This window comes from Ochlerotatus camptorhynchus, unplaced genomic scaffold (assembly GCF_037179485.1).
Source record: "Ochlerotatus camptorhynchus isolate MF236.1 unplaced genomic scaffold, CSIRO-AGI_Acam_v1.1 ptg000913l, whole genome shotgun sequence".
NCBI classification, from domain to species: Eukaryota; Metazoa; Arthropoda; class Insecta; order Diptera; family Culicidae; genus Ochlerotatus; species Ochlerotatus camptorhynchus.
Genome location: NW_027041362.1, coordinates 1 through 63,225, shown reverse-complemented (window position 1 = coordinate 63,225; position 63,225 = coordinate 1). Strand labels below are relative to the sequence as shown.

Sequence of the window (63,225 nt, the reverse complement as noted above, 5' to 3'; positions counted from 1 at the left end):
AAACATATATATTTTTAACTTAAATGAACAAATTTTGGTTCCGTGTTGTATGATTATTGACTGCACGGAAAAGGTCTCCATTAAGCTTTAGAGAGGGTCTAGGATAAGATATGAGCGGACGCGGACTGCCTGGTTTTGAGCCAAACGAACTGTCAAAGCCAGAGCCATACGAGCAGCGCCTATCTTAATTACATTGGCAGTGTTGCTGACCCTCTCATAGTCTGCATGCTTCAATCAGATTTATTTTTATTGTTCGTGAAGTAACCCACAATGAAAATACACCAATATTTAATGTAACAACAATTTTTATTGTAATAGAGTTGTTCATTATTGTTCATGATCGAATCATGTTAACAATAAAATAAATGAAAAATACGATAAAAAACATTGTAACAACATTTTATTATGTACATTCATTGTACAGCTAGGTAGCAGTTTTGCCGTTTTCGGAAGAGTACAACCACAAACGAAGTGACAGACGGAGCGGCTCGAAAACTTTGGTGACTAACCTGCTATTGCAACTTTTCAGTGTACCACATGGCAACACCACTACTACTGGATTGTACCACATGGCAACACTACACGGAACCAAAATTTGTTCATTTAAGTTAAAAATATATATGTTTATTAAATAAAAATATGAATAGTTCAAAGTAAATTACAAACATGTTTTCAACAAAAATATGTATGTTTAAAATAAATTCAAAAGCATGTTTATTTCAACAATACATAATCTGGGTAGTCAATTTTTAGCGTGTCCTTTTTTCCTTTTTTTTACATTCGGCAAACTTAACCGAAAACGGCCTGCAAGCGGCGAAACCGAAATAGAGGGTCCGGAAACCCACGCAAGCAATTGTTCCAAGCTCGACAAAACCGGTGGAACATCACAATATTAACGTCAATCCGTCGTTTCTGATACCGATCCCCATATCATCCTCACCCCCTACCCGACGTCGAATAAAAAACAGATCATCCCCGAACACTAAACTTAGAAAGAGGCCGGTATGAGGACCAGCGTCAGAAACGACAAAATGACGCTAATATCACAAAGTTTCACCGGTTTTACTGAACTGGATCGGATCGGGCACCCACCCCGACGGCCTCCCGTATCCAAACATCCACAGACTTTCCATAATCACAGGAATTTCCATTAATTTGCTATCCATTTTATTTTGATTTTTTCAGTATTCAAATGATAAAATAATTTCAAAATATGTTTGTTTATTTTAAACATGAAAAGCATGTTTAAAATAAAAATATTAATTTTTGATTGCATATAGTTTTCAAATAAATCAAAAATATTCACGTTTATTTTCAACACGAATATTTTTAAAATAAACGTAACATTATTTTTGTTTTAAACATTATTATCAATGGATTCAAACGTAGAATACGTTTGAAATCAACCTAGTTTATGTTTGTGGCCAGAACAAACTGAGTTTACGTTTAAATTTACCTAAAATATTTTTGTTTCGATGGTAAATTTTTCTGCGTATACTATTGGATTGAACTAGCATTTTCACCAAATGTACTAGAATATTTTGGTTCTATCTCTTTCACTCTACTCTAAACTGAAATGCATAAAAAAATGACAAAATGATACACTCTTTGCACACTGTCAAAGATCATATTAGCGTTAGCGTTAGCGTTAGCGTTGTTATGATATACTTCGTAGATTGGATACTAACGATACTCACGTCTCTTCTGAAATTCTCAGTTAGACTACTTTCAGGAATAATGCTGGGGAGTAAACATTGGTTCCAATCTAAACAAGAGTAACAGAAGCATGACTGTCGCTATTCCCGGCCACGCCCATCTTTACCATAACTAGGGATAGGGAAGGAAATGTTGATGTAGTACTTACTTAACGAGAGGCCACCGACTTAGCGACACCCTCATAAGTGCTACGGAGTTGGAGGGTTGGGTAGGGTATTCGGTTAGGATTCACCTCAAGTTGGTGATGCAACCAAAAGTATTGTTTATTTGTTGTTTATTTAATCTCTCGATAGCCGGCTATCGAAAGAACATATTCATTTTGTTTAGTGATCATGAATTTTAAGAGTCATGACGGAGAGCTTGGGGTTAAACCCATGATTTTCTGCTCAGTAAGCAAAAACGATCCCTCCAGGGTCATCGAGTATCTCAGAACCATAACGCTTCGCGACAATACAGGACTACGTTTTCGCTTGATATGCAAATAGTTTCCGAGGTTAATGTTTAATATCAAATACACAAATGATGGTGGCGATTTATTGTGCTGTGGAAGAGCTTGGGGTTAAATCCATGATTTTCTGCTCAGTAAGCAAAATCGATCCCTCCAGGGTCATCGAGCATCTAATAATCCACAGCGCTTCGCGTCAAAGTAAGAATACATGGATGAACTATCTATTATTGAATAACTATTATTTACGATACATGAAAGAAATAAAATATAAACTACAAACAAAACGTGACTACTAAAATCTCAAAAAGATATTCTTACCAATATATTTCACGCAACCAGGAATCTCAAAACCATTAGACGCTATGATGATACTCTGCACATGTTAGACAAAAGAATAGGCCAAAAAGCAAGCGTCCGACACACAAAACCCGCAAAATCCACTTGCAGTCACAATCAACGATTCTACGAATCGCGAGCGCTCACGAATCATAAAACCGCCGACTGCGGCACTCTGAAATCGAAATTGACAGGCTCTATGGGTCAAACACCCGCCCTCCAATCTCCTTTCGCATCCAACAACACAAATCTACATTACAACATCTAACAAATTCAAAACTCCGAAAATCTGCCTATCTTTCTATTGTACCTGTGGACATGCGTTAGCTCGACAAATTACAGCATGAACGTGGCTCTTTGAAAAGATGTCCAAGACAAAATTGTAGAAAACTGATAGATGGTATCGAAACAAGTAAACAAATAGACTGGAACGAACTCACCAAATGAACGATGGTTTGCACGTGAAGCCAATACTTGAAAGACTGTTGCATCTCTTAATTCTAGCTAAACATTTCATAACATTCCTTCGGATCTTCAGATAAGCTCTTGCACCTGCTTCTAATCAGAATCATCGATTATGATAAACGAAAACACTTTGGAATGCATTTCCAACTGATCACTTTCACTTTCTTGCACTAAAATTAGAAAACGCCAAGAAAAAATAAAACCGTGAATTTGACACTCGGAAATTTTTCGCGTCCGTACAGAAGCAGAGCACACTTCGATCGCACACTGTCAAAGATCATATTGCACACAAAATCAACTATGTTCAAATCAAAACAAAAATACTAGTCCATCTGGTGGCTGATGGCACAAGCTTCTAAGAAAACTCTATTAAAGCGAACCACATTATTTTAATTGATTTCTTCGCCAGTTAGTCGTCTGTCACTTCGTTTGTGGTACAACATTATAACAATCATTTTTATTGTCGACAATAAATATTAATGTTAGAGCATTGTTTCCACTGAAAATTTCACTGTATTTTTTTATGGAGCTGTTGGAAGAATTAAACCCAGTCCTTCTGCGTGAGAGTCTCAGCACGAACCACTACGTCATCTGAAATATATTAAAGTGAGCTGTTGTCCCGCCTATTGTTGGAGTTTTCTGAGCCAGCTGACTGACTTGAATACGAAACACAACACCTTGATGAATTTAAATTGGTGTTTGCCCGCATGGTATTCCATCACACTTGTGGCGCAGTGGTTAGCAATCGTAGATCACATGCCGAGTACACGGGTCGGAATCCAGGAAATTATTTTTAATTTTATTTTTTTATTTTTGGATAGAATGTTGCATAAATATAAGAATTATGATTTATCCGGGCCACTGATTATTTCATATTTACGTACATTAAATTTTGTTACAAAAAAAGATTTGTGCGGATTGCTTCATGTGGCTTGAAAGTTTTGTCGGAACTTTATTTGAACTTTATGGAACTTGAAAGTTCTGTCGGAACTTTATTTGAACTTTATGGAACTTGAAAGTTCTTTTGGAACTTTATTTGAACTTTATGGAACTTGAAAGTGCTGTCGGAACTTTATTTGAACTTTATGGAACTTGAAAGTTCTGTCGGAACATTATTTGAACTTTATGGAACTTGAAAGTTCTGTCGGAACATTATTTGAACTTTATGGAACTTGGAAGTGTTGAATGCGGAACTTTTGGTTACTTGGGAAGTAAGTACAATTCTAGCGACCGTATCTTTGTGAAGCTTTTGGTTCCGTGGAGATGGGTTGCTATATTGTTTGACAGCAGAACAAGAAAAGCGCGCCGAAGTTTTTTGTTTTGTTTTTGTTGGAGAAGGAGTGATACATTCGGAAAGCTAACGCCATTGCGAAAGGCTGTTACTTATGCTAATCCGGTGTTATTTTCGAGTTTTTTTTCTAAATGTCTTAGTGCAATTTTCTAACAAACAATTTTGTGGATTCTCGCTGAAGTCGTGAAAAACTTTTTCTCGTGAATTGATAAAATAATAAGTGCTTCCAAGAACAGAAACTTACATAAAAAGAAACGTGATCAAGTTCTTACAAGATGCCTGCAGTCGGCGGGGGTCCTGAGCCCCCCGACAAGCAAGATCCAAGGAAAGATGGCGAAAACAAAATGGACGACAACCAACACCAACACGAGCATGACTCATACCTGTACACTGCAGATGATGAAGCATCGTACAGAATTTACATCGAGAGGCAGGAAAAATGAAGAACGATTAACAAATTCTCAGTTGGACAATTATTGAGGAAACTGCCACGTTATCGCAACTACATAGAGGAAATGAAGTATTTGCGAAGAAAGAATATTATTGTATTTGTCAGTTCGTGGATGCAAGCCAACTTACTGGTTGGAGAACAAATGCTACGCGATCGAGGATACCACGCGTATGTTCCACGCCATATGGTGTGCATAAAAGGAGTTGTGAGCAGAGTAGATCCAGAAATCGACACAGAAACTAACGATTTTAAATTGGCTCACCACTTTAGTAGCCTATTGGTCCCAAGCAAACGATTAACGTACCCTATTCTAGTTGAAATTCTATTACTACACTATGTTTGTTTTGATTCGCTATGAAAGTTTGACAGATAACATCAGGGGTGTGTGGATTCATGCAGAACATGCAGGGGTGAGTGAAATAGCTTGGGACTGCTTGGGACCGTTGTTCTGGTACTGAGTGAGCCAAAAATAATAATGATTTTCTTCGGGACCCAGTGGTCTTACACGGATACGAATTTTGTTCATTTAAAACAAAAATATAAATGTTTATACTCTAAACATATGAATTACTCAAAGTAAATTGAAAGCATGTTTAAAACTAAAATATTTATGTTTGAATTAAATTCAAAAGCATGTTTATTTCAACAATATAGGATTTGGGTAAACGGTTTTTAGCGTGTCATGCCTTTTTATTTCCTTCTTGTTACACGGACAGAAAATTGTTTGCATTGAACAAAACAAAACTTTAGTTGTATTTAAACAAACAATTCCGGTTGAAATTATATTGCATTTTGTTGTTTCAATAATACTTATTCATATAAATTCAAAGTAGGATTCTTTTTGTTTTAATAAGCCACTTTTCAACTGCAACTATTGTAAAAATAACTATATTCTATTATTAATCCAACAATAGTTCATTTTAATTTAGCATTTATTTGCTGTGTCCATTCCCCGGGCCATGAATGCAAAAATAACTACCAACCATTCCCTCGTTTTCACCCGGACAAAAGTGTAAACAATAACAAAACTTGTGAACTTCGGGAAATAAGTGCAAAATTTCCGAAAATCTTGAGACTTGAGGTAAGGAAGTATGCTGCAGTTCAAGCTGCAGTTGCTAAATATAATCAATTTTCTGTTTTTTTCCTTGATTTTTTTTTTCGTCGATGTTGTTTTCCGTACTGAGTACCAATGCTCCTGACGCCAGGAAGGCAGCTCCCACACCTGGACCCTACATATCGACCCATCAACTAATTAACCGGGGACCAACGGCTTTACTTCCCTTCCGAAGGATGATCAGTGAAAAAGATAACAAAACATAAAAAAATGCCATATTATTTCCGGAGTGATTTGAGATTTGGGCGTAATTGCATTTGTAAACAAATACGTCAATCACCGATTTCTCGCGAATAAAAGCTCAATCTCGAAAAGTATTAACACTATGCGGTAGAGGAATGATTCCTCTATCATTTGGTATAGTTTGTTTGTGAGATTGAGCTTTTATTCAAAAGAAATCAGTGATTGACGTGTTTGTTTTCAAAAGCAATTACACCCAAATCTCAAATCACCCCGGATTTTTGAATCAATAAACATATTTTTATTTCTACTGCGTGAATTTTCAGACTTCATAAAATAAATATGATTGAATCAACAAGAAATCTCTTTTAAAAACAAACATATTTTTATTGTTGACCCAGCTGCCAAATTTGACAGCTTACGTCAAAACCATGAAAGCTCTTGTAAATTCGAAAAGATTTTCTTTTTGATTTAACAATCCATGGGTTTTGAGGAACAAAAATACTGGATTGTTGAAACAATAATGATTTCTTTTTGCAGCCAAAACAAAATGAAATTCTTATTGATTTTACGTCAAATATTATTACGTTTAAAATATTTTTTTCTGCGTGTACATTCGGAAAAAGTTGCCCCAGCTTTGCTCAACCTCAACAGAAAACGGCCATCCATTCCGGTTCCTCCTCCGATACCGAACATGGAAAGAAACCGGTATGAGGACCAGTGGCAGAAACCGGGGCAAAACGACGCTAATAACACAAATTTGCACCGGTTCCACTGAACTGGAACCCCCGGACACCAACCCCGACGGGTCTTTGCATCCCGAACCAGGACCCCAATACCCACAGGTCACCCTTAATCACACCCAAAAAAGAGCAGGAATTAAGATGCCCTGGCCGAAGATCTTTTTTTGTTTTCATTTCTTTGCAAACCGTTTTATTTTGCTTTACCCTGCACTCAACTACTAAAATAATTCCAAAATATGTATGTTTATTTTAAACATGAAAAGCATGTTTAAAATAAACATATTTATTATTGTTCGCATAGCTGTCAAACCAAACAAAAATAAATACGTTTATTTTCAACACGAATATTTTTGAAATAAACGTAACATTATTTTTATTTTAAACATTGATTTCACATGACTTTCAAACATGGAATACGTTTGAAATCAACCTAATTTATGTTTGTGGCCAGAACAAACTGAGTTTACGTTTAAATTTACTTCAAATATTTTTGTTACGACGATAGTTTTTTCTACGTGTAGAGTTATAGTACGTTCAGACTACAGAGTTATAACATGTTATAGCGCTATCTTGATGGTGGTTTCTGTGTTGCAATTAGTTGACAACCGTTATAACATGTTATAACTCTCCAGTCTGGACAGCGTTTTACCTCTATGTTTATACCCCGTTCACATTTTAGCCTATATCACGTAATATACCCACACGAATTGCCGGCGAAAAAGTGACGTCATTTGACATTGAGCGACTTGAAGACTGATCCCACACGAATTGCCGGCGAAAAAGTGACGTCATTTGACATTGAGCGACTTGAAGACTGATCGTTCGCCCTTTGTCCGGGATGCGGACGAAGGGCGACTCGCCCCGCTAGAGTTATTTCATCCGCCGGGCGACCAAATGGCGCTCCGGGATCCGGACGAAAGGCGACTCGCCCCGCTAGAGTAATTTCATGCGCCGGGCTACCAAATGGCGGATGGAACTTAGCCATTTAGCGGCGGCTGTCAGTCATCTTTTTATATCGTGCGAGTGGAGAAGTGTTTTTTTTTTTATCCGCGCCACGAAAATGGCCTCCGATGGCCATCTTGGGATAGCAGCTAATGGAATATGGAAGGTAAATATGGTAAATATTCTACATGCAAATTGATGTTGACATTTTTTTTTCAGCCAGATCCAATTTCGGATTATCGGAGGTAGAGCTGGCGACAAGAAGTTGAATAGGGTAAGTATTAAACTGTTTGTGTTATTAATTGACATAATTTTTGAAAATTGATCCGCTGGAGGAATCCGGCTAAGTTAAGCATTCTTACTGATGCAACGCATCAATAAGGATGTTTAATTCATCCGGATTCCTCCGGCGGATCAATTTTGATGTAATTGTTTTTCAAAATTGATCCGCTGGAGGAATCCGGCTGAGTTGAGCATCCTTATTGATGCGTTGCATCAGTTAGGATACATAACTCAACCGGATTCCTCCAACGGATAAATATTGGAAAGTAATTACAAATTCTAACAGACAGATGAAAAATTTGATGATTTTTTAAAATACTTTTTTTCAGACGACTGCTTCCACTAATTACGCCGGCTGCTTCCACTGATCCGCTGGAGGAATCCGGCTGAGTTAAGCATCTTTACTGATGCAACGCATGCCGATGCCGGATCCCGATGTTTATGTTTAAGGTAAAGTTAAGTTAATTTTTTATTAAAATTAAGTAAAAGTAAAAGTTATTTCAATGTTAAGTTAAATTAAGTATGTAACAACTAAATTAAAGTTAAAATTATGTTGAAGTTAAGTTAAAGTTCGGCTAATTAAGTTAGAGTTATGTTAATTTCATGCTTCAATTATGTTAAAGTAAAGTTAAAGTTAAGTTAATGTTATGTTAAATTTAAAGTTCTGTTAATAGTAAGATAAACATTTGTTAAAACAAAAGTTAAAATTTAGTTAATGTTACGTTAAAGTTAAGTTAAAGGTAAGTTACAGTTATGTTTATGTTAAGATAAAGTTAAGTTAATTTATGTTTAAGATAAAGTTAAGTTAAAGGTAAGTTAAAGTTATGTTGAAGTAAAGTTAACGTTAAGTTAAAGTTAAGTAAAATTTAAGTTAACGTTAAGTTAAAGTTAAGTTAAAGTTAAGTTAAAGTTAAGTTAAAGTTAAGTTAAAGTTAAGTTAAAGTTAAGTTAAAGTTAAGTTAAAGTTAAGTTAAAATTGAGTTAAAGTTAAGTTAAAGTTGAGTTAAAGTTGAGTTAAAGTTGAGTTAAGTTAAGTTAAAGTTATGTTAAAGTTAAGTTAAAGTTAAGTTAAAGTTGAGTTAAAGTTAAGTTAAATTTAAGTTAAGTTAAGTTAACGTTATGTTAAAGTTAAAGTTATGTTAAAGTTAATGCTTAAGTTAAGTTAAAGTTCAGTTAATTTTAGGATAGAGTTATGTTAAATTTAAGTTCAAATTATGTTAAGTTAAAGTTAAGTTAAAGATATGTTAAGTTAATGTTCGGTTTAAGTTAAAGTCATGTTAATGTTAAAGTTATGTTTAATTTAAGCTAAAATTTAAAGTTAAGTTAAAGTTAAGTTAAAGTTAGGTTAAAGTTATGTTAAAATTTAAGTTATGTTAAAATTAAGTCAAAGTTAAGTAAAGGTTATGTTAAAGTTTATTTAAAGTTAAGTTAAAATTTAGTTGAAGTTAAGTTAAAGTTAAGTTAAAATTGAGTTAAAGTTAAGTTAAAGTTAAGTTAAAGTTAAGTTAAAGTTAAGTTAAAGTTAAGTTAAAGTTAGGTTAAAGCTTAGTTAAAGTTAAGTTAAAGTTAAGTTAAAGTTAAGTTAAAGTTAAAGTTAAAGTTAAGTTAAAGTTAAGTTAAAGTTTAGTTAAGTTTAAGTTAAGTTTAAGTTAAATTAAAGTTAAGTTTAAGTTAAGTTTAAGTTAAGTTTAAGTTAAGTTTAGGTTATCTTAACGTTATGTTAAAGTAAAAGTTAATGCTTAAGTTAATGTTAGGATAAAGTTAAAATTACGTTAAGGTTTTGTTTAAGTTAAAGATATGTTAAGTTAATGTTCGGTTAAAGATAAAGTTATGTTAATGTTAAAGTTATGTTAAATTTAAGTTAAAATTTAAAGATAATTTTAGTTTAAAGTTATGTTAAAAATAAAGTAATGTTAAAATTTAAGTTAAAGTTAAGTTAAAGTTAAGTTAAAGTTAAGTTAAAATTAAGTTAAAGTTAAGTTAAAGTTAAGTTAAAGTTAAGTTAAAGTTAAGTTAAACTTAAGTTAAAGTTGAGTTAAAGTTGAGTTAAGTTAAAGTTAAGTTGAAGTTAAGTTAAAATGAAGTAAAAGTTAAGTTAAAGGTAAGTTAAAGTTAAGTTAAAGTTAAGTTAAAGTTAAGTTAAAGTTAAGTTAAAGTTAAGTTAAAGTAAAGTTAAAGTAAAGTTAAAGTAAAGTTAAAGTTAAGTTAAAGTTAAGTTAAAGTTAAGTTAAAGTTAAGTTAAAGTTAAGTTAAAGTTAAGTTAAAGTTGAGTTAAAGTTAAGTTAAAGTTAAGTTAAAGTTAAGTTAAAGTTAAGTTAAAGTTAAGTTAAAGTTAAGTTAAAGTTAAGTTAAAGTTAAGTTAAAGTTAAGTTAAAGTTAAGTTAAAGTTAAGTTAAAGTTAAGTTAAAGTTAAGTTAAAGTTAAGTTAAAGTTAAGTTAAAGTTAAGTTAAAGTTAAGTTAAAGTTAAGTTAAAGTTAAGTTAAAGTTAAGTTAAAGTTAAGTTTAAATGAAGTTAAAGTTAAGTTAAAGTTAAGTTAAAGTTAAGTTAAAGTTGAGTTAAAGTTAAGTTAAAGTTAAGTTAAAGTTAAGTTAAAATTGAGTTAAAGTTAAGTTAAAGTTGAGTTAAAGTTGAGTTAAGTTAAGTTAAAGTTATGTTAAAGTTAAGTTAAAGTTAAGTTAAAGTTGAGTTAAAGTTAAGTTAAATTTAAGTTAAGTTAAGTTAACGTTATGTTAAAGTTAAAGTTATGTTAAAGTTAAAGTTAATGCTTAAGTTAAGTTAAAGTTCAGTTAATTTTAGGATAGAGTTATGTTAAATTTTAGTTCAAATTATGTTAAGTTAAAGTTAAGTTAAAGATATGTTAAGTTAATGTTCGGTTTAAGTTAAAGTTATGTTAATGTTAAAGTTATGTTTAATTTAAGCTAAAATTTAAAGTTAAGTTAAATTTAAGTTAAAGTTAGGTTAAAGTTATGTTAAAATTTAAGTTATGTTAAAATTAAGTCAAAGTTAAGTAAAGGTTATGTTAAAGTTTATTTAAAGTTAAGTTAAAATTTAGTTGAAGTTAAGTTAAGTTTAACTTAAGTTTACGTTAAGTTTAAGTTTAACTTAAGTTTAAGTTAAGTTTAAGTTAAATTATCCCGTAATTTAATAATCGTTTAATAAATGTAGAATAGTGTCTAATGAAACATTATTTCACATAATAATCAAGCGTCTATATACACCTTTATATCATCGCTGTTTAAGGAAGTAATGATGTCTTATTAACGCTGAATAATCAAAAATTTGATCGAATAAGCTCTGTTACAATTTTTGTAAGTCGAAGAGAAGCTTCTCGACATACCTTATTCAACACCAAATACTTCGAATAAATTCTCCAGATTTGTGTGAACAAAGCCTGAACAGAGGTTAATATTTAAAATAGTACAAGTATTATTAAGCATGAAGTGATATAAAATAGTCAAGAAGTCGTTTCTTCAATAGGCAATTGTTTGTTGGGAAGTAAATGTTAGGTTAAAGTTATGTTAAAATTGATTTTTGGCCTCTATTCGTGACCCAAATTCCAAAAATACCCATATTTATGGACTTTTGAAATTATTTTTCACTTTTTATGAAACTGGAAGCCGCCACATTTGATTTCAAAATGGCATCGGATATCGATTTTCTCTAGACGACAACCTCCAAAAACCTTCGAAAAATCCCATATTGATTGATATTTGATAGTAATTCCCAATCTCTTCTTGGATCTCGGAATTCAAAATGGCGTCGTATGCCTATTTCCAATCTCTAGACGTCACCCGATCCCAAAAATACCCATTTTATAGATAATTGGCAGCATTCCCAATTTTTTTTAAACCAGAAGCCGCCATCTTTAATTTCAAAAACTTATCGGATATTGATTAGTGGCCTTTAGTCATTAGCCCAATTCTAAAAATACCCATATTTATGGATATTTGACACTTTTTCTGCAACAGGAATCCTCCACCTTGGATTTCAAAGTAGCGTCGGATATCGATTTCCTATATCTACACGTCACCCCGATTCCAAAAATACCCATATCGATGTCAATGGTATCAACGGTATATGACAATATATCCCATATTTGATTTAAAAATGGCGTCGGATATCGATTTCCAGTTGATTGTAGATTGTAGATTGTAGTAGAGTTGGAAACTTGATCATGTAAACACTACGCATCATTGTCTGGTAGTACGTTAAAAAATGATACAACAATCGTCAAGTTCGCTGTAACGTCACCTAGTGCCTCGTCATCCACGAATTGGCGCCTATGTCAGTAGTCTAATAACTCTTAGCGCGCTGATGGCATGGTTCCAATGCCGCATAGAGAGTTGCTACAATGATATTAGGTTAGCTAAGGTCAGTTAACTGACTGGTGGGGAACGGGAGCTTTAGCTATGACTATTATGTATGCATTTCTATAACGTTATCTAACAACAATGGTGTGTACTGTTTACAAAATCATGTTTGTAATTCTAATGTGTTGTATGGTTGAAAGCATTTGAAAAAGTTAGATTTTAATGTTTTGCACATTTGAAAACATCCGAAAACAATAAGTTCTTAGTACAATTGAAAACACCCGAAAATCATTTTGTTTTAATGTCTTGTACATTTGACAACATCAGAAAGCATCTACATTTGAAAACACCCGAAGAACGTTAAATTTTAACGTTTTGTACGTCTAAAATCATCTAAAAAATAAAAATTCGATTAAAATTCTCGACGTCAGAACAACATTTGAATAGCAAAATTTTATTTCACGTTACATCTAAATAGCAATGTTGCTGATGTAGACATCAAACGTTAGGCAAACGTAAATTTTTATTCGGGTTCCCCCGGGACACCCGGAATATGTCCGCATGTGGCCAAAGTGGTTCTTGTTCTGGTTCTTGTAGTGGTTTGAGTTCCATTGAACCAGAAATTGAATTCTGATGTATTTTGATGAGTCGCATTATGGGTTTGACCATAATCAGATGTTGGCCTCTTCCCCCGGGACACCCGGAATGTGTCCGGATGTGGCCAAAGTGGTTCTAGGAACTAGATTTGAGTTCCATTAAACCAGTCGTTGAATTCTCATGTAATTTGATGTGTCGCATGATGGGTTTGGCCCTAATCAGATGTTGGCCTCTTCCCCCGGGACACCCGGAATATGTCCGGATGTGGCCAAAGTGGTTCTTGGAGCTAGATTTGAGTTCCATTGAACCAGAAATTGAATTCTCATGTATTTTGATGTGTCGCATGATGGGTTTCACCCTAATCAGATGTTGGCCTCTTCCCCCGGGACACCCGGAATGTGTCCGGATGTGGCCAAAGTGGTTCTAGGAACTAGATTTGAGTTCCATTAAACCAGCCGTTGAATTCTCATGTAATTTGATGTGTCGCATGATGGGTTTGGCCCTAATCAGATGTTGGCCTCTTCCCCCGGGACACCCGGAATATGTCCAGATGTGGCCAAAGTGGTTCTAGGAACTAAATTTGAGTTCCATTGAACCAGAAATTGAATTCTCATGTATTTTGATGTGTCGCATGATTTGTTTGACCCTAATTAGATTTTTACCTCTTCCTCCCGGACACCCGGAATGTGTTCCGGATGTGGCCAAAGTGGTTCTTGGAACTAGATATGAGTTCCATTGAACCAGAAATTGAATTCTCATGTAATTTGATGTGTCGCATGATGGGTTTGGCCCTAATCAGATGTTGGCCTCTTCCCCCGGGACACCCGGAATATGTCCGGATGTGGCCAAAGTGGTTCTTGGAACTAGATTTGAGTTCCATTAAGCCAGTCGTTGAATTCTCATGTATTTTGATGAGTCGCATTATGGGTTTGACCATAATCAGATGTTGGCCTCTTCCCCCGGGACACCCGGAATGTGTCCGGATGTGGCCAAAGTGGTTCTAGGAACTAGATTTGAGTTCCATTAAACCAGTCGTTGAATTCTCATGTAATTTGATGTGTCGCATGATGGGTTTGGCCCTAATCAGATGTTGGCCTCTTCCCCCGGGACACCCGGAATATGTCCGGATGTGGCCAAAGTGGTTCTTGGAGCTAGATTTGAGTTCCATTTAACCAGAAATTGAATTCTCATGTATTTTGATGTGTCGCATGATTTGTTTGACCCTAATCAGATGTTGGCCTCTTCCCCCGGGACACCCGGAATGTGTCCGGATGTGGCCAAAGTGGTTCTAGGAACTAAATTTGAGTTCCATTGAACCAGAAATTGAATTCTCATGTAATTTGATGTGTCGCATGATTTGTTTGACCCTAATCAGATGTTGGCATCTTCCCCCGGGACACCCGGAATATGTCCGGATGTGGCCAAAGTGGTTCTTGGAACTAAATTTGAGTTCCATTGAACCAGAAATTGAATTCTCATGTAATTTGATGTGTCACATGATTTGTTTGACCCTAATCAGATGTTGGCCTCTTCCCCCGGGACACCCGGAATATGTCCGGATCTGGCCAAAGTGGTTCTTGGAACTAAATTTGAGTTCCATTGAACCAGAAATTGAATTCTCATGTAATTTGATGTGTCGCATGGTGGGTTTGACCCTAATCAGATGCTGGCTGCATCCCCCGGGACACCCGGAATGTGTCTCGATGTGGCCAAAGTGGTTCTTGGAACTAGATTTGAGTTCCATTGAACTAGTAATTAAATTGTCATGTATTTTGATGTGTCGCATGATGCGGTTGACTTAGCTTGTAAGATATTATTGTTAGGTTAAGATCTATTTAATAAAAAAAACATATGTTAGTTATAAGAATAAGACAAATAAAGTTTATTGATGAAGTCATGTTCATGCTTCAACTGTATTTAGTTTTATTAATTTAAAACCCATTGAAAAAGAAAATGGTGGTGAACAACCGGAAGCGCGCCGGGGCGCCTGGGGGCGGACAAAATGGCCGAAACGATCAGTTTTTTGACAGGTATCGTTTTCGCCTCAGGCGCCCAAATGTTGCAAATATGGTCGCCCCCGGCGCGCCGGCGACCAAAATTGGACCAAGCGGCGCCGCGAGGTTCGAGTCGCCCAAGTCCGCCCCGTCCGCCGAGCGGTCCGGGGGCGAGCCGTGGGCGACTAGCCCGCTGTATGTGGGATCGTTCGCCCTTTGTCCGGGATGCGGACGAAGGGCGACTCGCCCCGCTAGAGTAATTTCATCCGCCGGGCGACCAAATGGCGCTCCGGGATCCGGACGAAAGGCGACTCGCCCCGCTAGAGTAATTTCATGCGCCGGGCTACCAAATGGCGGATGGAAGTTGTTTTTATTTTTTTGTGATTTTGTTCGTAGCGGCTGATTACGTGGTCAGCCATGTTGTTATTTCATTCGTGGAAGTCGTTTGTTTTTCTTCGGGCCGTGAAATTGGCCTCCGATGGCCATATTCGGGAGTGAATGGTCTTCCGACGGGACCAAAGACGGAACATTTTTATACTCAAGGTAAGTAAACTACTTTTCAATAAAAACAAAAACAATCACCCCTATTCTGTATTTCGTTTCGAACGAAATTCTCATACAAAAAAATATTTTTTTGTATGAGAATTTCGTTCGAAACGAAATACAGAACAGGGGTGAATATAATTTGATAATTTTTGTAAATTTTTTTCAGCCGGCTGCTGGCGTCACGGACTGGGAGTGGACTCCACACCGAGATGGATTTTTATTCAACCGAAACCGGGGTGAATTCCCTCCCAACGGAACCGAGGAGGTCAACAAAATCAGCAAGCCAAAATGCCAAGTGGAATACTCTCAAGGTAAATATACTGCATGCAAACGGAAACAAGGGCAATGTTGATAATTTTTGTTTATATTTTTCATCCAGATCCAGTTAAGTGCAATTCTGGATACATGATGGTGAAGCTGGAATTAGCTACGGGAAGTTGATTTAAGATAAGTATTGCCCTGTTTGTTGTTTTAAGTGACATCATTTGTCATAATTAATCCGCTGGAGGAATTCGGATGAGTTAAACATCCTTTAGGATGTCTGGGGATTGTGATCCTCCGAACTGAATTGTTGTTTATTTAAAGAAGTGATTCAGAGTAAAATCAATAGTCATAATTGGTTTTCTAGGCTACATCCGGATATGTTCCAACATCCTTGAGGATGCGGTGGAATTGTGTGCGCGCACGCGTGTGTGTGTGTGTGTGTGTGTGTGTGTGTGTGTGTGTGTGTGTGTGTGTGTGTGTGTGTGTGTGTGTGTGTGTGTGTGTGTGTGTGTCTGTGTTTTTTTTTTCATAGCAAGGTTTAGGAAACCTTCAAAAAGCCTGGCCTGTAGTGAAGTTGGCACGGTGCACAGCTCCACTAAAACCCATTCCTTATCTCTCCTCTGCCTTGATCCTCCCGGGACTACGGTGAAGCGACTACTTCGGGGGGTGGCTGTGCTCATGCACTTCTCATACTCTTAGCACTAGCTGGTGTTACTAGATCGCTGCTCATCTCTCCATTTACGCTGCACCTTCGACAACATTTGAGCAACTGTGCTGCTAACGGCATTCCAAGTGCCCTGGTCTCGACACATATCATGTACGACAATCTCCACGTTGAGGACGGGCATCTCCCTTCGCATTGGACGCTGCGTGTCCGAACCGATGCAGGTATTTCCTAAAGCGGCAGTGGCCAGATAGGAACTGCGTCAAGTGAAAGTTGACTTCTCCGTGTTTTCTGTTCACTCAGGTCGAAAGAATCGGTATCAACTGATGTGTCCATCTACCGTTCTCCGTCGTGTCCCACTCGAGGTACCACTCCTGTTGCCATATAGTCAACGACTCCGCTCTCACGACTTTCCGTACTCTTCCGGCTTCTCTCTGCCTGTAGCACTCGCTGTCCTCCGCCTTAGTGATGCCGATAGGGATCATTCCGGCGATAATGCCTACTGCTTCCGACGAGATTATTCTGTACGCACTGTATATAGGCGTATGCGTGTGTGTGTTTTAATATTTTTGTAACAGTTTGCTATTTTTTAATTCATGAACAATCCAAAGCCAGATCCTGATCAGGAATTCGAATCTGGATCCCGATAACGGATTCGAATCCGTATCCCGATAGCGAATCCGAAGCCAGATCGCGAAAGTTAAATTCATGTTGGTGTAAAGTTAAAGTAAAGTTAAATTAAAATTAAAATTAATTAGTTAAAGTTTTTTAAAAGATAAAATCAAGTTGAGTTTCAATAAAGATAAAGTTAAGTTAAAGTTAATATATTATTTAGTGAAGGTTAGGATAAAGCTAAGTTAAAGATATGTTAAAACCAAGTTATTTTAAAGTTAAGTTAAAGTTAAGTGGAAGTTAAGTTAATGCTTATGTGTCTTTGACTTATAATCAATTTAATTAATTAGTTTAAGTTAAGTTAAGGATATGTTAAAGTTAAGTTAAAGCAATGTTAAAGTTAAGCTAAAGTCATGTTAAAGTTAAGTTAACGTTAAGTTAGATTTATATTAAATTAATTAGATAAGGTTTAGTTAAATTTATGTAAAAAATAAGTAAAAGTGAAGTATGCTTTATGTTAAATTAAAAAGGAAAGAGTTAGTTAAATAAATGTTAAAGTAAATTCAATGTTAAGATAATTTAATGAGTTGAAGTTTTATAAATTTAAGTTAACGGTTATTTAAAGATAAACTCAAGTTAAGTCAAAATAAAAACAAAGTTATAAAATAAATTAGTTTAAAGTTAAGTAAAAGTCAAATTAAAGATAAGTTAAAGTTAAGTTAAAGTTAAGTTAAACTTAATTTAAAGTTAAAGTTAAGTTAAAGTTAAGTTAAAGTTAAGTTAAAGTTAAGTTAAAGTTAAGTTAAAGTTAAGTTAAAGTTAAGTTAAAGTTAAGTTAAAGTTAAGTTAAAGTTAAGTTAAAGTTAAGTTAAAGTTAAGTTAAAGTTAAGTTAAAGTTAAGTTAAAGTTAAGTTAAAGTTAAGTTAAAGTTAAGTTAAAGTTAAGTTAAAGTTAAGTTAAAGTTAAGTTAAAGTTAAGTTAAAGTTAAGTTAAAGTTAAGTTAAAGTTGAGTTAAAGTTAAGTTAAAGCTAAGTTAAATTTAAGTTAAAGTTAAGTTAAAGTTAAGTTAAAGTTAAGTTAAAGTTAAGTTAAAGTTAAGTTAAAGTTAAGTTAAAGTTAAGTTAAAGTTAAGTTAAAGTTAAGTTAAAGTTAAGTTAAAGTTAAGTTAAAGTTAAGTTAAAGTTAAGTTAAAGTTAAGTTAAAGTTAAGTTAAAGTTAAGTTAAATTTAAGTTAAAGTTAAGTTAAAAATAAGTTAAAGTTAAGTTAAAGTTAAGTTAAAGTTAAATTAAAGTTAAGTTAAAGTTAAGTTAAAGTTGAGTTAAAGTAGAGGTAAAGTTAAGTTAAAGTTAAGTTAAAGTTGAGTTAAAGTTAAGTTAAAGCTAAGTTAAATTTAAGTTAAAGTTAAGTTAAAGTTAAGTTAAAGTTAAGTTAAAGTTAAGTTAAAGTTAAGTTAAAGTTAAGTTAAAGTTAAGTTAAAGTTAAGTTAAAGTTAAGTTAAAGTTGAGTTAAAGTAGAGGTAAAGTTAAGTTAAAGTTAAGTTAAAGTTGAGTTAAAGTTAAGTTAAAGCTAAGTTAAATTTAAGTTAAAGTTAAGTTAAAGTTAAGTTAAAGTTAAGTTAAAGTTGAGTTAAAGTTAAGTAAAAGTTAAGTTAAAGTTAAGTTAAAGATAAGTTAAAGTTAAGTTAAAGTTAAGTTAAAGTTAAGTTAAAGTTAAGTAAAAGTTAAGTTAAAGTTGAGTTAAAGTTAAGTAAAAGTTAAGTTAAAGTTAAGTTAAAGTTAAGTTAAATTTAAGTTAAAGTTAAGTTAAAGGTAAGTGAAAGTTAAGTTAAAGTTAAGTTAAAGTTAAGTTAAAGTTAAGTTAAAGTTAAGTTAATGTTAAGTTAAAGTTAAGTTAAAGTTAAGTTAAAGATAAGTTAAAGTTAAGTTAAAGTTAAGTTAAAGTTAAGTTAAAGTTAAGTTAAAGTTAAGTTAATGTTAAGTTAAAGTTAAGTTAGAGTTAAGTTAAAGTTAAGTTAAAGTTAAGTTAAAGTTAAGTTAATGTTAAGTTAAAGTTAAGTTAAAGTTAAGTTAAAGGTAAGTTAAAGTTAAGTTAAAGTTAAGTTAAAGTTTAGTTAAAGTTAAGTTAAAGTTAAGTTAAATTTAAGTTAAAGTTAAGTTAAAGTTAAGTTAAAGTTAAGTTACATATAAGTTAAAGTTAAGTTAAAGTTAAGTTAAAGTTAAGTTAAATTTAAGTTAAAGTTAAGTTAAAGTTAAGTTAAAATTAAGTTAAAATTAAGTTAAAGTTAAGTTAAAGTTAAGTTAAAGTTAAGTTAAAGTTAAGTTAAAGTTAAGTTAAAGTTAAGTTAAAATTAAGTTAAAGTTAAGTTAATGTTAAGTTAAAGTTAAGTTACATTTAAGTTAAAGTTAAGTTAAAGTTAAGTTAAAGTTAAGTTAAAGTTAAGTTAAAGTTAAGTTAAAGTTAAGTTAAAGTTAAGTTAAAGTTAAGTTAAATTTAAGTTAAAGTTAAGTTAAAGTTAAGTTAAAGTTAAGTTAAAGTTATGTTAATGTTAAGTTAAAGTTAAGTCAAAGTTAAGTTAAAGTTAAGTTAAAGTTAAGTTAAAATTAAGTTAAAGTTAAGTTAAAGTTAAGTTAAAGTTAAGTTAAAGTTAAGTTAAAGTTAAGTTAAAGTTAAGTTACATTTAAGTTAAAGTTAAGTTAAAGTTAAGTTAAAGTTAAGTTAAAGTTAAGTTAAAGTTAAGTTAAAGTTAAGTTAAAGTTAAGTTAAAGTTAAGTTAAAGTTAAGTTAAAGTTAAGTTAAAGTTAAGTTAAAGTTAAGTTAATGTTAAGTTAAAGTTAAGTTAAAGTTAAGTTAAAGGTAAGTTAAAGTTAAGTTAAAGTTAAGTTAAAGTTAAGTTAAAGTTAAGTTAAAGTTAAGTTAAATTTAAGTTAAAGTTAAGTTAAAGTTAAGTTAAAGTTAAGTTAAAGTTATGTTAATGTTATGTTGAAGTTAAGTCAAAGTTAAGTTAAAGTTAAGTTAAAGTTAAGTTAAAGTTAAATTAGAGGTAAGTTAAAATTAAGTTAAAGTTAAGTTAAAGTTAAGTTAAATTTAAGTTAAAGTTAAGTTAAAGTTAAGTTAAAGTTAAGTTAAAGTTAAGTTAGAGGTAAGTTAAAGTTAAGTTAAAGTTAAGTTAAAGTTAAGTTAAAGTTAAGTTAAAGTTAAGTTAAATTTAAGTTAAAGTTAAGTTAAAGTTAAGTTAAAGTTAAGTTAATGTTATGTTAAGTTAAAGTTAAGTCAAAGATAAGTTAAAGTTAAGTTAAAGTTAAGTTAAAATTAAGTTAAAGTTAAGTTAAAGTTAAGTTAAAGTTAAGTTAAAGTTAAGTTAAAGTTAAGTTAAATTTAAGTTAAAGTTAAGTTAAAGTTAAGTTAAAGTTAAGTTAAAGTTAAGTTAAAGTTAAGTTAAAGTTAAGTTAAATTTAAGTTAAAGTTAAGTTAAAGTTAAGTTAAAGTTAAGTTAAAGTTAAGTTAAATTTAAGTTAAAGTTAAGTTAAAGTTAAGTTAAAGTTAAGTTAATGTTATGTTGAAGTTAAGTCAAAGTTAAGTTAAAGTTAAGTTAAAGTTAAGTTAAAGTTAAGTTAGAGGTAAGTTAAAATTAAGTTAAAGTTAAGTTAAAGTTAAGTTAAATTTAAGTTAAAGTTAAGTTAAAGTTAAGTTAAAGTTAAGTTAAAGTTAAGTTAAAGTTGAGTTAAAGTAGAGGTAAAGTTAAGTTAAAGTTAAGTTAAAGATAAAGCTAGGATCAAATTTTGACGAATGTAAGTTAAATTTTAGTGAAGATGTTAAGTTAAGGCAAAACTAATTCAAAGTGACGATAAATTAATGAGTTGCGGTTTAAAAAATACAATAAAGTTTAGTTACGTTAATATTAAATCAAATTTAAGTTAGACATTAGTTAAAGTTTAGGAAAAGTTAAGTTAAAGTTTAGTAAAAGTTAAAGTAAAGATATGTTAATAGATACTTAAGCTTAAGTTAAGTATGTGTTGATGTTAAGTTAGACATGTTGAAGCTAAAGTTGAGATTAATTTAAAGTTTGGTTAAAGTTAAGATAGTTATGTTAAACTTAAGCTAAAGCTATGTTTAAATTGTTATAGAATTAGTTGAAACTTAAGTTAGAGTTAAGTCAAATTGCAGTACATGTTATAAATGAGTGAAGTTGAAGTTATTACAAAGGAACTTCAGGGATCCTTTCAGAGCACATCAGTAATACTTCAGTTCTTGGAAGTTATTGAAATCTCTTGGAACACCTTGAATTTTATTTAACTTTTTGGAAGTTCATGGAGCTTCTTTAAACTTCATTACATCTCACTTGGATGTTCTTGTTAAGTTAAGATTGAGTCTAAATTTTGTTAAATTTATGTTACTGTTGCGTTGAAATTAAAGTTAAGTTAATTTAACAAGTTAATGTTTAATTAAAGTTAAGTTGAAATTTGGTTACATAAAATCAAGCTGACTTACAATTAAATCAAAGTTAAGTTAAAATTTAGTAAAGGTTAAGATTAAATTAAGTTAAAATTAAGTAAAAGCTAAGTTAAAAATATTTTAATGCTAAGTTAAAGAAATGTTGAAGTTGTGTTAAAGATAAGTTAGTGTTCAGTGGCAGTTAAATTAAAGTAAATTTTTATTCAAGGTGTATTTAGTTAAAGTTTAATTGAAGATAAGCTGAAGTTTAACTAAAGATATTTAGAAGTTATGTTAAAATTTCATTAGTTATGATAAAGTAAAGTTGAAGTTATGTGAAAGTTATGTCCAGGCAACTTCAGAGAAACTTCATTCTTTGAACATCTTGGAAGTTCTGTTCAGTTAAAATTAATTAATATAACTAACGTTTAGTAAATGTTAAGTGAAAGCTAAAATAAACTTAAATTAAGTTAACAGTTAAAACTTTTTAGAAGTTTTGTTTATGCTACGTAATACTCAAATCGCAGCTACACAGCAAAAAAAATGTAATATCGATCAACGTAATTCAAGCTGATGTATGAAATAATGATGTAATAGCAAAACGCATATACAATCCCGACCAACCATTTTGATAATTTTCTTTAATTTTCTATACATTGATCTTCAAATCCATTCATAAGAAAAATCGATAGCGATCGTCACCATTTCATCAATAATTGTAAAGATGCTAAAAGTCTAATCGTGAATCGTTTATAAAGATCTGTCTCAAAATATTGCTACCAATCGTTACCAATGTTAAAATATCGATTGTGTTGCCAGATCAAAATATCAATTTCTGTTGTAAAATCAAAATATCGATACACAACTGCTGATTTTATTTGTGATTTTTTATCTGCATAATTTCTAGTTTCGATCCCAGGCCATCTGAGGTGTACTGATTTCGTTGTTGGTTGCTGATCCTCGGGTCCACGGCTGCTGTTGATGAGCTTATCAACGACAGGCAAACACACTCTAGTATGTGGTGTATTGAAATTTCTGTAAATCTTTTCATACATGAATTCAATATTTTTTGTCATAACCATCAACCAGTCAGCCATGTAGGTGTAATAGAGTTCAAAAAGGTATTAATTTTCCTCATTGGGTTCCAAATGCCGAGAATCCCACCACGCATGCTATCACGGGTTATTAAATATAAAACGTGAAGAACTACAATGGTAAACATTTGCTGCGTCACGGCCATCGGTCTTCTCGTTCATTTACCAGCAGATTGCTTCTTCCGATGAAATGCCGAATATGTCGATAAATAATATAAACATTGCTATCTGTCACCTGGTGTGTCTCGAACTCTCTTTAACCAACGATGCAAATCGATAACAAGGAGATTATAAATGTGCATCGATAGCAATCTTTGTTGTTCTTTGTCAAAGTTCAAAGTTACGATGATATCAGTATTTAAATATTTATTGATGAATAATGTAAATAATACTAAAGTCCATGTGAGATATCGAAATTAAAACAAATTTAGTATGGCTCCTTTATAGATTACTATCATATGACCGATGAAGAAATAATCTTTAATGTAAGTATCGAGCAATAAAGATTTTTAAATGTGTACATCGAAATCATAGAAAATTTAAAGTAAAGGATTGCCGACATAAATCTTTATTTCTGTATAAAGCACTTTGAAGAAGTTTCACGAACGGTTGGTCGGGATATTACATCAATGGATGTAATTTTGTTCGCAAAATCGATGTACATTGTACAATGTGATACTACACAACCGATGGATTGACCTGGTTGCAGCAGTTTCGATGCTGGACTTAAAGACAAAAAGTTCCCAGCCTTCCAAGAACAACATAGGAGTTCCTGGAAACTAACTTAACTTAAACAGAACTATAACTTAGTTTTTACATATCTTTAGCTCAACTTTAACAACTTTAACTTATCTTCAATTAAACTTGAACTGAAAATTAATGTAAATTTAATGTTCCTTCAATAAACCGAGCGGACTGTATTTTTCAAGGATACTCGAGAACGAAAATAAAACACGTCCGATACTAGCGAGTTCAACAAAAGATATGATTTTTTATTCTCCAAAAGATACATTGGTATTTGTGAGGTTCCAACTTTTACAATACAGTGTTGGCAGCAATAGTAGGGTTCTGTAATGTAGATTTTCTCTCTTAACATTTAACTTGGCTTAAATTTAACTTTATTATAGTTCTTATTTAATTTTAACATATCATTAGCTAAACTTTAAATAAACCAATAACTAATAATACCTTAAATTTACTTTTTCTTTAACTTAACTTCAACTAAAACGCAACTTCAACTTAAAATTATCATTACTTGTAATTAGCTCTATCATACCTCTCACTTCACTTTAACTAAACTTTAAATTAGTTTTATCGTAACGTTCACTAAATTTTAACTTAATTATAACTTAACTTTATTTAATATAACCAAACTTTAATTAGATTCACTTTACTTTAACCACAGGCAAACAGACATAACACATTTATTATTTTTCTTGGTAAAACATAGTCACTTAAACACTACCGCCATCTATTGAGTATCCTGTGATGGGTAGTACGCTGAACAGATGGCGCTAGTGTGTATACGTCAAACGCAAGGGAATTGACTAAGCGCGACACAGGTAGCGATATTATCAACTAAAAACATTTAAATTGACCGCTAAATGCGTGTTCGATGAACACCTTGCCAGTGTTATGTATGTTTGTCTGTGCTTTAACTACAACATAGCTTTAACTAAACATTAATGTGAACTTTATGGAAACTCCTTCCATGAAGTTCCTTTGCATAGCTTAAACTTAACATAACTTTAAAATTTTGTAAAAATTTGACTCAATTTTAATACATAAGTTTATCTAAACTTTATCTTAAGTGTACCAAGCCTTTGGGGATTTTCCTTATTAGAGAGTTGTATAGATTTTTCTCCTTTAGCTTACTTAAATCTTTGGTTTTTATTAGTTAGGTAGGTTCCGATTCAACACATTGTAGTTTCATTTTTATACCTATGATCTTGACCTTTTTACCTAGGGAGTGAGTACTTAAGGGGGTTAGATTTTGATAAGTTCTTTAGTGGGAATGGCACTGATGAAGACTGCACATTGTAGTCGAAATACGTATCTGTCATGGATACCAAAATTAATTAAGCGGAATTAAATGGAAGATAACCTTTTTTGCTGTTTTATTTTTCTTTATCTTAAGTTTATTTAAAATTTCATTAAAATTTTACTTATAGTTAATTTGAACACAACTTGATTTTATCTTTAGCCAGACTTCAACTAAACATTAACTAAAGTTTAACTTATAACCTCAACTTTACTTTAACTTCAACTAAACATTCACTTAACTTTAACTAAACATTTACTTAACTTTAACTTTGACTTAATTTTAACGTAGTAAGAACTTCCATGTGAAGTGTAAAGAAATTTCTAAAAGTTTCAAAACTTCGAAGAACTTTCAAAAGTTCGAAGAGCATTCAAAAAATTTCAAAAGCTTCCAACATCTTTCAAGAAGTTTCAATAACTGGAGTTTCCCTGAAGTTCTCTGGAAATTTCCCTGAAATTCCCTGGAAATAACTTTTCCATGACTTAAGCTAAACTTAATAGTTTTACATAAATTTTAATTAACGTTAACATAACTTGAACAGAAGCTCTCTTGAAAATGCTTCAACTAAACTTTTACTATACTTTAACTTAACTTTAATTAAACATTATCTTATTAAATTAACATAACTTCAAGTTAAAATTAACTTCCACTTATTTTTTACTGAACTTTAACATATTTTAGCATAATTTTATCATAACTTTAACTTGAATTTAACATATCATTCACTTTAACTAAACTTTATCTTAAGCTTAACCAACCTTCACTAAATTTTAGCTTACCCCGTAAAAAAATCCAATAAAAATACAATGAATTTCATTGTTATTGTGACCATGATATTTACTGTTAAAACATTGGACATTTTTGTTGATTACCATGAAATCACAACGGAATTCATGGTTCACAACAATGAAAATCAAGGTATTTGTGAAATTTACAATAAAAAAGGGGGGTTGTTAAGCATCTTAGCAATAAAAAACTGATTTTTCAAGAACAAATTTAATCTCATCACATTAATTTTCATTGTTTGAGCATTGTATCGTTAAAAATCTAAAATTTATTTTTCTCCGTTCAATAACTAAACAATAAATTTTAATATACTCAAAATTCAACAGTGAAAATCATTGTAATTTCATTGTTTTATTATAATTATTATTTTTCGGGAACTGAACTTGATTTTATCTTTCATAAAACATAAACATATGTTTTACTAAAATATTACTAATTAACTAAACTTATGTTCAACTATTACTTAATCTGAACTAATCAAATTTTTAATTCTCAATTTTGATTTAACTTTGACTTAATTTTATCTTAACTAGAACTTCCAAGAAGTTACAAAAACATCCAAGAACTGAAGTTTCCCGGATGTAACATGAACATAACTACAACTTAGCTTTAACTAAACATTAACTCAAATTTACCTTAACTTAAACTAAACTTATATCTATGTTTGAAAGCAAAAAAAAATATCAAATTTAAAAATTTATAAATTTTAAAAATTAAACAACTTAGTAGGACTTAGTGGCCAAAGGAAGTTTTAGGAATATAATAAATAGTTACCGAGGGAGTCTATGTTACAACCAAATTCATCACTTTCAACATTGATAATGTTTGGAATGAATCATATTCATATATTTAATGCTTTTTGAATCTCAAATTCAACTTCACTGTAATTTCGCAATTTTTACTTACTTAATTACACAATTTTACTTACTTTCGTGAGTAAAATGTTGTATGTAAAAAAAAAAGAAAGTGAGTAAACTTGACTCAGTCTGTGAGTCACTTTTTACGCCTGTGTACCCTCGGTATTGCTAGATAAATTTTGTTAATTTTTCTCTACATAAATATTAATTTAATTTTATGTATTCAATGTCACCGAGCTTATCTTCAAGTCACCGGACAGCGTTAGTTTAGGTTGCACCATCTCGACGGTGGACCTAACGAATCTGGATCTTTAGCTCAGTCCAACAAGGTACAAATAAGACAAATAAGTTTTTTATAACATTACTTATCCTTGATTTCATTTTATTCATCCTGTACAGAATAGTACTCGACTGTCAAATTGACGAATGGAACTCCAACTGATGTCGCAGTCGTGCAACTTCATCCAGAGTTCCAGAGTCCACTAGTCTCCCGGATTATAGGCGCCTGCAATCGATTTTCAATGGCATCGGATATCGATTTACTTTAGACGACAACCTGATTCAAAAAATTCCCATATTGATTGGTATTTGACAGTAATTCCCACTTTTTCTAAAACCTGAAGCCACCTCTTCTTGGATCTTGGAATTCAAACTGACGTCGGATACCTATTTCCAATCTATAGACATAACCCGATCCCAAAAATACCCATTTTATAAATAATTGACAGTATTCCCAATTTTTCTTAAACCAGAAGCCGCCAGCTTTGATTTCAAAATCTCATCGGATATTAATTAGCGGCCTCTAGTCATTACCCCGGTTCTAAAAATACCCATATTTATGGATATTTGACAGTATTTCCCACTTTTTCCGAAACAGGAATCCTACACCTTGGATTTCAAAATAGCGTCGGATATCGATTTCCTATCTGTACACGTCACCCCGATTCCAAAAATACCCATATAGATGGATATATGACAATATATCCCACTTTTTCTGAAACAGGAAGAGGCCATATTTGATTTAAAATGGCGTCGGATATCGATTTCCAGTTTATTGTAGATTGTAGTAGAGTTGGAAACTTGATCATGTTAACACTGCGCATCATTGTCTGGTAGTTCGTTAAAAAATGCTACAACAATCGTCAAGCTCGCTGTAACGTCACCTAGTGCCTCGTCATCCACGAATTGGCGCCTATGTCAGTAGTCTAATAACTCTTAGCGCGCTGATGGCATGGTTCCAATGCCGCATAGAGAGTTGCTACAATGATATTAGGTTAGCTAAGGTCAGTTAACTGACTGGTGGGGAACGGGAGCTTTAGCAATGACTATTATGTATGCATTTCTATAATGTAATCTAACAACAATGGTGTGAACTGTTTACAAAATCATGTTTGTAATTCTAATGTGTTGTATGGTTGAAAGCATTTGAAAAAAGTTAGATTCTAAAGTGGTTCTAGGAACTAGATTTGAGTTCCATTGAACCCGTCTTTGAATTCACATGTAATTCGATGTGTCGCATGATGGGTTTGACCCGAATCAGATGTTGGCCTCTTCCCCCGGGACACCCGGAATATGTCCGGATGTGGCCAAAATGGTTCTAGGAACTAGATTTGAGTTCCATTGAACCAGAAATTTAATTCTCATGTATTTTGATGTGTCGCATGATGGATTTGACCCGAATCAGATGTCGGCCTCTTCCCCCGGGACACCCGGAATATGTCCGGATGTGGCCAAAATGGTTCTAGGAACTAGATTTGAGTTCCATTGAACCAGAAATTTAATTCTCATGTATTTTGATGTGTCGCATGATGTGTTTGACCCTAATCAGATGTTGGCCTCTTCCCCCGGGACACTCGGAATATGTCCAGATGTGGCCAAAGCGGTTCTTTGAACTAGATTTGAGTTCCATTGAACTAGTCATTAAATTCTCATGTAATTCTATGTGTCGCATGATGGGTTGGACCCTAATTAGATGTTGGCTTCTTCCCCCGGGACACCCGGAATATGTCCGGATCTGGTCGAAGCGGTTCTTGGAACTAAATTTGAGTTCCATTGAACCAGTAATAGAATTCTCATGTAATTTGATGTGTCGCATCATGGGTTTAACCCTAATCAGATGTTGGCTTCTTCCCCCGGGACAACCGTAATATGTCCGGATGTGGCCAAAGTGGTTCTTGGAACTAAATTTGAGTTCCATTGAACAGGTCATTGAATTCTCATGTAATTCGATGTGTCGCATGATGGGTTTGACTCTAATTATATGTTGGCTTCTTCCCCCGGGACACCCGGAATATGTCCGGATGTGGCCAAAGTGGTTCTTGGAACTAAATTTAAGTTCCATTGAACTAGTCATTAAATTCTCATGTAATTCGATGTGTCGCATGATAGGTTTGACTCTAATTAGATGTTGGCTTCTTCCCCCGGGACACCCGGAATATGTCCGGATCTGGTCGAAGCGGTTCTTGGAACTAAATTTGAGTTCCATTGAACCAGTCATAGAATTCTCATGTAATTTGATGTGTCGCATCATGGGTTTAACCCTAATCAGATGTTGGCTTCTTCCCCCAGGACAACCGTAATATGTCCGGATGTGGCCAAAGTGGTTCTTGGAACTAAATTTGAGTTCCATTGAACAGGTCGTTGAATTCTCATGTAATTCGATGTGTCGCATGATGGGTTTGACTCTAATTAGATGTTGGCTTCTTCCCCCGGGACACCCGGAATATGTCCGGATGTGGCCAAAGTGGTTCTTGGAACTAAATTTACGTTCCATTGAACTAGTCATCAAATTCTCATGTAATTCGATGTGTCGCATGATGGGTTTGACCCTAATTAAATGTTGGCTTCTTCCCCCGGGACACCCGGAATATGTCCGGATGTGGCCAAAGTGGTTCTTGGAACTAAATTTGAGTTCCATTGAACTAGTCATTGAATTCTCATGTAATTCGATGTGTCGCATGATGGGTTTGACCCTAATTAGATGTTGGTTTCTTCCCCCGGGACATCCGGAATATGTCCGGATGTGGCCAAAGCGGTTCTTGGAACTAAATTTGAGTTCCATTGAACCAGTCATAGAATTCTCATGTAATTCGATGTGTCGCATGATGGGTTTGACTCTAATTAGATGTTGGCTTCTTCCCCCGGGACACCCGGAATATGTCCGGATGTGGCCAAAGTGGTTCTTGGAACTAAATTTAAGTTCCATTGAACTAGTCATCAAATTCTCATGTAATTCGATGTGTCGCATGATGGGTTTGACCCTAATTAAATGTTGGCTTCTTCCCCCGGGACACCCGGAATATGTCCGGATGTGGCCAAAGTGGTTCTTGGAACTAAATTTGAGTTCTATTGAACCATTCATAGAATTCTCATGTAATTCGATGTGTCGCATCATGGGGTTAAACCTAATAAAATCTAATCAGTTACTGGATGCTTCCCCCAGGGCACCCAGGATGGGCCTGAACCTGAATGATGAGGCATCCCTGGGAATATCGTCTGATTTTGGGTAGATTGTAAGTTTGTTTGTTATTATTGTTAGTTTAAGATATGTATATGCAAAAAAATCAAATATTTTAGTTATAAGAATTATTTTTGTATGTATGTTTAAAGGAATTTTAAATAAAGTCATTTGAAGGGTTCAACATTATTTACTTTTTATTATTAAAATCGCAAAAAGAAAGAAAATGGTGGTGCACAAACTACAGCCGCCGGGTAGTGCGCCGGGGCGGACAAAAGGCGACCAAAGCGGCTAAAACGATCAGTTTTTTGACAGGTATCGTTTTCGCCTCAGGCGCCCAAATGTTGCAAATATGGTCGCCCCCGGCGCGCCGGCGACCAAAATTGGACCAAGCGGCGCCGCGAGGTTCGAGTCGCCCAAGTCCGCCCCGTCCGCCGAGCGGTCCGGGGGCGAGCCGTGGGCGACTAGCCCGCTGTATGTGGGATAGGCTGTATTGCAATGAGCACTCATACACGCAGAAAAAAATATTTTAAACGTAATAATATTTGACGTAAAATGAATAAGAATTTCATTTTGTTTTGGCTGCAAAATAAATCATTATTGTTTCAACAATCCAGTATTTTTGTTCCTCAAAACCCATGGATTGTTAAATCAAAAAGAAAATCTTTTCGAATTTACAAGAGCTTTCATGGTTTTGACGTAAGCTGTCAAATTTGGCAGCTGGGTCAACAATAAAAATATGTTTGTTTTTAAAAGAGATTTCTTGTTGATTCAATCATATTTATTTTATGAAGTCTGACAATTCACGCAGTAGAAATAAAAATATGTTTATTGATTCAAAAAATAATATGGCATTTTTTTTATGTTTTGTTTTCTTTTTCACTGATCATCCTTCGGAAGGGAAGTAAAGCCGTTGGTCCCCGGTTAATTAGTTGATGGGTCGATATGTAGGGTCCAGGTGTGGGAGCTGCCTTCCTGGCGTCAGGAGCATTGGTACTCAGTACGGAAAACAAGATCGACGAAAAAAAAACAAGGAAAAAAACAGAAAATTGATTATATTTAGCAACTGCAGCTTGAACTGCCGTATACTTACTTAAGATTTTCGGAAATTTTGCTCTTATTTCCCGAAATTCACAAGTTTTGTTATTGTTTACACTTTTGTCCGGGTGAAAACGAGGGAATGGTTGGTAGTTATTTTTGCATTCATTGCCCGGGGAATGGACACAGCAAATAAATGCTAAATTGAAATGAACTATTGTTGGATTAATACAAGAGCAAATTTTCATTATGTCGTAAGTAACATTCGCACCGATCCGAGAAAAATAAAGTTTTGTTTTGATGACCGATAAGTTATTCCTATTTCCAATTAAACACATATAATCTCATAGTGATAGCAATGTTTAACATATTTAGCCGGGTTTTAATCATACAAATGCAAATCGCTAGCTTTCATGCTAAGAAATGCTGGTTTTTGAGTCAAAAGTTATTATACGTCGTTTGGTGGCCCCTATTGTTACTTAAGTCAAAGTGTATTTACCAGGATATTCGGGAGAATGATCAATTACGTCTCCTTACGTGCAGCCCATTCATCATTTTAGGACCACCGAAATCATCTTAGCAACAAACAGTTCGATTTATTCACTTTAATAATGAGAAAGCGAAACGACGAAAGTACACTTTTCACGGGTTTCTTAGTGCTGTTACTTAAGGCAAACGGCATCTCCATAGAAATCGGGTGACTTAAGTAACATCGAAAACTATTTTGATCGGAAGGTGATTACGTCAAAAAGCAATTCGACTGGTAAATAAATTTAAAAATGGGATGTGATCCTATATTCGGACAGTATATAGTGTAATAGCAGGAGCATCGATTGACACTGATAGCTCGACTTTGTTTACCTTTGTTACATTCGACGTAATGAAAATTTGCTCTTGAATAATAGAATATAGTTATTTTTACAATAGTTGCAGTTGAAAAGTGGCTTATTAAAACAAAAAGAATCCTACTTTGAATTTATATGAATAAGTATTATTGAAACAACAAAATGCAATATAATTTCAACCGGAATTGTTTGTTTAAATACAACTAAAGTTTTGTTTGGTTCAATGCAAACAATTTTCTGTCCGTGTACATCTAGTTTTTACTGGAAATCCTATGTATGAGTGCTCATTGCAAGACAGCCTATATTACGTGATATAGGCTGTAATGTGAACGGGGTATAACCATAGAGGTACGTACGTGGAAGCAAGGGAACTAGTACCAACGATCTTATCAAGTAACAAATACGAACTGTTAACGAACGCTGACGAATACCCTCGGGGCCAATCTAAAGTTAGGTACTCTTCTCTGAAATCTGTGAAAGGGAATCTAGTATTATGTAGAACAAAACGTCCAATGTAACACTCATTGATTATGTCATTGGGAATAATCGTCCCATGCATTAATTATGTCACGCTAAATCGAGCAAAAAATTACCCCCTCCCCCCTATCGTGACGTTTTTCCTATACCTAATGCCTTGCTTGTCACAAAATCTTAGACCTCCCTCCTATAGTCGCTATATTCATAGTCTGGCGGATAGAATTTCGATCTATCAAAAAGCGGAACCAATTCAATATATTTTAGACCAACAATTGAAAAGGTACTATCAACTTTTATTAACAAAACGTTGATTATTCTTTCCTCGCCAATCGAACGCAAATTACCGGCATCATCGAATAGGGGAAACTTTCCCCAACCCAAAGATGGTGGTAGTTTTCGTAGGCGAGCCTTGATTCACGAGAAAAGGGTTTCCGAAGTTTTGTTCGCAATAACTGTTGTGCTCTTTTCTGTTGTTGGTCGTGATTTGCTCGATTGATTCCGCTATTTGACAGCTCAATTGGTTCCCGAGATTCTATCCGCCAGACTATGAATATAGCGACTATACTCCCTCCCCCCTTAGTGCTTGACATAATATATGCAACAACCCCAATGTACAACTTGACTAGTCAAAACGTCTTATGTGGTTTTTTCTCTGTATTGTAGCATGAAATTCAAAGTAAATTGTGAGTTTTACATGGTTTTACCGTTTCTACTGAATCTTCATTATTATTATTCACTGACTACATTAAAATTAGTATTAATTGCAAACTGTATTGTTTCTAAACAGTTAAAATAATAATCTGTTGAACTTCAACTTCGATTTTCTCAAAATGGTGGATATGATACATTGGTCTATTTGAAAAGTGACGCGAGAAATACCTTTCATTGCGTGACCGTATTTTCGACTCTCCTCACATTACCGTTCAGCGCCGTGTTGTGTGTATAGTGTCTGGAAAGGTGGTTGACTACTAATAAAATGTGTCGCTGTAACTCTTGATTCTATAAATACTAAATCAGTGATTAATTTATGTTGTGTTGAGAAATCTTAAAATCCTCGTAAATTGATAGTTTTCCGGCAATATGGAAGTGAATTTAGATGAGTACGTGAAAGAGTGGACCGATCTGTCAAATGAGTACAAAAGTCTTGAGGTATTATTACACATCATAACGTATATGCTGCATAAATAACTTAATTCGTATTTATTATTCCAGACCACAAATTCAACCTATTTAGATTTACTGGAAAATTTAGAGCAACTACAGGAGCAATGTACGAAACAAATAAAACATCAACGTTATCGGATGCAGCAAATTTCCAAAAGCATAAAACTGTGAGTAGCCCAAATTTGCTGATTTATCGCCTCTTCAATTTGCTGATTAGATCGTCCCCTTGTTCGTTTACGAAATTGGGCATCAATCACTTGGGTTTAAGAAATAAGCATACACTGATAAGATAATTGTATCCGCTCAAGATTAAAAATTGTACTCACTGTAAACAGCTTTGAGAAAAGTCGCTTCAGAGTGATTTTCATGCAACCTTGAAGTTTTGGCTGCAATTAGAGGCAACATTATGTACACACCAAATTTAAATCAATGGAAATCAGCAAAATTTAGCTGATTTTGAACTTGGCGAAAGATCAGCAAACCTTCCAGCAAAATAATGTTGCTGAAACTTCCAGCAATTCGAACTTCTGCCAAAATGACAGCGTTTTACTGAATTTGCTGTTAGGGTAGAGAACTACTTCGGCCTAATCGCCCATTTTGGGCCTATCGAGCAGAAAACTTCTAATAAATCCATGATCTCAGAGTTAACAAGTCAATTATGCGTTTAGTACGATACTTTAGTTAATAAGCTACCGAACGAAGTCAATGAGAACGCGTAATATGACCGAATCAATTTTTATCTTCATCCGATAGGCCGAAGTGAATTCATTGGCGTTTCAATGGCGTTGCAATGTGTTAGGCCGACTTTATAATCCGTAGGCCGAGTTTGGCGTCAAGAAGCAGTGTTAGACTTTTGACAATATCTCAACGATTCGTTTCTCTTTATCAAATCTTACGGTACGTACGAAAAGGTAAATAAATTTGGAAGCCATCAGTAATAATAACATTTCGTTTGGTGCTAAACTGCGCTAGGTTAAGAAAGACTAAATGCGGTTTGTGCTTAATAGGCCGGAAATGGGGTAGTTAACCCTATGTATTGTTGAAGCTGCAGCACATATGTAAATGACAACGTTTAACTGATTTTCCAGCAAATTTCAACAAAATATTACTGAAACAACAGTAAATTTATTTATATCCGTTTCTACTGATTCTTCAGCAAGTTTCAGCTTCATAGTTTGGAACCAGCTGTCAAATTATTGTATTTTCTTTTTAATCATTTATTATGTATATTAATGACATGCGACGAGTTTTACGGTTTTGTGATATTAATCTTTTTGCTGACGATACTGTGTTATTCATTGCAGCTAAAGATTTAGAAGAAGCCGTTTCACGCTTGAATGAAGATTTGCGTTCTCTAAGTAGATGGTTGAAGTATTAACAATTGAAATTGAATATAAGTAAAACTAAATTCATGGTAATTTCGCGGAAGCGTGTAGATGATGATGTCTTTGTTGTTATTGATGATGAGACAATTGATCGCGTTCAGGAAACTAAATATCTTGGCGTGATTATTGATGACAAACTCAAGTTCAATTCTCATATTGACAATGTCATCAAGAAAATTGCCAAGAAGTATGGAATTCTATGTCGCTTGAAAAACGATTTAACTATTGGTAGTAAAATACAGTTATACAAATCAATCATCTCCCCTCATCTAGACTTTTGCCCTTCCATTTTATTTTTGGCCAATGAAACACAAATATCGAGATTAAAGCGTTTGCAGAATAAAGTAATGCGTTTGATTTTAAGATGTAATAGATTCACTTCCTCAACTTTTATGCTGGACGCTTTGCAATGGCTGTCAGTGAAGCAAAGAATTGTGTTTTTGACTATGGTGTTCATTTTTAAAGTAGTTAACGGTTTGCTGCCTCGATATTTGTGTGATCGGATTGAAAGAGGAAGTGATTTTCATAGATATAACACTAGAAACGCGGATGAAGTAAGAACACCACATCTTTTGAATAATGCTTCAAAAAATTCATTATTTTTCAAAGGTATAAATGTTTTCAATTCGATGCCTAGGCACATCAAGCGTGCAACTACACTTACAGAATTCAAGAGACGCTGCATTTCACATGTAAAAGCTGTTTATTGAGCAGTTAAATTTTTATGAATGGATAAATCATGTATCTTGACAAAGTTATCACTAACGGATTATTTTGTATGGAGACTGTCATAAAGACATTTTAGTAATTTGTGTAGCATATACAAAAAACTACATTGTTTGCCTCGATGGTGATGATGGATTTTTAGTTGTTTGATTTTGTAGTATTAATAGTAAAAATAGCTTTGAGTAGTCTACAATGGTTTGAGCCTCGCGCGCGGAATACAGGTATAAATGACTAATACGTGGAAATTGTGGCAAAAGCCTTGAATTAGTAAAGGGTTGGCTGGAAGTCGTTTCCTTGGATATAGTCCTGGCACTGCGGAAGCTTAAACGTGTAAATCCCAGGTCACGTGTAAATGGAAGTATTGTCGAGGACTATACTTGAACTTTTGATAACTAGTTACACCTTTGAATGTTTTTGGTTGATGCCTATAACATATTTAACAGGACATTTATATCTGTAATTGTAACCAGCTCGATTTTGTTTGCAAACCTGGTTAAAATGTTTATATTTAATTTTCTTAAAGATAACTCGTCCAGCTCAAACCTTTGTAGGGGTAAGAGGTGGGACCATCATCATCATCATCATCATCATCATCATCACTCTCCTTCTTCATCCGGATGATCGCGGTCGGGTCCCTTGTGCCCGAACCGTCTGTACCAGACGTGCTGGCAGTCTTTGTTGTGGTGGCTGCTGGCCGACAACACGACCTCCTCCGGTTGCTTCAGGTGGTACACTGCCGCTATTCGCATGTCCGTCCCATAGCGAAAATCAGTAAGCCGAGAAAATCACGTTTTAAGTTTACTTCGTACCATTGCTTCTTATGTGATGGGACAACTAATTTGACTGTATTTCCAAACTTTTTCAGAACAAAGTTGTTGAGTTCATCCAGTATTGTGAAAATATGCGTGATTATCTAGCATTTGCATTGAAAAACTCAGTTTTGACAAAAACAACTATGGGACCGACATGCGAAGAGCGGCAGTACAGCCCACGCTTCAACGTTGCCGCGGATACCGTCGTCCCGTCACGCAAGATTCGGCACCCACGGGCATGAAAAAACTTCGGCGTTCTTGTTCACTATTGCCGGCACCGACAACAAGTTCATGGCAAGACCGGGTGTGTAAAGCGCGACACTTATGTTCATTTTTCTCGGTAGTCCATTTCCATCACAACAGTCAATCGTGCCACACTCCTGACCTTCCACTTTCGCGAATTTTCCGTCGGCAAGTGTCACAGATATAATGTCACAACTTTTCAATTCACTGAAAAAACTCCGATCGGCAACTGTGTGGCTCGTCGCACCCAAGTCCACTACCCACGGCTTCGAACCGTTGGAACTTTAACACGCGCCGGTGACGAACGCGAACGAAACACAATCTTCCTTTTTCTTCTGTTGTTTTCCTTTCGGCTTCAGGTCGCCGTCCGAATCACGGGCACTCAAACTGCTTATGGCCCTCCTTTTTGCACCGGTGGCAAATTAGAGGTTTCTTCTTGTTGTTCCGACCGTGCACAGTTCCGACTTTCAGCACCAAATCTCCGGATGATCCTTGATGCATTACGGCCTCGTCCAGCAGCTTCCGTTTGACGAGTTCGACGTTGAGGTCGGTGTTAGACCGGCTCTCTAGGGCGGCCGTCAGCGTGTCGTAGGAACTCGGCAGATTTGTCTCCAATTCCTGTCCCGCATTCTTCAGCCTCTCGAACAAATCCTCCATGGCAAAGAGGTGCTCCGCCATATTTTCACCATCCGCGAAACGTTTATCGCAGATCTGCTTCAGAAGCGAAACTTTTGAGGTTAGGGTTGCTGTTTCGTGGTGCTTCTTTATCTCGTCCCATGCTTCCTTCGCTGTCTTGGCCTTACGGATCAGCCTGTGTTGGTTATCCGAGATCAGGAGGCCGATGGTGGACTGAGCCTTGGAGTCCAACGCGTTCCAGGCGTCGTCGGTTTTCCCTTGCTTCTTGACACCGGGGTCGACGCACCGCCACAAATCCTCTCGAGTGAGGAGCAATTCCACCTTAAATTTCCAGGTGGGATAATTGAAATCGTTCAATTGTTGGATGTTGAACCGATTGCCATCCATTTGCGCGAGAAAACCTTCGAAACTTAGCGAAAAACCAAGGGGTTGGTCACTCTACACAGTGTGCCAAAATCAAACTGGGGCACACCCGGGTGCAGTCATTGACGTTGTTTGGCACCCATGGTTACAATTTTTATGATCTTCAAAGTTACTGGCAACACTGAACTTTTTCTGCGCCTGTGCAGTGTACATGTGTCAAAATTTGTTATTGACGTTGCCACTCCTAGTCAAATTATTTTCAAAACAACCGTGAGTCTCCACCAAGTCTCGCCATGGATTCTCAAAATCGTTACACCCGTGACGACAGTCGCATCCACATTTCCTCCCATACGAAGAACAGCTGCCAGCGGTATCTTGACCTAAGCGAGGTTTCTGGCCATGGCTACACGAACTAGCGATGCAGCTCCCACGGCTGCGGCTGCTTCCAGTGCTGCTGCTGGTCCGTCTTTTTTGACGAATTTTAGAGGAGACGGACCAGCAGAAGGAACGGCATCAGCAGCAACTAAAGCAGCAGCAGCATTGGAATCAGCCGCAGCCGTGCGAGCTGCATCGCTTATTTGTGTAGCCGTGGTCGACGCTGGAAATCTTGGCCGGTCACGACAAGCGGTGCTTGAGTTTTAATCGGAAAGTCAACAACCAAACAAAAACTATACCATCCGACCATTCGAACTGCTCGAATACATCCATGGCGGTGGCTGCTACATCAACCATTCCATCGACCATCGTCCATCGTGTATCACCCCTATTCTGTATTTCGTTTCGAACGAAATTCTCATACAAAAAAATATTTTTTTGTATGAGAATTTCGTTCGAAACGAAATACAGAATAGGGGTGATAATGTTGGAGGACCGTCTTGGCAAAATCTCAAATAGTTCAACAAATTTTTACTCTCGTTCCTTTTTGTACTTCCAACTAACACCATAAGAAATTATAATTACGAATCATAACATTAACTACACAAAAAAAGGAAAATCCTTTCCTTTCTCAGAAAAAAAGCTTCCGCTCTTTCAAAGCTAACGTGTTTTCGGTGTTCTCGTTGCTCCACGCACCGTTCATCTTCTTGGAGGAGGAAAAGCACAGCTTCATAATGAACGGGAGTTTTGTGCATTTGTGATCATCGCGCTGTGATTGCACTTCATGATGACGTTCACCACCATGGCTACGATCGGGAACTCGACCAATCCGGAGGAGGAACTTCCCGATTTCAGCGGGAACATTCGCACTTGCGACGGGTGGCAGTCCTTGGTGGTGAATGCAGTCAGCAGCAGATCCTCGGACGGCATACGGGTGGGTTATTGAAGAAGTGGAGAATGCGATTTTTGCTGGCCTGGGAAGCGATTGTTCTTGGAGGCGCTGTAGACCTTGAAACTGATCGAATTGTCCTGCAGGGTGTACGGGTTGGTGGACTATGACAAGTAGTTAAGCTTGGAAAATGGGCTGGTCCGTTTCAGGTCAGCGGTGCGTCCTTCATCAGTCCGACGTGTGTTCCGGCCGGTGTTGGTTTCCAGTTTTCCGACGGATGATACTCGGGCGGTGAAAAATTCGGTGCAAATCCATTTCCTCCGCCGGCTCCCAGAAGGGTTGGTTGACTAATGATTGACGTTCGTTGTGCGGGGTCGGCCTTCCACCGAAGATAGAAGGATCGTGTAGCAACGGAGCTCGTCGTTTTTGAAAACATTGAAAAACAAAACAAATATAAGAACTGTTAAAATACCGGGTTGCCAAACAAGGCATTATTCACAAGTAATCAAAAGTCAGTTCAATGACTTCTTGACACTGCCGGTACAGCTGCGGCACACTGAGGTACACTGAGAAAAAAGTTGGCGCAAAACAAGTGTGTAGAGTGACCACCCCTTGCGAAAAACCTAACAATTTTCGCGTAAGAAAAAAAAAAAACCCAGAAATCTCAAAATGGCGTCGAATTTTCTTTTGTTCTTCCACTCTCTATCACGCACAGGCCCATAAACTGTCGGAGGATTATGCGCAGCGAGAGAGTAATGCTACAACGTCTGTTGTCTGGAAGAAACGAGTAGGAACTAAAACTTTATTTTTACTGTCAGTTACATGGGGTCGTGTGCTGTTAGGTACTCAGGTGTATCAAATCTACTAATTCAAATCATTAACTTCATTCGTTGCTGGCATGGTTGTGCCAACAGATTTGACATGAGGTGCGGTTTTCGAGACTCCGGATGACTTTCTCGTTTTTTTAACTAGTATGTTTATTTGGAAGGCTCAATCGCGTTAGCTTTACGGAGCCGATAGTTCATTGTTCTTTGTTTGTAACAAAATTCACTTAATTCTATGTCTAGTAGGAGTTGGGCCGAATACTCGCGGCTTACTCGAGGTTAGAGAGGTACATTGCTGAAGGATAGGATCAGGGGAGGAGCTTGGGGGTAAGGTTTCGTTGTCTCGTCAGAGCGTTGTCGCCAGTATGAATGGTAGTGCGGTTATGGTGGGTGACCAGTGGGCGACGATGAGACTCATCGAGACGGGGGGACAAGACAAACAAAAACTAATAAAGATAGACAAAAGACAAAGGAATTAAATTCTTATACTAGACATTTGAAGAAACACATAAACCGACTGCATATAGCAGATATCGCAAGTTCCCAACACCGTCTCTGATAGGAACATAGGGTTGTCTTCCTTGGGCCTCAAGGGTATTTAAAAGTCGCTCTCTGGCGGCGTAACTATCCGTACAATGCCAAACTGCGTGATCGATGTCATCGTAACCGTTTCCACACCGACAGATGTTGCTGTCCACGAGGTTTATTCTATTGAGATGAGCATCTAGCGAGTAGTGGTTGGACATAAGTCTACTCATCACGCGAATGAAGTCACGATATGTAGTGGTGGTAGATTCTCATAAATCGAGATTGTGTGTTCAGCCCAAGAATTTCTTCAAAATTTTCAATTATAAGTGTGTTCGTCACTCCGCATTTGATTAGTATTCTGAGAGAGAGCTCTCAGAAACGGTTCGGGTGGGGTGTTACTCCTGCCAGAACCTCGAGACTCATGTTATGCGTTGAGTGCATACAGCCGAGAGCAATACACAGACAACGATATTGAATTCGTTCCAATTTTATTAGGTGACATTTTCTTGCCGAGAGTAAGCAGAAAGAGCTGTACTCTAGAACAGAGAGAATAGTTGTTTTATAAAGCGTTATGAGGTCTGCCGGATGAGAACCCCACCATGTGCCGCAAATTGAACGGAGAAAGTTGATCCTCTGCTGACATTTTTGCTTCAAATACGTAATATGGGTATTCCAAGTGCACTTTGAATCAAACCAGACCCCAAGGTACTTGAAAGACAATGATTGAGTAATGTTTCTGCCCAAAAGATTAAGCTGCATTTGGGCTGGGTACCGCTTTCGAGTAAACACTACCAGTTCAGTTTTCTGCGGCGAGAATTCGATCCCTAGATTCCTAGCCCAAGACGACAAGTTATCTAAGGAACTTTGCAATGGTCCTTGCAAGTCCACGGCATGTGGACCTCTTACGGAAACCACACCGTCATCTGCAAGTTGTCTTAGCGTGCATTGTTCTCCCAAACAGTTGTCGATATCTTTGACATAAAAGTTATAAAGAAGAGGGCTGAGACATGAGCCTTGGGGCAGGCCCATGTAGCTAATTCTGGAAGTTGTCAGTTGTCCAAGGGAAAAGTTCATTTGCTTTTCTGACAACAAATTGTACAATAAATTATTTAAAATTCCAGAAAGTCCACATCTGTGCAGATTGTCTGACAGAATTTCAATGGAAACTGAATCAAAAGCCCCCTTAATGTCCAAGAATACTGAAGCCAATTGCTCCTTGTGTGCAAAGGCCAGTTGAATATCTGTGGAAAGCAGTGCTAGACAATCGTTTGTTCCTTTGCTCTTGCGGAACCCAAACTGTGTATTTGATAGCAAGTTATTTGTTTCGACCCACTGATCGAGTCTCCGAAGGATCATTTTCTCCAACAATTTCCTAATGCACGAAACCATTGCAATCGGACGGTATGAGTTATGGTCAGACGCTGGTTTGCCAGGTTTTTGAATGGCTATTATTTTGACCTGTCTCCATTCAGGCGGTATAATGTTATTTTCTAGTAAGGAATTGAATAAGTTTAGCAAGCGTCTTTTAGCGATGTCTGGGAGATTTTTCAGAAGATTGAATTTAATCATATCGCTTCCCGGTGAGGAGTTGTTCGATGAAAGAAGAGCCATAGAGAATTCCAGCATTGTGAATGGTCTATCCAGAGAGCTGCCGTTCGGAGACGCTTCTCGAAGAATGTGTTGTGCTGGAACTGAGTCCGGACAGACCTTTTTAGCGAAATCGAATATCCATCGGTTGGAGTATTCTTCACTCTCATTAGAAGATGAGCGGTTACGCATGTTGCGAGCCACCCTCCACAAGGTGTTCATTGAGGTTTCTCGTGAGAGTCCCTCGACGAAATTGCGCCAATAACCGCGTTTTTTTTTGCTTTGATTATTTGTTTCAGCTTTGTTTCAAGCTTCGAATATTCCTCGAAGTATGTGGAGGTTTTGTGTCTACGAAAAGCTTTGAAAGCATCAGATTTTTCTACATACAATTCTTCGTCCGATCCAGGTGTGGCTGGTCTCCTTTTGAACGGCGCACTTGGAACTTTTCTTTTTTGTGCTTCCAGTGAGCTTTTGCATATCAAGTCGGCGAGGAATCGATATTCTTCCAATGGTGGAAGCGTATCTATTGATTCGGCACCGATTGTCACCGCCGTTGCATATTTCTGCCAATCTATGTTCCTTGTAAGATCAAATGGAACACGAAATGGTTCTGCAGAGTGAGGGGCACACTTAATTGAAATGATGATTGGCAAATGATCGCTACCATGGGGATCATTGATAACCTTCCACAGACAATCCAATGATAGCGATCTTGAACACAAAGATAGGTCGAGTCGGCTTTCTCGAGCCGGAGGTTTTGCTATACGTGTCGCTTCACCAGTGTTCAAAATAGTCAAGTTGAAATCGTCGTATAAATCGTAAAAAATAGCCGCTCTATTGTCATCGTATAGCTGACCCCACCCAGTACCTTGAGTTTTCATATCACCCAGAATTAAAACTGGGGATGGAAGAATCGAAACTAGATTCCAGAGTTGACTACGACTAATGGAGGTTCTTGGTGGAACATAAACTGAAGCTATGCAAAGGTCTATGTTCTTCACATTTATTTGGCAAGCGACGATTTCGACGCCTGATAGAGCAGGAAGGGAAATTTTGTAGAAAGGGTAGCACTTTTTGATCCCTAAAAGTACTCCACCATAAGAATCGTCTCTATCCAGGCGTATAATGTTAAAATCGTGGAAGTTGAGTTCTTTATCGGAATAAAGCCATGTTTCACAGAGAGCAAATATATCACAATCAGAATTGTGACGTAAAAATTTGAACGAGTCTAGTTTAGGCACTAGACTACGACAGTTCCACTGTAGCACAGTGATCATATCTTCAACCTCGTTCGACGAATTATCCATCGAAAGATATGATTGATGCAAGGAGGGGTCATGAAACAGTCAATTGCTTAAGATATGATTCTAATGTTGGAAGCAAGGCAGAAACTAAGCTTCTAAGAGGGTCTTGTATGTTGAACATATTTAATATGAATTCCACAATGTCCGAAAAAGCTAGCAAACCTCGTTTGGACTTGGATTTCTTTTGAAAAGTTTGAGGAGCAGCTTTATTATTTTTATTATCTTTTTTGGGCAATGGTGGAAAATTCCTGCTGCATCCAGGGATTGGTTCAGCAGGAGTCTTCGGTTTCGTTTTTTCATCCCCATTACCCTGGGAATTTGCCAATCTTCTGGAGGTGACTTTAGTTTTCTTACGGCGCACTTTCGGGGAGGGGCATTTTCTTTTTGTGAATCCGTCCATTTTTGAAGGTGCGTGTACCTCCGTAGAATCACCTTCATCGGATGAGTCAGAGTTCGATTCTTCAGCTGACAAAATCGAAAATTGGTTTGCCTCTTGGACGGCTGATGCAGCCTTCACCATTTGAGCATATGTCTGCTTGGAGCGTCCTGAGATTGAACGCTGCACTTTATCGGAGTGCTGCTTGTACATCGGGCACTCCTGTAAAGGGTGAGGATTCTCGCCACAGTTAACGCATTTTACTGATTCTTTGTGGCAAGAATCCTCTTTGTGGTTTGACAAATCGCCTTTGCAGAATTTACGTTTTTTACGCAGATAGATTTATTTGGGTTTGCAAGGGGATTATACTATTGAAATATTTCAGAAAGTACCCAACGGTGCTTCTTCTATTTGCGTGACAAGCTTTCATTGTTGTTTTCATTAAAGTATTACTCAGGAAACAATGTTAAACATAATTTTTGTACATGGAATTGTAACTAATCTTATATGTGCTTCATTTTGATTTGGGATAAGTGTTTGAACTATGGCTCGGGATTTCCACTTTGGCGTGCTTCTATTGTGACATATATCCATACGTATTTTTGTAGTGCGACATAGTGGAAGCGTGTGGGCATAGTTGGAGCATATACCCTATACAATTTAAAAATCAGCTAGGAAACTAACTTCAAAAAGAAGCATTTTAGTCACATCAAGGCGTTACCTGGGTCGAACTAAGATATAATAAATAGGTGTCAAAATCAAAAGTACTTGAAACTAGATTACAAGCACAAGTTCAGGTACTTAATAAAGCATGGGTTATGATTGATTAGGTGAATTAGCGATTTCAATTATTTATTAAATTAGACTAATGAGATATCATAATCATCTAATGAACTTAAATAAGAAACTTCAGAAAGTCTAATGACATTAATGACGATAAGATTAACAAAATAATTAAGATGCGGGGGGTCCGCTTAGGGAGGCAACTAACCTTTATAGTTGTAGAATAAATCTTCTTATTTAGTCTTGAACTTTAATAAGAAAACGCAAGCAGACCAATAGCATTAAGGGCCGATTTCTTCACCTCCGCTTAAGCCTTAAACCAGGTTTAACTATATGGGTAAGCCTGGTTTAAGATTTAAGCGGGGGTGAAGAAAACGGCCCTAAGTAGATTAACAAGGAGAGGAATAGTTTAGGAAATAAGTAAAAGTAGAGGTATGTGACAATTAATAACTTTTAAACTTTTGGAGGTATTGTATTCCCCTGAGTTTGTTGTACTCGATTACTATATTATTCTCTCAATACGCGAAATCTCTTATATATGCGATTAAAGCATTTGAGTTAACTTATTTCTTAGTGTTCAAGTACTTACATTTGTAAACAGCAGTCAATGTTAATCTATAAACTAAACCCTACGTTAAATCGTTCTGTCCTTATGTGGTATTGATACATGTTAAACTTTTCGCGGCTGTCGGAATCAACGCGCCTACGTCTACGGAGCTTACGCAGAAGTGATTCGCAATGCGGTAGAGCTCACCAAAAGTTTTTTTGAACTTCTGTAGTATAGAATTTGTTCGGTACGGTCGTGAAATCTTGAGATTGATACGTGCGGTAAAATAACTAAATTGAAACAAAGTTCAACAGTGAAATAAGTAGAATATTTAAGGAGGAAACAAAAATTAATCAACTTGCCAACATAGGCTATCACATTTATTTTAGTGGCACTCTTTAAGTAATAATAAGCTGATTTTCGTATCTTAAGTAATTTAGATGTTTAGCTCTAAACGGTTTTACTGATTCGAGGTCGTTACTTAAGCGGTGTTGGTACAGGTTAAACCTTTGCCGACTGTCGGATTCAACGCGCCTACGTCTACGGAGCTTACGCAGAAGTGATACGCAATTCGGTAGAGCTTGTCAAACGCTTTTGAGCTTATGTAGCATAGGATTTGTTCGGTGCGGTCGCGAAATCTTGAAATGATAGATAAAAATTTAAAGAATTTAAATTAAGTAATTTGATACAATATCTAGGCAGGAAACCAAAATTAATCAACTTGCTAACATAGGCTATCACATTTATTTTGGTGGCACTCTTTAAATGACAATAAGCCTTTTTTTCTCGCTTCGGTTGTCTCGCACGGCTTTCGGAATTCGCGCGGTTTTCGTAACTTACATAATTTAGATATTTCGTTCGAAACGGATTTACTTATTCAATCGGTTTACTACAAACACTCTATACATAAGCACGAACAGAAGTGTACACACCTTTTAATTTATGAATCTTGGGTATGTTTGAATTGTATATACCAGTACAGCTGGTATAAATGGTAAAAGGTGGTATAAGTGTAAATAAATTTTGAGTGTAAAAACCGTTCTCTCCAACACTAGGTGTCACTACCAATTGAAATTTAAATGCCTCCTTTTCTGATTCCCATGTTACCTATCTGTTCTGTGATTCTAGTCTACACATGGCAGGTTTGCCATGTCATCACATGTATTTTTGGTTCACGCCACCCCTGGAAACACTGGAAAACGTGTTTGTTTTCGCGATCCTCTTCTGTCAGCGTTTAACTGGTGGCGCGACGCCATCCGGAAGAATTTTCGTTTGAATTATTTCCAAATTTATAGTCCAGTTTAGTTTTTACGTATTCAGTAATCGTGTTGGGACAGTGTTAGTGATTAAGACCGTGAAATCAGCTTGGAAAGAAAAGAGTCCCATTGGTTAAGGCGTGCCGTGCTTTTCTGGATACTAATTTGGTGAGCTCGTTCCTGAATATGTATTGCAACTCTATCGTAAATAATTTTTAAAATCATTAATTTTGCGTCAATCAAATTTCGCAATACTGAAAATTTCAGTACATTATCAGCATCGATAATGTATCGGTACAAACAACTTTTCCAACTCATTGAATACGCGTCAATCAAGCAATACCGCTTGATTGAAACTGCCAGTGCATTATTAACCGTTATGTGATCGACAAAAAAAAAACACCTTAATGTGCTCGACAAGGGTACCCGGGTACACACAAAATGAAATACTTGCTACTGTGAACTATTGTGACCGATTCTGAATCTTTTGACACCAATGGATTCAGAAACTTATCTTATTTCTGGACATTGCCAACAATGTCCATCCGGAATAGTCTGGTTCTCGGAAATCCGGATTTTCTGTATAATGTTCCAGAACTAAGCATTTTATTGGCACTTTCGCTAGAATTTTGAAGGAATCGATATCAAAGTATCAGAATTTCCTTCAAAAACAATTTCAGCATACTTGAGGACCGGTTTCAGGTTTCTCCCCGGAACGGCCATTTCGGCGCAGGTTCCCGTAGGGCCTCTAGTGGCCATAGAAGTGTTTTTGAAGAAACCCCTGCAATATGGGTATCCAAATTCAAGAATTTACAGCAGGAGACTGTTTATCATAATTTTGTGATGATCCGATGGATTGTCCCCGAGACGGCCATTCCGGAGCAGGTTCCCGTAGGGCTTCTAGTGGCCATAGAAGTGTTTAGGAAGAAACCCCTGAAATATGGGTATCAAAATTCATGAATTTACAGCAGGAGACTGTTTACCATAATTTTGTAATCATCCGATGGATTGTCCCCAGAACGGCCATTCCGGAGCAGGTTCCCGTAGGGCTTCTAGTGGCCATAGAAGTGTTTGGGAAGAAACCTCTGCAATATGGGTATCAAAATTCATGAATTTACAGCAGGAGACTGTTTATCATAATGTTGTGGTCATCCGATGGATTATCCCCGAGACGGCCATTCCGGAGCAGGTTTCTGTTGGGCCTCTAGTGGCCATAGAAGTGTTTGGGAAGAAACCCCTGCAAAATGGGTATCAAAATTCATGAATTTCCAGCAGGAGACTGTTTATCATAATTTTGTGATCATCCGATGGATTGTCCCCACAACGGCCATTCCGGAGCAGGTTCCTGTAGGGCCTGCAGTGCCCATAGAAGTGTTTGGGAAGAAACCCCTGCAATATGGGTATGCAAATTCATGAATTTACAGCAAGAGACTGTTTATCATAATGTTGTGGTCATCCGATGGATTGTCCCCGGGACGGCCATTCCGGAGCAGGTTTCTGTTGGGCTCTAGTGGCCATAGAAGTGTTTGGGAAGAAACCCCTGTAATATGGGTATCAAAATTCATGAATTTACAGCAGGAGACTGTTTATCATAATTTTGTGGTCATCCAATGGATTGTCCCGGGACGGCCTTTTCGGAGCAGGTTCCCGTAGAGCTTCTAGTCGCCATAGAAGTGTTTGGGAAGAAACCCCTGAAATATGGATATCAAAATTCATGAATTTCTAGCAGGAAAATGTTTATCATAATTTTGTGATGATCCGATGGATTTACCCCAGAACGGCCACTCCGAAGCAGGTTCCTGTAGGGCCTCCAGTGCCCATAGAAGTGTTTGGGAAGAAACCCCTGAAATATGGGTATAAAAATTCATGAATTTATAGCAGGAGACTGTTTATTATAATGTTGTGGTCATCCGATGGATTGTCCCCAGAACGGCCATTCCGGAGCAGGTTCCCGGAGGGCCTCTAGTAGCCATAGAAGTTGTTTGCAAGGATGTTCCTACAATATGGGTATGAAAATTCATGAATTTTCAGCAGTAGACTATTCATCATATTTTCGTGGCTATCTGACAGATTGTCCCCGGAATGGGCTTGGATAGAATGCTCTTTATTTTTTGAAATTTAAAAAAAGAAACTTTTCTCATTATTTGTTTGTATCTGACTAAATGTCCATGAAATGGCCATTTTTAGAACAAGTGAATAATCGAGTGGTGGTGAAAAATTCAGGATGAAAACTCATGCAATTTTTATTTTCTTGAGTTTTCCTGGTGTTCAATCTCTCTAGGGGTATAAACGTTGTGGATTAATGTTGTATGGAGTTTTTGCAGTCTTTACTGTGCTAAAAATAAACTGACATTTCTATGGACTTTTAATCCTCATAAAAAATTGTTAAAAAATTACAAGCACATAAAAAGCAAACGAAAAAAAAAAAAAATAGCATTTATCGTAAATTTATTGGCAGTGCTGATTGCACACAGGTCTTAAGCATGACTTCACATCTTCCTGGTCTTCCTACACTTGATGTCTCCACTTTTGCAGATATGACAGATGCCAACTTGTGGCTCCCGTCCGGACGGATCTGTGCTCTTAGACTGACATATATGAGCGTCAATTTTGACAAAGAATTCAGTCGACTTTTCGTCGAGTAACGAACTGTTCTGTCATTAATTATGATACATATTATAGGGGCTTCTTCCCAAACACTTTGATCGCGCACGGGAGAGATCCCTACGTTGTGTTTATTTGTTTATCTTTCAATTGTCAATTGCCGATCGAGACGGATAGCAATGAAAAGCGCCGATTGCATCGCCGTCCTGCCATGGCGGAGGCATACGAGCTACTAATTTATTGTTGTTTTGTTTTGTATATTTATTTTATTTATTTATTTATTTATTTCGTCAACCAACGTAGACTAGCACATATTAGAATACAGTTTTGTTTTCTTAAATTTATTTATTTATTTCGTCAACTTTGGACAAAAGGTTAAAAGTATAATTTTTTCTTTAATAAAAATTAAGCAGTGTCAGCTTTCCTATTTTTTATGAGTTATAATGCCTTATGGAGTAAAAATATTGTTTTAGTTTATGCCGAGACATTGTAAAGTTAATGGTTTCGCAGTATTGATTGTAAGAGGCCATCATGCGGTTTAATGGCCCATATTTTGCATAATTTGTACGATGATGTTTTATGGCAAATAAATTTCGATTTCGGAGTTGCCGAGTAGGTGCATGGAAATTTAATTTTGATAAAAGTTCTGTGGAGTCAATGCGTTGCGAAACGATATCGTTTACAAATGAAACCATTGCATATTCACGACGCTCTTTTAATGTTTGTATGTTTATAAGCATGCAGCGTGCTTGATATGATGGAAGAGGAAATGATGTCCAACCTAATTTACGAAGAGCGTATAATAGAAATTGTTTTTGTACGGATTCTAATCTTTCTTCGTGCGTGATTGAAAAAGGAGACCATACAATGCTGAAATATTCCAGTATTGACCTCACATAGGCGATATATAGTGTTTTAATTGTGTATGGGTCCTGAAAGTTATAGCAAAAGCGCTTGATAAAGCCTAGCATGTTATTTGCCCTGTGAATAATTGTGTTGTAATGGTCTATGAAAGTTAGCTTAGAGTCTAAGATAATTCCTAAATCCCTAACTCTTTCACATTTTTCTACATTTTGATTTCCTAGTGCAATTGAAATATTTGAAGTTGTTCTTTTCCTGCTAAATGATATTAAGTTACATTTTTTTACATTCAATTCTAGTAGACTTTTTTTGCACCATATGTAGAATATGTGTATTTCATTCCGGAATATATTGATGTCTTCTTCATTTCTTATTTCTAAAAAGAGCTTCATGTCGTCGGCATAAATAAGACATTTAAGTTTTTTGAGAATGAAATAAATGTCGTTTACGTATAGAATAAAAAGAAAAGGTCCCAAATGAGAGCCTTGGGGGACGCCTGAAGTGACTTGAATTGGACTCGATTTCTTTCCGTTGAATTTAATTATTTGTTGGCGGTTAGTTAAATATGATTCAAGCCATTTTAGGAGCCCTGATTCAATTCCAATTTTTTGCAATTTAAAAAGTAGCATTGGTATGTCTATGCGGTCAAATGCCTTGCTAAAGTCTGTATAGAGAGCTTCTACGTGGTTTCCATTATCCATTGCATTCAATGAATAGTCTATAAATTCAAGTAAATTTGTCGAGGTCGAGCGACCCTTGAAAAAGCCGTGTTGCATGTCAGTAATTCTATTTTTGATTTGGAGAAATAATTTTTCGTTGACAATTGCCTCGAAAAGTTTAGGAATGCAAGAGATAATGGCTATACCACGATAATTACGTACGTCAGATTTTCGGCCAGATTTAAAGATAGGCACTAGGAATGAGCTTTTCCAAGTTTTTGGGAAGGTTCCAGATTCCAGGGACATATTAAAAATCCAGAACAATGGAGCAGTGAGTTCCATTGCTAGACATTTAATAAAAACTGGAGGAATTCCGTCAGGTCCAGGACCTTTTGAGGAGTCTAAATTTTTTAAAGCCTGCAAACTATCCTGCACTTGAAGTTGATTGAGGCCAATGTCCCTTGAAAATTCTGGAAAAAATGCAAAATAATCGCGGTCGCGATCTTCTTCAGAAAATGTCGTATAGATTTCTTGAAAAAATTTTGCAAATAGATGGCAGTTTTTTTCCGAGCTATCACCGACATTTTCGTCGAGTTGCATTATTGAAGGAAAATTGTCAGATTTTAATTTGGTTTTTACGTAATTAAAGAAGTTCTTTGGACAGGACTTTATTTCATGTTCTGTTTTTGCATTATATTCTTCAAATGCAGTACTGATAGCTAAATTCAGTTGATCGCATAGATCCAAATAAATTAATAAATTATTACTACTATTGTGTTTTTTATAAATTTTATGTGCTTTTTGCTTCCGATTTTTCAAGTTTCTTATTTGTCTGTTATACCAGACTGGATTTTGTGTGTTGCTGTTGCGTCTTTTTTTCTTCAAAGGAATTTCTTCCGAAATTATTTCTGTTAAAATTTTGTAGAACACGTCTATACCAATTTCGACATTTCCTACATTCCTTAAAATTAATTGCCAATTGACACTGTTTAATTTAAATTTTATTGTAATTGTAATTGTAATGGTACAGTGGGTAGGGTAGTTGCACATATAGATGACATTGCACAAACACATTTCTATGGTCACTAGAGGCCTCCAATAGAGGCCCTACGGGAACCTACTCCGGAATGGCCGTCCCGGGGACAATCCATCGGATGATCACAAAATTATGATAAACAGTCTCCTGCTAGAAATTCATGAATTTTGATACCCATATTGCAGGGGTTTCTTCTATGGCCACTAGAGGCCCTACGGGAACATAATACGAAATGGCCGTCCCGTGGACCATCCATCGGATGATCACAAAATTATGATAAACAGTCTCCTGCTTGAAATTCATGAATTTTAATACCCATATTGCAGGGGTTTCTTCCCAAACACTTCTATGGCCACTAGAGGCCCTACGGGAACCTACTCCAGAATGGCCGTCCCGGGGACCATCCATCGGATGACCACAAAATTATGATAAACAGTCTCCTGCTGTAAATTCATGAATTTTGATACCCATATTGCAGGGGTCTCTTCCCAAACACATCTATGGCCACTAGAGGTCCTACAAGAAGCTACTCTGAAATGGCCGTCCGGGGACAATCCATCGGATGACCACAAAATTATGATAAACAGTCTCCTGCTGTAAATTCTTGAATTTTGATACCCATATTGCAGGGGTTTCTTCCCAAACACTTCTATGGCCACTAGAGGCCCTACGGGAACCTGCGGTGGAATGGCCGTTCCGGGGGAAATCCATCGGATGACCACAAAATTATGATAAACAGTCTCCTGCTGTAAATTCTTGAATTTTCATAACCATATTGCAGGGGTTTCTTCAAAAACACTTCTATGGCCACTAGAGGCCCTAGAGGAACCTGCGTCGGAATGGCCGTTCCGGGGGCAATCCATCGGATTACCACAGAATTATGATAAACAGTCTCCTGCTGTATATTCATGAATTTTGATACCCATATTGCAGGGGTTTCTTCCCAAACACTTCTATGGTCACTAGAGGCCCTACGGGAAGCTGCGCCGGAATGGCCGTCCCGGGGAGAATTCTTTGGATGACCACAAAATTATGATAAACAGTCTCCTGCTGTAAATTCTTGAATTTGGATACCCATATTGCAGGGGTTTCTTCAAAAACACTTCTATGGCCACTAGAGGCCCTATGGGAACCTGCGCCGAAATGGCCGTTTCGGGGAGAAACCTTAAACTGGTTCTCAAGTAAGCTGAAATTGTTTTTGAAGGAAATTCTGATACTTTGATATCGATTCCTTCAAAATTCTAGCGAAAGTGCCAAGAAAATGCTTAAGCTGGGTTTAGATAGGGCAAGTCAAATGATCAACTCAGTTGAATTCAATTGGCTTGAAAAGTTGAGCCTGGTTCAACTTTTTTCAATTCAAGTGAGTTGATCAAGTCAGTTGAATGGCATGGTTTACACGTTCAATTCGAGTTCAAGTCAGTTCAACTGACTTTATCAATTGACTTGCCCTATCTAAACCCAGCTTTAGTTCTGGAACATTATACAGAAAATCCGGATTTCTGGGAACCAGACTATTCCGGATGGACATTGTTGGCAATGTCCAGAAAGAAGATAAGTTTCTGAATCCATTAGTGCCAAAAGATTCAGAATCGGTTAACATTGGCCGCAGTAGCAAGCAGTTCAATTTTATGGGTACCCGGGTACCCTTGTCGAGCTGTTTAAGGGTAAAAAATTTCACGACCCCCCCTTTCGAAGCCCCTTGCAGCAATTTGAAATCTTTCTTCACGAAAAGTTGTCACTCCATGAGTTCTAAGATGTCACTGAATTCTGGTTTCCTGTCGTGAAAATAACTTTATAATTTATTAACTTGAAATCTGAAAAGGTACCCGGGTACCCTGTCGATCACATGAGGGTTAATGATTCCCACTTTGAAATGAATTGGAGCGGGGCTTATCGTATACGACAATTGCTTCGGAATACTTGCGTTCTTGAAATGGGCATTTGGAGTTGCGATAGAGTTAGATTGTAAATACACACACAAACACACGTCACCCCTGGCAACACTGGTGTGCATCTTTCCCGTTTGGTTAAAGATGCAGATACGCCCTGAGACATTGTTAGTTTTCAAGCTACCTCAAGGTTTTACCAATGCCAAGCGAGCTTTCGACTGCATGACCGTTTGTTAACGCGTTATTTTCGTCTCATTATAAATTATTAAGCATTATTAACGCATATTTTTATCTCATTTTCAGATGCACGAAAGACAAGAGGCTCACTCCAGAGGAGAAAGATTCATTAGCGGAATTGAACAAAAACATGCTGAAACGGAAGGCTCAATTGCATGAAATCGAACAAGGCTTACCGCAAAAGAATAGTTTCTATTTAAACATTATTCTTGGGGACGTCAATGTCTCAATCTTGAATAGAAGCGATAAGGTTCGTTACAAAGATGACTACGAAAAGTTTAAACTGATTTTGAACGTTATTGGCTTATTTTTGTCGTTCCTGAATATCGTTGTTAACTATAGGTAATGTTACATTGGTTTTTTTTTTATAATTAATCGCTCTATCATCATTTTGTCTTGTTATTTTAGAGCTCTGGAACTTGCATTTATGTTTCTCTTAGTTTGGTACTATTGCACGCTGACGATTAGGGAATCTATTTTGAAGGTAAGATGCAAACAATTATTGTTCAAATACACAGTAACATCATCGAAAACATTTCTATGTAAATGATGATGATGATGATGATGATGATGGTCCCACCTCTTATCCCTACCAAGGTTTGAGCTGGACGATTTATCTTTAAGATAATTAAATATGACATTTTAACCAGGATAACAAACAAAATCGAGTTACATGTAGAAATTCCCTCTAGGTTTACAGTTGCTTCTCAGCAAATGGGGAAAAGCTCAGACATCCGCCTCTTAGTTCTCCTTTTTGTCCTTTTTACAACACTTATGACAAGAGTTAATGAACAATCAACAAAGCGTCCTATTACACTCACTAGCAACCCCGCAATCTGAGGCTATCATAATTATCAGCAATGTCAGGAATGCTCACGAACCCCCAACATTTGCCAGAAAACTTACTACTAACCTCAAGGTATCTTCCAAATAAGCTTCAAAATTGCATTTTTTTAATCAAATTTTAAATTCAGTCCTCTATATCCGTAATACGCGCGAGGCTCAAACCTTTGTGGACTACATTTTTTTTTAAATCTACTACTATTAAATCAAATATTAAAAATCTATCATCACCATCGTGGCGAACACATTTTTTTCCGTGCTACAATAATTCGTTATGACAGCTATCCATATACAATAATCCGTTAAAAACTTCGTCAAGATACATAATTTATCAATTCAAAAGACAGCTTTAACGTGTGAAATGCAATGTCTCTTAAATTCTGTCAGTGTAGTTTAATGTGTCTGGACATCGAATTGAAAACATTTATTCATTTAAAATACAATGAATTTTGGGTGGACGTTGGCCAAATTTGGATTTTTCAGATATAATCCTAAATAGGACCTAGATTATTTAATACTCTAGTAACCTCAAGTCCGTGCTCTGTCACAATGTTTCATTGTGATCAATCAACACTCAAAGGGGTAAAATATAAAATTTGGGATGAATTTGAAAGAAAGGGAACTTGGAGTGTAGAGCGCACTGCCCACTGGACGATTCTGAAGCCTGACCAAGTGAGTGGGGTATGGGTTTATTTGATTGAACGTCATTTCCAATGTATATATTGATACATTCAAACCTTTGGCATTTGAGATAAGGCAGAGATAGAATGCGGAGGGCCCGCTTAGGGGGAGCGTAACCCATATGGTATAGTTTCCTTTTATTAAATAGTTAAGATAGGCTAGAAATGACAGGTTCATAGTGAGAAAATGGGGAGTACTACGAAAGGCCGAATCACAAAAGGCCGAATCACAGAAGGCCGAATCACAAAAGGCCGAAATACACAAAAGGCCGAATCACGAAAGGCCGAAAAAGCTCGGGAAAGCGACAAAGTGGACCGCGCGCACGCACTCGCACCGGTCCATTTTGTTGCTTTCCCGATTCGGGCTTTTGTTAATTTGTTTTTAATAAATTAAATTACATTACTAAAGTAAAGTTACAACAATTATTATCCTGCATCTTCAAAATAAAATATAATGGAAGCTACTTAATAGTCATTCGATTTCCGTAATGAAAATTAAAAAAAAATGGGTAGCTTTAGTTTTATGTTTGCTTGAATGTTTAACGACGATTTAATGCCAAGATGGCTTCGTTTTTTTGTGAATGCGGACAATTCAACAAGGCGGCTCAGTTGCAAGAGCAGAAGATGCTGAATGAGAGAGAAGGTGATAGTTAGCATTTATTTTCCGGATGTTTGAGTATTCAATGACGATGATGGCTTCGTTCAAGATGAAATTCAATGTGGGAGGTATTCTCAAATTGAAAATCGTCATTAGCAGCGATATTGCTCTTGGTCCGTTTTGCTGAACGTTCTAGTTACAAACATTCAACTGCTTGCGCAACTCGCTACCCAATCAGAATGTTGTGTATGCGTAAATAAACCTTCTCCCTTTATCGCATTTCTCATGTCCTTACCCTTCTCTTACCCACAGTTTACCACTTACAGGTTTTTCCCAAAAAGTCAGCAAGTGAGAACACATCTGTTGGATGTTTTAGTATTAAGCAATAATTGAATTATTTAAAATTGAATTTACAACACTGGTTGATACAGAACTGTTATACATTCACCACATATAGAAGACACTCACTAAATACTTACACTATTAGTACCTAAATGAACACTCAATACGAATAGAACACGAAGAGACAGTACATGAATTCCTAGGACAGATAACGAAACAATGAATTTAGTTAGCCAACCGATAGCGAACGAATAAAGGCAAAAAATATATACGCGCGCGCTTTACAAACCCGTACGAATAAAGTGTATTAAACTTTGGTCCTGAAATAAAGTGTTTGGAAGTGGAATTGGTTCAGTTCTATTGCATTTGTGGAAGAAAAGGAAACAAGAGGAGCAAAAGGATACCTAGGATATTTGGAAAGGATCGGAATTGGAAGGAAAAATAGTACGATTCTGGACAAACACACAACGTAGGATCTACGGTACATGACGGTGGCTACAAGGTGTATATTTGGAGCACGGAAAGGCAAACGGAGTATTCAGCTCAACCAACGAACCTAAATCCCTCAACATTGGTGCCGTGACCAGGATCAACGGTTGAGTAGGGAAGCGTCGGTGCTGAGGACAATTGGATCATTGTCGTATTGTTACGAGGACTTGGATGGCGCCAAGGCCATGTTTGCTGGCAGTTTGAGGAGACAATTGCGGTGAAATATTTCAACGGCAAGTTAATCTGCTCCCTTTACTTATACCACCCAACGGATCATCTTACACAATATTGTGGGGCTAACTGCAACTTTTGTGGTCGTGCGATTGGCGATATACAACGCGACGTAGCAACACTTCGACAATTGAATGCTACATTCTACACTGGAGTCAGGACGATTAGTGAATGATAAACATCGATTAGTCTTTGAAACTAAGCGCACTGTGGGGTATTCAAACAGTCGGGGCATTGAACGTCGATACGTGTGGATTAATCGAAGAACAACATCAAACTGATCTACGAATCGAAAGTTTGTTTTAATTTGGTCTGATCAACACCCAGGGCACAGTCAGATTGGTTCATCTGAGCATCGGTTGGATACGGCTGGACTCGAACTACACGTGAGGATCCGGATAACGGTTACCGAGCAAGGTATATACATTCGTATTGGGTATTGCTGGTTTCTGCTATATATATACTACCCATAATCGCATATCAGTCCCATCTTTGCTTGATTTCATATCCATATGGGACTGATATGCGATTATGGGCAGTATATATTATACAAGGCCTCTTGTTGACAGGCCTCAGGTGAGTGCCTGTCCAATCTATTACCCTTTTTGTTTGTTGTACTACTTGGATCTCTTTCACCAATTTCATATGCCGTTCCGATTCAAATTTCGGACGATTCAAATTTCGGACACTTTCATTTTTAATTAAATATTACATCCAGTTAGAAACAAAGTAATAATGTTAGATGATCGTGGAGGGCACTAGTCAAAAAAATTTAAAATTTACAAGACATGTGGATCATATTCGACCGAGATAATCAACTTTTAAAAGTGTCCGAAATTCGAGTTTAAGTGTCCGAAATTTGAATCGACACGGTACCTACGGAACGGAGACATCTCTACATGATATATTCGTCGGAGTGTTTACAACGAGATTAGTTACGAAAGGGATCATATGACGTCGGGCGGTGAAGACCAGAGCTGGTGAGGACCCATACACGGCAGATACGATCAAACCGTTGGCAAGGAAGGTTGACTTGGGCGATTGGCGGAAAGCGATTTTGCTGGATCGAGGAGTACGTTGAGTACTTCACATGCATATGCTTAAACGGTTTTGGGAAGCGTGAGGCGAGAATATAAATTAAAATCAAGGCCTATTGTTGACAGGCTACAGGTTAGTAGCTGTCCAACATTTTTTATTCTGGTTTGGTGGTGCTGCGTAAGATGTTTTTTTCCATTTCATTGATTGATTCGACGGAAACGGCATTGGATTTCCTTCTTCACGGGTAGGGATCATCCTTTGCAAATTTTGCAACGGTTATCATTGGAAAGTAACGAAGCAAAGGACCGTATATGGTTGCGGAGGGCTGATAGCTGGCGCATTTGAAATTTATACAAGGCCTGAATTCGACAAGTCACAGGTGAGTGACTGTCTATTGACTTTATAGTCCTATCAGCGGTACTTCCTGGGTCTTTTTTGTCTATCTTTTCCGGACCTTTGCTTGTGGAACGTTACTTATCTGATAGTGTGGGTATGGTTACAAAACTTAAGGAAAATCTTAAGATGCGCGAGCGCATTTTTGCTGCTTTGGATCGGCATAAGCAATTTTTGGATGCATATGATCCGGAAAGTAAACAAGGGCATGTTCAATCCAGGTTGGACAAGTTAGAGGCATCTTGGAAGGATTTTAACGATTTGCAGGACGAAATATCTGAGCTAGATGCGAAAGGCGAAGTAGAGGCGGAGACTAGTAAAGCATACGTCGACTTCGAAGAGCAATATTATGCGATTCGGGCTGCTTTTTTGAGTAAATTAGAACCTACTACACCAGCAGCAAATTTGGATAATACTCTTGGTCGGAATAATGCTTCATTGGGTGTGCACACAGGGGTTCGGCTTCCACAAATTTCATTACCAGAGTTTGACGGGGATTACAAGGGCTGGCTGTCTTTCAAATCTACGTTCGTGTCGCTGATTCACGACTCAAATGAACTCAGCGACGTGTAAAAATTTCATTATTTGAAGTCTGCACTGAAAGGGGAGGCAGCTAAACTGATCGAGTCTCTAACGATCACAAACGGAAACTACATAATAGCATGGGACACCATCACCAAGCGGTACTCGAATGAATATTTGCTGAAGAAGCGCCATCTTCAGGCATTGATGGAATTCCCGAGGATCGAGAAGGAGTCGGCTGGGCGAATACATAGACTGGTGAACGAGTTCGATCAACGGCTGAAGATTTTGAAGCAGCTGGGCGAAAAGACGGAGCACTGGGGAGCGATGATCATCCATTGGATGTGTTCAAAGCTGGATGCGCATACTCTGCAGCTATGGGAGGATCACGCTGCATCGTTACGGGAACCTACATTCGCGGTATTGGTGGACTTTCTGGAGAAAAGAACGAGGGTTTTGGAAGCTGTGTTATCCAACACCGGCTCTGCTCATCCGAAGGCGGCGGCTAAACGAGAGCGCGTGACTGTACACACGTCTACGGAGGGCGGAAAAAGTGATCCAACCTGCCAATGTTGTGGTGAATTGCATTATTTGGTACGGTGCGCAAAATTCAAGGGTTTTGGACTAAAAGAAAAGTTGGACTTCGTCAACGGAAAACAGCTATGCAGCAACTGCTTCAAAACGGGTGACTGGGTACGTGACTGCTCGTCAAAGTTTAGCTGCAAGACATGTGGGAAGAAGCACAACACTTTGATACATCCGGGGTTTCAACCTGGTAATGGAGGAGGCAGCAATGGCAAAAGCGACGCAGCTAGGACGCACGTTGCAGCAGACACAGCGGAAGAAGAACAAATCGAAGCAGCCGAAGGAGTCACAGTCGGATCATATAGCGTTGGAACGAAAAAGGAAATTTTGAGTTCCAAGGTGTTCCTTTCAACAGTGGTCGTGGCGATACGGGATCAAAAGGGTGGTACACAGCTAACCCGAGCGTTGCTGGATAATGGATCGCAGATCAATCTGATGTTTAAACGTCGAGCAATATGCGTTCTCATAACAGGAGTTGGACAGTCGGAATCGACGGCAAGACATGCAGTGAATACAACGGTTAAGTCCAGAGTAACAGATTTCTCTATTGAATTGGATTTCCTGGTTTTGCAGCGAGTGACACCTGAACTTCCTTCGGTTACGATTCCTATCAAGCATTGGAATATTCCTCATGACCTGCAGATGGCGGATCCACAATTCAACATAAGCGGCCGCATTGATTTGCTACTAGGAGCGGAACATTTCTTCAGTTTCCTGCGCGATAGAGAGGTGAAAAGAATGGTGTTGGGTCCAAAGCTGCCAATACTCGTGGATTCGGTATTCGGGTGGATTGTATCCGGACGTGATGAAAGTCTACAGCAGAAACAGTCAGTTCGATGTTGCACGGCAGTCACCCCTATCGAGAGAATGGAAGATCTATTGGAGAAGTTCTGGAGAGTAGAAAGCTGTGACGACCGACCTGCATGGTCAAAGGAGGAACAAGACTGCGAGGAGCATTTCAAGAGTACGCATTCCAGAGCAGAAGATGGCCGGTATATCGTGCAGCTGCCGAAACAAAATAGCTGGAACCGGATGTTGGGAGAATCACGAGCAACGGCGTTGGACAGGTACAAGAAATTGGAGAATCGGTTGGAACGGCACCCGGATATGAAGGAACCATACCACGCTTTCATGAAGGAGTACGTGGACATGCGGCACATGCGAAGGCTAACGACAACGGAACTGCAGGCAGAGGCCAACGGAGTAGGTCAACGGAAGGTGTTTTATTTGCCGCACCACGCGGTGATAAAAGAATCAAGCACAACTACAAAAGTGCGCGTCGTATTTGACGCATCGGCACGTACAGACAGCGGATACTCCCTCAACGATGTTCTTTTGAAGGGACCTGCAATTCAGGATGATCTGCTAAATCTCCTGATACGCTTCCGCAAGCATGAAGTGGCGCTTGTGGGAGATGTGGAAAAATGTATCGGCAGGTACTTCAGGACGCTAATGACACTCTTCGTCTACGGATACGCTTCACGAAGGATGATCCCATAGATGTTTACGAGTTACTGACCTAACGTATGGGCTTACACTGTCATCTTTTCTGGCAACCCGGGCACTACAACAGCTGCCTGAAGATGAAGGAGTTGAAGGTACTAAAGCTCGCCTAGCGCTACAAAAGGATTTTTACGTCGACGACTATATTGGAGGATCCGCAAATGTCGTTGCAACCATCGAGCTTAGAAAAAATTTGACATCCTTGATGGCCAAAGGAGGATTTCCAATCCGGAAATGGTGCTCGAATCAGCCTGAAGTCCTATCCGGTATTCCTGAGGACCAGTTGGGTACTGTTCTTACAATAACCTTTAAGTTGAATCCCGATGAAAAGGTTAAAACGCTAGGGATTACTTGGGAACCGAAAGCGGACCAGCTTAGGTTCTTATATAATGTTGGAGAGGAAGAAGGAGAATGGACCAGAAGGCGCATATTATCTGCAATAGCCAAACTATTCGATCCCCTAGGATTGATATCTCCCTTAGTGGTGACTGCAAAAATAATTATGCAAGAGCTGGCGCTACTGCAAACAGGATGGGATTCCCCAGTACCACCACAACTACAGCAAAAGTGGACGGATTTCCATCGCCGACTGTTCAAATTAGCAGAATTCAGCATACCCAGGTTCTCCTTCATCCTAGACTACGTCGACGTACAGCTCCACTGTTTTGCTGACGCCTCCGATCTTGCGTACGGAGCCTGCTTATATGTGCGTTCCATGGATCAACAGGGCAACGTACGCATTGAGCTTTTGCCCTCGAAATCTCGGGTCGCTCCCTTAAAACGATTGACGATCCCGAGATTAGAACTATGCGCAGCTAGAGAAGCTGCGCATCTATATCAGACAGTTATTGGGGCCCTCGCACTAGATAGAGTGCAGGCATTTTTCTGGTCGAACTCAACTGTTGTTGTTGTTGTTGCATTGGTTGAAAGCTCCGCCAAATTCGTGGAAAACTTTCATAGCAAACCGTGTTTCGACTATACAAACAACCACCTATGGACACCCATGGCTACATGTATCCGGTAAGGAGAATCCCGCAGATCTGGTTTCACGTGGAATGACCATTGAGGATTTCTTGGAAAGTGATCGTTGGAAGCACGGACCGTCATGGTTGAAGCTGGCGCCGAAAGAATGGCTGACGGAATGTCCTGGATCCGTACCTGACGAAGTAGATCTGGAACCCCGAGTCGTCGTTCAAGCAACCGCTGCCTCGAAAGAGCCCAACATCTTCTTCACTCTTCGATCTTCTTTTCTTCCGTTAGTCAGAATAGTCGCATTATGCTTACGGTTTGCTGCCAACTGCCGAAAATCCACCCAAAGAAACACTTCGTTATTTTTGAGTGTCCATGAGTTTATCTGCAAAAATGGCCCTCGTGCGGCTGGTTCAAGAAGAATGTCTCTTGGAAGAAATCAACTCCTTGAAAAGGCGCTATCAAGTTCCACATAAATCACCGCCCTAATAAACAAATACCATAAACGAACAATAACCCAAATAGTTGAACTTTTCCACAAATTGAACAACCGATGGGACAGCTTCCATCTACGCGAGTACGCTCAGCTCGGCCGTTTCTCATAACTGGCGTGGACTTTTGTGGACCCTTCTACTTAGACCCCCCTCACCGTCGAGCAGCCCCACCGAAATGTTACATTGCAGTTTTCATATGCTTTACGACCAAAGCGATAGACCTGGAACTAGTCATGGACCTGTCAACTGCTGGATTCTTATCTGCACTTCGCCGATTCATTGGACACCATGGACTTCCATCGCAGATCCATTCAGATAATGCTACAAATTTCCAAGGCTCTAAACACGAATTGTACGAGCTGTACAAGAGCCTCAACAGCAAAGCTGCCCAAGAAACTATTGGATCTGAAATGTCACAGCAAGGAATATCCTGGCATTTAATTCCACTCCGTGCCCCCAATTTCGGTGGATTGTGGGAGGCAGCAGTACGCTCCGCCAAAAGTTGCCTGAAAAAGGAAGTCGGTACGAACCAATTGAGTCATGAAAACTTCTGCACCCTGCTCGTACAAATATCGGCCGCCCTTAACTCTAGCCCCATTATCAGACGACCCTAGAGACCTCGATGCCCTAACACCAGCCCATTTTTTGATCGGGATTTTTATGAAAGCCCTCCCCGATCCCGATCTTACAGCCATACCCACTAACCGCTTAGCCCACTATCAGCAACGGCAGCAGATGTTCCAACGATACTGGCAGCGTTGGAGTCAAGAGTACATCACTGGACTTCAGGAAGCAAGTAAGAACCGTCTACCAAGCACCATCCGTGTAGGCAGCATCGTGATTCTTCGGGAGGACAACTTACCACCACTTCAATGGCCCCTAGCGAGGATAACCGAGGTTCACCCTGGCGCAGACGGAGTTATACGAGTGATGACAATCAAGACGTCTAAAGGGACCTACAGGCGTCCAGCAAACCGCATCTGCCCGTTACCCACCGAGGATTCTGCCGATATTAATTGAATTCATCGAATAGAGATTAAGCAAAATTTTTGAACGTTATCTAACATAAGCTAGGCTTGTTCAGGTATGTTGAAACTTAGTTTCAAGGAGGGCGGAAATGTTGGATGTTTTAGTATTAAGCAATAATTGAATTATTTAAAATTGAATTTACAACACTGGTTGATACAGAACTGTTATACATTCACCACATATACACGCAGAAAAATATATTTTAAACGTAATAATATTTGACGTAAAATCAATAAGAATTTCATTTTGTTTTGGCTGCAAAAAGAAATCATTATTGTTTCAACAATCCAGTATTTTTGTTCCTCAAAACCCATGGATTGTTAAATCAAAAAGAAAATCTTTTCGAATTTACAAGAGCTTTCATGGTTTGACGTAAGCTGTCAAATTTTCTTTTTGATTTAACAATCCATGGGTTTTGAGGAACAAAAATACTGGATTGTT

General features: G+C 37.1%; 2 protein-coding genes across 2 annotated transcripts; both read left to right on the top strand.

Moving 5' to 3' along the window:
• Positions 1–32,937: 32,937 nt before the first annotated feature.
• Positions 32,938–53,633, top strand: LOC135715439 (transmembrane protein 120 homolog). The gene is made up of 4 exons (XM_065238716.1): positions 32,938–33,133; positions 33,197–33,315; positions 53,135–53,410; positions 53,477–53,633. Exons 1-4 carry the CDS (start codon positions 33,065–33,067, stop codon positions 53,616–53,618), a joined length of 606 nt encoding a protein of 201 aa, XP_065094788.1. The 5' UTR covers positions 32,938–33,064; the 3' UTR covers positions 53,619–53,633.
• A 4,178-nt stretch (positions 53,634–57,811) lies between these two features.
• LOC135715438 (uncharacterized) lies at positions 57,812–62,775 on the top strand. The gene is made up of 5 exons (XM_065238715.1): positions 57,812–58,138; positions 58,274–60,225; positions 60,290–61,025; positions 62,061–62,277; positions 62,447–62,775. The coding sequence occupies exons 1-5, from the start codon at positions 57,812–57,814 to the stop codon at positions 62,773–62,775; spliced, it is 3,561 nt and encodes a 1,186-aa protein (XP_065094787.1).
• Positions 62,776–63,225: the final 450 nt, after the last annotated feature.

Excerpts from the sequence above, each read along its gene's own strand:
- LOC135715439 (XM_065238716.1), top strand. The coding sequence starts at position 33,065 with ATGGAAGTGAATTTAGATGAGTACGTGAAAGAGTGGACCGATCTGTCA. Across the intron at positions 33,316-53,134 it reads ATTTCCAAAAGCATAAAACT|ATGCACGAAAGACAAGAGGC; the intron begins GTGAGTAGCCCA and ends TCTCATTTTCAG. Across the intron at positions 53,411-53,476 it reads AATATCGTTGTTAACTATAG|AGCTCTGGAACTTGCATTTA; the intron begins GTAATGTTACAT and ends TTGTTATTTTAG.
- LOC135715438 (XM_065238715.1), top strand. The coding sequence starts at position 57,812 with ATGCGCGAGCGCATTTTTGCTGCTTTGGATCGGCATAAGCAATTTTTG. Across the intron at positions 60,226-60,289 it reads GTGGAAAAATGTATCGGCAG|ATGTTTACGAGTTACTGACC; the intron begins GTACTTCAGGAC and ends ATGATCCCATAG. Across the intron at positions 62,278-62,446 it reads TTGCCTGAAAAAGGAAGTCG|CCATACCCACTAACCGCTTA; the intron begins GTACGAACCAAT and ends CCGATCTTACAG.